Source organism: Schistocerca cancellata, chromosome 2 (assembly GCF_023864275.1).
Source record: "Schistocerca cancellata isolate TAMUIC-IGC-003103 chromosome 2, iqSchCanc2.1, whole genome shotgun sequence".
Classification (NCBI taxonomy): Eukaryota; Metazoa; Arthropoda; class Insecta; order Orthoptera; family Acrididae; genus Schistocerca; species Schistocerca cancellata.
In genome coordinates this window covers 639,397,868-639,469,956 of record NC_064627.1, presented here as the reverse complement: position 1 = coordinate 639,469,956, position 72,089 = coordinate 639,397,868, and positions in this window count along the sequence as shown.

The following is a 72,089-nucleotide window of genomic DNA, read 5'->3' as shown; positions in this document are numbered from 1 at the left end:
TAACTACACTGCCGGAAAAAAATTAGTATACCTTTTTCGAACTTTCCAGTTCACTCAAGATTTATTGTTGCAATAGTGCATATGGAGTACATGAAGTGATTACCTTTACAGCCATTCTGAAATACCCTTATTAGTACGTGGTGTGGCCTCAATGGGCACCAATGAAAGCGCTGACTCTAGCATCCAGTCGATCATACAGATGGCGAATACTGTCCCAGGCTACAACATGCCTGCTTGACGTGTTCACGTTCTTCTGAAAGAGTTGTTGCTTGACGAGTCGCGCAAGTCGCCTCTTGTCCCGCCATATCACACATGTACTCGATTGGAGAGATCGTGCTGGCCAGGGAAGTTGTTACATGTCTCGCAGAGCATGGTGAGTTTCACAGGCAGTCTGTGGGCGAGTATTAGCCTGTTGGAACAACCATCACCTTCCTGCTGCAAGAACAGCAAAAGAACAGGTCTAACTCGAATCTGCATGTTCTGAATGCTTGTTAACTTCCTCTCCAGAAACATCAAAGGTGAGAGTTGTAGCTTATCACACCCCAGACCAGTGGGATGGTTCAAATGGCTCTGAGCACTATGGGACATCTGAGGCCATCAGTCCCCTAGAACTTAGAACTACTTAAACGTAACTAACCTAAGGACATCACATACATCCAAGCCCGAGGCAGGATTTGAACCTGCGACCGTAGCGGTCGCGCGGTTCCAGACTGTAGCGCCTAGAACCGCTCCGCCACACCGGCCGAAAGTGTCTCTTGGACGAATGCTCTCTGTGAGATAGCACTCATCAGATCTACATTGTACACACAAACAAACATCACTTGCGTGCAGGCTGTTTTCATCGCTGAACACCACATATGGCATTCCATCTTCCATGTGATCCTCTAGCGGCACCAGTCGAGCCATACACGTCGATGCTGTGGCGTGAGTGGAAGACATGGTAGAGGTGTGCGTGCATTTTGTCCCACTGCTAAGAACCGGTTGGCAACAGTTCGTGTTGACTTGTTTTGGCTCACAAACCATCTTACATGTACTGTGGTAGCTATCTTGCCCCACAAGCCCTCTTATCTGTACTGTGGTAGCTGTACGATTTACCACTGCTCCCCTTACAATACGACTATCCAGGTGGGAGTCTGTGCTGTGTGGACGTCCAGAATCTCATCTATGGGTGTGAGAATATGCACATGACCACTGATACCAGCTACCTTGCACAGCTGATGCAGAACATGTAACTTGTGTGGTAATTTTGCACAAGGACTATCCCATCACTCGGAAGGCAACAATTCGACCCCTTTTCAAACTCGCTCAGCTGGCTGTAAGAAGCACGAGTGCGTCTTCTTGGCACAGTTGAGTGCTTGCTTCACACATCTGCATCACACTGAGCGTTCTGGCGATAAGCATGTCCCATGTTTTCTACTGCTCTCTTGTTCTGTCCTAGAAAACCAAAAAACACGTTTGGTGACACCTTTTGGCAAGGATTTGTGCGCTCAACGGCCTGATTGGCTAACTTTCGTGCTAATTAGCTCGGAAACGGCACCACGTATCGACTTTTATAACAATTATTTCTCAGCGCAGCGTACCCTGCAACATCCTTGCAAGCTTTCGAGACTGATTCTGACCACCATGTATAAGGATTTATTATGACATATGCTTGAGTGTTTTGGTAGAACATTGTGTGTAGCTTGTTGTGGAAGCTATCCGATGATGAAGGCAGTAGCAGACCAATGCTTAGTTACGTGTTACGTAAATGAACCTACCTAAGTCTAAGAGTTGTTTGGCATCTTATGTTTAGTTGCGCAAGCTGTCCACATTATTATTGCTGTTTATGGTCTTGGGCTATACATTGTAAGCTGTTGATGTTGTTGCTCGGTTATGTGTCTTGGCAAAGGTTGGATTTTAATTCTGCTTATTGTATGGAACATATTTGTTGTATTGATGGTTATGAGCCCTGTTTAAGGATCTTTACAAGCTATGGAAGGATATATTGTTTATTCTGTTATCCAGAAATATTTTTATGTTTAATTAATATTTATCAAATTGTGCCCCATGTCTGCACAATATCCAGACCGATCCCTGCTTCACCTAAATCCTGTGCAACACAATAACATAACTTTTCTAATACGAAAAGACTGTTGGAATCAGAAGTGCTTTCCCATGCGCAGGCACTGATTTTATTAGAGAACTTTTCTGGTTTTTCCAGGCGTTTTGGTAGTCATGCGAACGCTCAGTGTAAGGGGGCCTCACAGCAGAGCGTGGATCCATTAGCCGGTTCGAGTTGCTATTTAATGAATGACGCACACATGGTGAGGCTTAATTGAAATCAATAAATTGCTTTTGTTCCAGTGGAAATTTGAGTGTGGTGTTTTTGTATGACTTTTTCTGATGCTGCTGCAGTTTTGTTATTGTGGAGCTTATTGACGAGTCTTGCTACGAGACAACATGCTGCAGAGTTTTAACAGGTGGCGGCGTGCACATTCCAACCCGGTGGTCGCATCTCGGAATTTTCGTAAAGGTAGTGAGTCTGACCCTTAATTACCGATTTTGGAGTACTTAGAAACTTAAACCTGTCTCGTAGGTCGAAACGAGGTTGGTGGCCCTTATTTGCAAGGAAACAACAACTTGACATCATATTTTAAAGAGAAAAACTGACACTGGCAAGATATCAGCCCCAGAAATCTATCCCGCACGAAAATTTCGGCCATAATTCTGGCAGTACGCAGTTACGACATTCTGATAGAATCTGTTTTAAACTTTAGCCCAAACCATTTCTCTATCACTCGTTCAGATCCACTGCAGCCGCTTAATCCCCTAACGCGAAGTACTGTACACTAAAACATCGTGGCAGATTAAGTCAGTACGGGGTTTGTGAAATATTATTTTGACATCGGTAACACGCTTTGTTCATTGTGCCACAATATGCGGTTTCTACCACGGATTTCTTCGGTTTGTACATTTTTATGTAGCGATTCACAAAGAAGGCAGAGTAAATGAATAAAATAAGTGAGTATGTCATTAAAGGAGCAGTGAAGCGATATTTAACTATTAAAATCGCTGTTTTGCGATATATTACGAACGTCGTTCAATAAGTACTGCGACACTTTTTTCTGAAGCGCATATATATATATATATATATATATATATAAAAGAGACTATTGGTACAAGAGTTGTTCAGTAAGTAATGCGACACTTTTTTCTGAAGCAGGTTGGTTTTATTCGGGATCCCAATACATCATATTATTCCCCCACTCTTTTGGTTACAAAACCCTAATTTTCAATGTAATCTCCGTTCAATGAGACGGCCTGACGGCATCTTACTCATCATCCACAGTTGTGCAGCAAGGTGAGTAATTGAGATCCATCGATGACCGCGATGAGAGTGTCCGCATGTTCCAACACTGCAGGAATCACAGCTGTGTGGGAGACAGAACAGATTTGCGCAACCTTGCTGCGATGATGACAAACGGCTCGCCCAGTGACTCGCCGTACTTTTATTCACTGCCAGGTCTCCGCTGACATTCTGCAAGCGCCAGAGAATACCTACGATGCTCTGGTTTTGCGCTAAGAGGCAAATGACAGCTCTCTGCTTGGAACGCACCTTCGTTTCAGACGCCATTTTGAAGGCTAGTAAGTATAGCGCCGACACCGGTCGGTACTTCATGAAACTATATGGGCTGAAGCAAGAATACCGCGATCTCCCATAACAAATTCTACTTCTTTTCAGCCGAAACTGACAGAGAAAAAAATGCGTTGCATTCCTTATTGGACTCCTCCGTAAATAATAATACACGTGACGTTGACGTAGTACATACTCCTATTACTTACTATTTTTCGAATAAAATTACATGTCTTCTCGAAACAAGATTTCAAAACACGTTGGACAGACGCATTTTCCTTCCCCCTCCTCTTCCCTAGCCTTCAACAGCCCGCGAACATGAGGAATCTGGATGTCATTCCGCTGTACAGTGCTTCACGCTCGAGCATTAGGCGGCTTTAGTGGGGATGCCCAAAAGTTTAAAAACTGTACTTTCACAATGTTCAACTACATACTGTCAGAATTTGGACCTAAATTTTCACCCCAGATCGAATCCGCTGGGACTAATGTCTTGCAAATGTACTTTTCTCTCCTTAAAATATAAAGTCGTGTTACCGATGTTTCCTCGTCATACCGATTTTCTTTAAAGCGTACTTGTACAATGAATCAGTCTAGGACCACGTCCAAACGTTTCCAGCTAATTATGCTGAGCTGCATTCCGCGATATGTATCTAGCGTGTTACACACAACTAAGAATGCATGACTGCTGATAGCGGCCGCAAGTGGGGTTACTGCTCGACGCAACGGAAGCTCGGAGGCAAGGGCGGAAGAGATTCAGCAAGTCCGCTGTCTTCAGTTACTACGTACAACTTGTGAGGTTTTTTAGCTTAGTTAACGACGTATCCAGGCCACCAAGACTCATACATAATGAACTGTAAGATTTCGTTTAAGAGTAGTTGCGACTTGTCGATTAACTGTTTTCCTGTATCTACCCCATCTTACGAGCTTTGCGAAGGGTTTCCGTGTCCTAGGTTAACATGTTTAATTTTCACATCCCTGACATTGTTTAATATTACTGTACACAGTGTCCATTTTTCGGAAGACTATCTGCCTTTTTGTCAGAAAATGGCTCTCTAATTTATTCTGAGTTTTACTTCCACTTGATTTCATTAGCACAGTTTCTTCTGAGACCTACAGTGTTTTGACTTCTGCCGTTGGCTTCTACAAATATTTCATTATTTATAATATTCCAATTTTCTTCTCCTAAAATAACGTTTATGATTTCACTTATCCAACTGGACATCATTTTAGACAAACTTCATTCAGTCTAATTTTTTCATACGTTGCCTGTAGCCCCGAAATATCAGGGGTCATCAAAACGTTCCCGTTTGAGAGCATTGGCGCAGCGTGTGTGCAACGTAGCGCAATTCCGATGCAGATACACACTGAGGTGACAAACGTCATGGGGTGCAAATGGCGGTCTGTCGAGTATACAAGGTGGAAAAGGAGAGTGCATTGGAAGTTTTCATTTGTAGTCAGGTGATTCATGTGAAAAGATATCCGATGAGATTATGGCCGCATACTTTAAACGCGCAATGATAGTTGGAGCTAGATGCATGGGACATTTCATTTCGGAAATCATTAGAGAGTTCAATATTCCGAAATTCAGTGTCAAGAGTGTGCAGAGGATACCAAATGTCTAGCATTACCTCTCACCATGGACAACGGACTGTCCGACGGCCTTAACGACCGAGAGCAGCGACGTTTGCGTAGAACCGTCAGTCGTAACTGACGAGCAACACTGTGTGAAATAACAGCAGGAATCAATGTGGAAAATACGACGAACGTATTGTGGCGAAATAAATAAAAAAACATTTGATTTTATTGTGTTTTTTAACTTTATAATTTTAGAAAGGCTTTTTGACGGATCGTATTGACTGGCTTGAATGCGGACAAATACAGTGCTGCGTGAAATATGCCTGTAATATAATTTACCATTCCGATTAATTACATTTTGAATTCTACGTCATTGTTGATTTAATCAGAGTTCTCACCTTAGACGTAGAATTCGTCCTTCTGCCACAATATTAATTCATCAGTCGCCATCGAAGTTCTTCTCTTTGTTGACCGTGTGCATCTTCCTAAGTCGGCATCGGTTCACTTCACGAAGACGGTGGAAACCAGGGAATACAATGCTACGTTGCTTTAAATAATTTTCGTAACACTTCGATACTTCTCACTATTTATTATTCACAAGACAATAAGACTTGCTCTGCTCGTCGCACAAACCACAATTACTAACTACATGGTTGCCTTTCTCACAGTCCAAAAATCACGTCCATCCTCCACGAGGCAACAATCGAAAGTGTCCCTTAGCTCCTTGGAGTATCAAACAAAAGAGAATCCAATGTGAACTTTACAAAGATTATAATATACATGCCTCTCAATTTATCTTTGGCGCAGCTTTTAAGATATTGTATGTCTCTGCATAGGAATGTGTCATTACAACTGCCCCCCTACTGTATACTGTCACTAGAAAATTTTATTTGATTGACAGGATACAGTAGTCGACCTTGCAATTGATAGGTTTGGGGGTCTTTTATTTACAACCTTCATTTTTATTGTCTCATTTTCATGGCACTGTGAATTCTTTGGTATTACTGAGTGTGTGTCAGTTTTTTGGTATACTTATGCTAATATTTACAAACCTTAATCCTAATATACAAAGTTCTGGTTAATACTGAGAAAACGACATCATGTGGTAAAGTTTGTACAATAAAATATACAATGAATACAACGTTATTTACAAATGTTTCCTTCCTCATCAGAGGTGAAAATTAAGTCCTTGTATTGCTTTCTGTATTTATTCTGGGGCGACGAGCTTTGTTCGCTAGCCCGTGTTGAATATGGGCGGGTGATACTCGCGCCTGATTGTTTGGTCGTCCGTTAGCGAGCGACGTTGGTTGAATGCGCGCGCCAGTTCACTGAATATACACCGACGTGCGGGTACCGTCGAGACTTCCGAACCTCAGTATGCGTGTGCTTTTTGTAGTTCCTTCCAGTACTTAGACTGGATACGACGAGGTACATTGGAATATGTGCCCCGAAGAACACACCACATTATGTGCGAGGCGGAGGACGGTCCCGTCGTTGCAGCTCCAGGTAAGAAGCGTACCGCGTCAAACTTGTTTGGCATTGTCTTTTCTTATTGTGACGCCATGGGTCGTTTGACGATACCAGCTTCAATTTTCGATGTCACTTGTTTAGGCTCGCTGAGACTTGCAACGTAGCACTACTTTGCACAATTTTAATTTCTACACACACCACTTTAACCGCGAGTATTGCGATCGAAACTTCCTTTTTCACTACACTTTTTTCTTCGCATTAACCCCTTTTACCTATTGTACTGAGATTCATTCCCCTCAATACTTCTGGTCAATGTACATAAGTATTCACAAATTTGTAAGTCACGGGACTTGGCATGAAATACAAAATACATCACATACAATGGAATAACATATAACACATACAATACATTGGTTACATTAATTACAGGAAAAAACTATCGACGAAAATTGAAATTTTTTTTTTTTTGTCCACTCTTAGTGGCTTCTTCGTCTTGGATTTTACTGACTCACACACCTTTTTCCATTAATCTGTTAGAAGGAACAAATCCTTTGTTTTCCTTCTTGAACTCGAGTGTAAGTTAAGGTTTACCTTCGTTACGTATTCTTCATACGCAACGACATGCATCAGCATGCAGAGAATACACCTGTAGCCGCTCCACTGCAGCTTGGGAAGGGAATTTTCTACCTTCTACTTAGGGTAATGGCAACGACTACGTGTATGCTACGGTTTTTTTACCTATAAAATATGAAAATGCACGAAATAATCATTTATATGCAGCATAACCCTAATATGTACAGTGTTTTGTGCTTAAGCACGTTCTGGTGTGCTTGTAAATCATTACCTCTAATAAAATTTCCTACATTAACATAGACATATTAACATAAAATTTTGAAGTTCAGGGTGTAGCTACTATTAATATGTACAGTGTTTCATAATAGCGGCACGCCCTTGTGTGCGTGTATCATTTTCAATTTAAGTACGCTTATAGGCGTCCTGTGTTATCATGGGAGAAAAAATACAAACATTTTAATGCATCGGTTGTCATGAAAATCTATGTACACGAATAATCAGACTTGCATAGCTTCAGTGCAGCATGAAATTCTGTATGACGTTCTTTTTTTTTTCAATTTATTTTATAGACGATTCCTTTGCTTACAGGTCGTCGATCACACTACTTACCTGTTTCTCGTACAGCGGCGATATCATTTTCATTCTTTGTGACTGTAAATCGTGATATGTATGTAAGATATAATTTTGACATGATTTATCATTTCATATTTCAAGTGTGTAAAGTAATTCATATCTTCCTTCCGCATACATGAGTGAAGAATCGCTAATGTTGCACTTTGTATCAGGTTTTTCGTATTTTCTGGTAAACTCGTAGAGTCTTACGGTTTTAATTGTTTCTTGACGTTAGGTATACCTGTTTATACGAAGTTGTCTTAGAGTTTAATTTTCCTTATCCACTTCTAAGTTGTTTAAGTTCCGTACATGTACAGAGCTTCTTTCGCCTTTCACACATTCATACATACATTTATACACACAAAAAATATCTACCACTTAATATACACATTGCTGGTGGGGCCCTTTTTTCGGTACCCTGCACCATTCCTTCAATATTCCAAAATAATTCAGGGTGTGCTGAGCATCGTCCCTTATACTAATAATACTTACAACTAAATATTTCTTCCTACATACATAACTGCCTTACGGTCCATTGATGCGCAATCATTCCATATTTTCCTCCTTTACACTTTAGCCTTCGTACATGTAACCTCGTGTATAGCTTATATATTCTACAAAGTTGTTTGCTGAGTGCTTTAGGTGTTTCCTAACGTTAATGTGTTTCAAATCCTAGGTATTTGCTTTGAGAGCGATTCAGTTCATTACTCACGCTGCATAGATCTGTTTATTATTTTCCTATTTTCACGCTTGTGTCATTCTTTTCCTTAGTCACAAAAATTCACACGTTTACCTTGTTGTTCATTCTGAAAATCGCTAGCTACTGTGTAATCTAAATGTATGCGTTATCTCTTTGCTTTCCTCTTTGCTGCTTTCTCCCTATATGTAATGGTGTGTTTTTCTCGTGTACATAGCCTTTCTTCCGGTTATCTATCTGCATTATTTTTTTTTTTTCCTATTTTCTTTCTCCTTCCGTACAAGCTAAGATTTTTTTTACTCAGTATGATATAATATTACAATACCGTCCATGACCAGTATGTACTTGTATGTTCACTTTTATTACGTAGTACCAGGTTATAATTAAATTTTCTAAGCTACTATTTACAAGACTTGTGTACCCTTTTCTTTCTTGTTTTTGAATGGCTCTCGTCACTGTGTCTCATAGTAAGCGTGGTCTCAAAACTTTTAAACGTTTCGCGCATGCGCGCTTGTGTACCATGACTGGACTGCAGGCGCGGAGAAAACTCTGCATTGTTGGTGAACATTATTCGTGATAGCCGCCATCGTGTAATATGAGTCACGTGTCGTCTGGACTCGACCGCGCATGCGCCTTCGCGCTTTGTATACACTCAGCTGATCGGACAGGGAAGGGGGAAGATTTCTCCCCGACTCGCTGCCTACAGCGCGGCCAATGAACTTGTCTTGACATGCAGCTATCGCGTGCACATCAGCTGAGCGTTGGATTGCAACTTCGACGCGTGGTTTGTTGCTCGTCTCAAGCGAACAAACTCTGGCCCTCGCGTTAATTTGGCTTCGTTCCTCTCTCTTAAATAACTGAGTTAGACTACAAAAGTACCGTATGGTTTATTTTATAGCGTTAAGACTCACTGTAACACATGTTTCATTAGGTATAGTTGACTATGCGTTTTTTAGCTGGCATATGCCCCCAGTTGGTTACTAGTTTCGATGTTTACTTTATGCTGCCGGAAAACTTCCATACCTAAAATACAATTGACGATTAACTTGTCAACGATTAAGAATGTACAGTTTATCGTGACATCGCTAATGGTAACAGGTATTTGCGTCTGCCACTTAATACTTTTTGACATGTTACCTACAGCTGTCAAGATTTTACAATTTTCCGTTGGCAACACTGGTACTTGTAATGCTGTCGAAACTTCTTTAAATAAACTGTTAGAAATAATATTCGTAGATGCGCCTGTATCTAAAATTACGTTGGTAATTATAGTTCCTATCTTTGCTGTTATTACAGCCTGCACGAGGTCACTTACCTTGTCCGGTGCTTTCATCTCTTCTTCACATAGATCATCTTCTACGGTCGCATCCTGATCATATCTTAAAAATAATGGTCTAAGATGTAATGTGTGCTTGTTTGTGCCCCCTGTTGTCAAATCGGTCGGCCGGTGGCGGCTCATTACGACCGATTGTTGTTTACCGGGGGAGACAACGGCGTTGCTTCAGTACTGTCCGTTACCTCTACAAAGTGTACCGAGTGGTTATTCTGTCGCCAATTAGGTTCCAGACCGCTGCGTGCAACATTTTCTTGCGACCGGCCGTCGCTATTCCTCCTTGGTCTGTCATTCCTATTACTGTAACTATTGTAATTTTCATTTGTGTGCCGCCTTTCATCACGCGGGCCTGACCAATCATTCACGTGATTTCTATCATTTCCATACCGGCGTGGACCGTAATCTGCACGATACCTTCGGTCTTCACGTCTCTGTGGCGCCGAATTCTTCCGATTTCCGTAATTCCAGGTTCCATTACTTGGCCTTGTCGGATACGGATGCCAACTGTGTTGGTTTTGTCCATTGCCATTAAAATGATTCCCGTTACCGTTGTTTTGATTGGTTACGGAGTGTTCATTCCGATTACTTGTGCTCGGCTCTTCTTCGTATATTAGATCAATTGAGTCAAGCACGGAAAGAAAGTATTCAAGGTCGTTCTCCGGTATGGTTACCAATTTTTCGCGTAAGTTCGCGGGTAGTCTGTTTTTCAGAATTTTGAGAACATCTACGTGCGGTATTGGATTGTTCCAATAGCGCGTCTTATTCAAGTACTTTTCGAAATACTTTCTCAACCCGCCGTTTTTTAGGTTGAACGGTTGTGGGTTGAATACCTCACGTCGCAGTCTTTCTTGGACCCCAGCAGACCAATATTTCTCCAAGAAAGCCCGTTCAAATTGTTCGTAGGTGACGCACTGTTCAGCCATGTCTGTGGCCCACAAAAGTGCGTCGCCTTGTGTGAAGCCTACTACATATCTAATCTTCTGTGCCTCAGTCCAGTTTCTTGGTAAGACATTTTTAAATGCTCTTACAAATACGACTGGATGAGTTTTTCTGGATTCTGTGGAGAAAACTGGAAACTGTCTATGTTTCAACAGGCTCTCATCGACTAGAATCGTCGAGATGCAAGGCGACACGCCTACTGCCTGTTGCAGCACCGCGTTTGGCGAATAGCCATTGTTTGCCTGCGCCGGTGCGTGCACATACGCCGGACTGAGCGCGTGATGTTCTGCGTTATTGACATCGTAATCTGGCACGGGTGAATAAGTGTCAGGCTGCCTGTTGCTTGACGTAGGCAAATCATTTGAAACATTTAGTCTACCAGCAATTTCCTTACGTATTCTGTCCTCGGCTACTTTGATTTCATTACCTAATTTTTCAAAAAGTTTTGTTTCCCGGTCAGTTATTGATTCATTTACATTACCGTTTTCTAAAGTTTCATTTATTTTGATAATGTCCGCGTTGATACGTCGAGTCTCCTGTTTCAGAAAACCGACTTCTTCGTTAACTTTATTAACTTGGTCAGGTATTTCTTCACATGCGGACTGTACTCTTGTTAAATTTAATTGAATAGCCTGTACGTTATCATGTATTTCTTTTTGTACGGTTTGTGTTTGATTGTGTGTTTCTACTATTTCTGACAGTTCCTGTTCCTGTTTGTTTGTAAGATCTGACAATTTCTTTTCTAAGTCATTTGCTAATACATTGTATACACTATTGACGGTTTTGATGACTTTGTCTTCGATCTTTTGATCGATTTCATTGGTGAGTTTATTTAAGCGTTGATCGAAATGTCTGTGCATGTTTTTAAATTGCGTGTTTACACTTGAAAACTGCTGTTGGAACCCAATTTCCATGTTTGACAATTTTGTGTTTGTCATGTTGTGGCTGATTTCTAGATTCGCCAGTTTTGTGTTCGTTGTGTTGTGGCTGATTTCTAGATTCGACAGTTTTGTGTTCGTTGTGTTGTGGCTGATCTTTAAATCAGATAATTGCTCGCTCACGTTTGACATCAGACTATACAATGCCTCAAGCGTAACTGACGAAGCTTGTGTGTTTGTATTTATGCCATTATTTGTAGCCATTGTTTCTCTACCACGATCTGATTGAATCGAAACCGGGCTAGGTTCACTGGTTTCACGCGAAATATTTTCATCTGATCTGGTAATCGATGCTTCATCGACTGTGCACAAGGTTTCATTTGCAAGTGGTTCATTATTGTTAATCCCTGTGGAGTGCAATTGAATCGTATTTACTTCTACATTATGTTGTGCTGAAAAACTAATTGCGTCATCATTTACGTCACTATTGTCAGAATCGGTGACGTGTCCATGAACATTTGTCAAATTAAAGTTCTCCGATTCCATTGTGGAGATATTATTTTTATCTGTACTTTACTGTTAATCTAAATCTTTAAATTCTCTCGCAGATGAATTAATAGAAATATCTCGCGATTGTTATTTGTTGCGCGTCGGAAATTTACAAGATGGCGCACTACGTCTTCTAATTCTGCGATTGTTGAACATAAAAAAGTAATTATCAAAGTGTAATTGTGTGTTGCCACAAACACTACCAGGATTTTAATATGGAAAGGAAAAGGTTCTGCTTTAAGTGGAGCTAAGCCAAGGTGCAGCCACTGCATGCGTTTGCGCTTTCCTACCTTAATTACGGCTGAGCTGCGTCACTCACGATTACGTTAGTTTTGTAAATCCTTGTCCTTGTTCCTTCTGGTTATTGTGCCATCCGTTTATACAGTTAATATTGTTTCACCTTATTCGTCATTTTCCATGTGCGTCATGTAACAGAGAAACAGTAATTAGTACAAGTACATTTGTAGCACAACAATCAAGTACTTACTCTTTGTTCCACCAGCACTGTCCCTGTCAGCGGTCGCCAGTGTGGCGAAATAAATAAAAAAACATTTGATTTTATTGTGTTTTTTAACTTTATAATTTTAGAAAGGCTTTTTGACGGATCGTATTGACTGGCTTGAATGCGGACAAATACAGTGCTGCGTGAAATATGCCTGTAATATAATTTACCATTCCGATTAATTACATTTTGAATTCTACGTCATTGTTGATTTAATCAGAGTTCTCACCTTAGACGTAGAATTCGTCCTTCTGCCACAATATTAATTCATCAGTCGCCATCGAAGTTCTTCTCTTTGTTGACCGTGTGCATCTTCCTAAGTCGGCATCGGTTCACTTCACGAAGACGGTGGAAACCAGGGAATACAATGCTACGTTGCTTTAAATAATTTTCGTAACACTTCGATACTTCTCACTATTTATTATTCACAAGACAATAAGACTTGCTCTGCTCGTCGCACAAACCACAATTACTAACTACATGGTTGCCTTTCTCACAGTCCAAAAATCACGTCCATCCTCCACGAGGCAACAATCGAAAGTGTCCCTTAGCTCCTTGGAGTATCAAACAAAAGAGAATCCAATGTGAACTTTACAAAGATTATAATATACATGCCTCTCAATTTATCTTTGGCGCAGCTTTTAAGATATTGTATGTCTCTGCATAGGAATGTGTCATTACAGTATCCGTTAGGACAGTGCGGCGAAATCTGGCGTTAATAGGTTATGGCAGGAGACGACCGATGCGAGTGCCTTTGCTGACAGCACAATATTACCTGCAGCGCCTCTCTTGGGCTCGTAACAATGTCGACTGGAACACAGACGACTGGAAAATACTGGACCGTGGCCTGGTCAGATGAGTCACGGTTTCAGTTGGTAAGAGCTGATGGTGGGGTTCGAGTGCGACGCAGACCCCTTGAAGCCATGGATCCAAGTTGTCAATAACGCACTGTGCAAAATGGTGTGGCTCTACAGTGGTGTAAGCTGTGATTACATGGAGTGGACTGGGTCATCTGGATATTCGTCTACTTGGAGACCATTTGTAGCCATTCATGCATTTCATCTTCCCAAACAACGATGGAACTTTCACAGATGATAATGCGCCATGTCATTCGGCCACAATTGTTCGCTATTGATTTGAGGAACATATTGGACAATTCGACCGAATAATTTGGCCACCAAGATCGCCCAGCATGAATCAGATCGAACATTGAAATGAAATGAAATGATCGTATGGCATTGTTGGCCGGGAGGCCCCATTCGGGGGAGTTCGGCCGCCGTATTGCAAGTCCTTTTTAGTTGACGCCACTTCGGCGACTTGCGAGTCAATGATGATGGACACACATCCTGCCGGGAATCGAACCCGGGTCCCCTGCGTGGTAGGCGGTAACGCTACCGCTACGCAACGGAGGCGGAGTAGAGCGAACATTTAGGGACGTAATAGAAAGGTCAGTTCCTGCACAATATCCTACACTGGCAGCACCCTCGCAACCATGGACGGGTATAGCGCCAGATGACTCAATATTTCTGCAGAGGACTTCCAATGACTCGTTGAGTCCATGCCGCATCGAGCTGCTGCATTACGCAGGGCAAAAGCTGGTCCAGTACAATATTAGGAGGTACCCAGTGACTTTTGATACCTCATTATCTAAGCATCTACATGTAGCCAAGGAACCAATATGGAAGCAGGCAGTTACGGACTTCACCATCCAACAGGACACATGCTTTACCAAACGGGTCTCTTCAACCTAGTGCGTAGACAGGATGGTTGTCCCATTCTCTTTTCTTCTGAATCTTAGTTTTCTGTAATGTTGTGACTCTGTATATACGTCTGGGTACACTTTGCATTCTACTAATATACACTCCTGGAAATTGAAATAAGAACACCGTGAATTCATTGTCCCAGGAAGGGGAAACTTTATTGACACATTCCTGGGGTCAGATACATCACATGATCACACTGACAGAACCACAGGCACATAGACACAGGCAACAGAGCATGCACAATGTCGGCACTAGTACAGTGTATATCCACCTTTCGCAGCAATGCAGGCTGCTGTTCTCCCATGGAGACGATCGTAGAGATGCTGGATGTAGTCCTGTGGAACGGCTTGCCATGCCATTTCCACCTGGCGCCTCAGTTGGACCAGCGTTCGTGCTGGACGTGCAGACCGCGTGAGACGACGCTTCATCCAGTCCCAAACATGCTCAATGGGGGACAGATCCGGAGATCTTGCTGGCCAGGGTAGTTGACTTACACCTTCTAGAGCACGTTGGGTGGCACGGGATACATGCGGACGTGCATTGTCCTGTTGGAACAGCAGGTTCCCTTGCCGGTCTAGGAATGGTAGAACGATGGGTTCGATGACGGTTTGGATGTACCGTGCACTATTCAGTGTCCCCTCGACGATCACCAGTGGTGTACGGCTAGTGTAGGAGATCGCTCCCCACACCATGATGCCGGGTGTTGGCCCTGTGTGCATCGGTCGTATGCAGTCCTGATTGTGGCGCTCACCTGCACGGCGCCAAACACGCATACGACCATCATTGGCACCAAGGCAGAAGCGACTCTCATCGCTGAAGACGACACGTCTCCATTCGTCCCTCCATTCACGCCTGTCGCGACACCACTGGAGGCGGGCTGCACGATGTTGGGGCGTGAGCGGAAGACGGCCTAACGGTGTGCGGGACCGTAGCCCAGCTTCATGGAGACGGTTGCGAATGGTCCTCGCCGATACCCCAGGAGCAACAGTGTCCCTAATTTGCTGGGAAGTGGCGGTGCGGTCCCCTGCGGCACTACGTAGGATCCTACGGCCTTGGCGTGCATCCGTGCGTCGCTGCGGTCCGGTCCCAGGTCGACGGGCACGTGCACCTTCCGCCGACCACTGGCGACAACATCGATGTACTGTGGAGACCTCACGCCCCACGTGTTGAGCAATTCGGCGGTACGTCCACCCGGCCTCCCGCATGCCCACTATACGCCCTCGCTCAAAGTCCGTCAACTGCACATACGGTTCACGTCCACGCTGTCGCGGCATGCTACCAGTGTTAAAGACTGCGATGGAGCTCCGTATGCCACGGCAAACTGGCTGACACTGACGGCGGCGGTGCACAAATGCTGCGCAGCTAGCGCCATTCGACGGCCAACACCGCGGTTCCTGGTGTGTCCGCTGTGCCGTGCGTGTGATCATTGCTTGTACAGCCCTCTCGCAGTGTCCGGAGCAAGTATGGTGGGTCTGACACACCGGTGTCAATGTGTTCTTTTTTCCATTTCCAGGAGTGTAGTTCTTTCATTTCCCCAAACACGGTATACTCCACGTGATTATTTTGCTATGTCTCCCTTTTCTTCTCCACTTATACTGAGTCTGCTTATTATTGAAGGAGCTGTCTGCTAACAAAGCCTCTCTCTTCTCTTTTTTCGTTACCCTAGCCCATATTCTCCCATAATATTGCCTTCCGTTCTTACTACAAAATTTCTTTTCCCTGGCCGTCAGGGATTCATTCCACGCTCTAACCTTATTTCCTCATTTTCTTCTTGTATTCTCTCTGCTTGCTGTCATTATTACGTGTCATTTACGAATGTACTCTAGTGATTATCATTTCTTTCGATTCAATAGTGACGAGCATAAATTTCCCTAAATAAGTTCTTTATATCATTCCTGGAATTATGCCTTTCAAGAAGAGCTTATGTTCTGCCTGTATTGAGGGCTTCATCGACGGGACGTTAAAACTGAATCTTTCCTTTCTTCTTCCCGTTTCTGTTTCCCATTCGTTCTTAAAAATTGAATCTAATTTCAAAAAAAGACATAATTTTAAAATAAAACAGTTTTGGTTGCGAAATTGTTTAATAGCAACGACGCGTTTCAGCTTTTAGGGTTTTAACAGATTGCGTAAAAGTAACTGGATATGAAACTCATCCGTCATAAAGCCGTATAAATTGGATAATGGACGCAACAGTAACTGTATATGTAACCCATCCATCATAAAAAGATTAAAAGCCGTGGTGGATCTTGAACACACCTGCTGACTCCGCCATAAGAGCACAAAGTAGGACCATGTTAACGTAATAAACGCGGTATGAGGCCGCACACAGCCCAGTGTCCCTTTGGTGTGCACACAGGAAGCATACAATCAAGGGACACTAGTTATTCAGATGCTCATTAAAGACAGAATATTTAATAGAAACCAGTGAGGGACTGCCTCCGTGATTTCTGTCCAGTCGCCTAAACTCACTCATGTTTCTGCATTGTCTGAATTATTCAGGACACATTTTGCATTTTTTCTTGACTACTGTTCGAACCAGTTACCTGTAATATCACTAATTTTATAATATTTAAGCGTATTATATTATGATTCACCATACAAAATCATTGAACATATTATAAAAAATACCACCAGGTCATATTTATTTATTAAAATCTTGTAATATGTAGTTAGTAATTGTATAAATGTCATTCTCACTTGAGCGACCCTTCAGAAAGTAAAGCTGTGATGTATTAAGTACATTATTTGTTGCTACATGTGATGCTATTCTTTAGAACCGTGCATTACGATCTAGAATATTTTGGTAAAGGATGTTTCTAATTAAACGACGATCGTAATTACTGGCTTTCCAGTTACTTTTTTTGTAAATGCTTCTACGCTGCATATTGTAATCTGCCAAGATAACATACATAACATATGCCTCAGTGAAGCAGATATCCGAAGTGCAACCACATCAGCTGGTTGCCTGTGGAGAGGCCAAACTCACATATTAGAAGATTATCTCTGAAGAGGCCAAACTCTTATATGGTTATGATGATTACATGACATCTTCAGCTGTATTGGAGGCGATCTCAGAGTCTAAAGACGGTGGTTCTTCTTATTACAGAAGTATAATAGCCCAGATCGAATAAAATACATAATGATTACTAGTTTTCATGAATCTAGTAATCACTGTGTATTTCTAAACGAGCTGGGCTGTAATAAGAACAACCCTGTTAACTTACGGCTGCTGAAGAGGGCAGCAGTGTTGATGATGACTGGAAAAGGCTTGTAACATTAACCAACACCCACATGCTCTGTTGGCTTGGGGTGGCACCGCTAAAAGCCCAAGACAGCTACAGACATCATGCAGCCCTCTTGTACGGTTTATGATAACAGCCTCCTTGGTAAAATATTTGTAGATGGTGCCTCATTTGGATCAGTGGGTGGGGACCCTTATAGAGGATGTCACCATAAAGTAACAGATACTCTACAAATCATTGCGTGGAATAACAGATCTATCAGGTGCGTAGAGAAAATGAAATAAGAAAACGATGCGTTGAAGCTAGATACAGTGAGAATCAGTAAAGTGAAATGGTATGAAGAATAAGATTTATAGTCAGTTGCATACAATGTTTGCAATACAAAATCAAATATGAATTAAGCAGGAGTAATATGAGAAAACACACTGGTTTTCACTACTTTATTTTATAAGTTCGCTATCTGGGTATCTGGTGTTGTATCTATTCTAATTTCTATTAGTCCATCTCCCTCCTCTATTGGTCTATCTAATCTTCCCCTCTCTGTCCATCTCTCCCTTCCTCTCTACATCTATCTGCTACCACCCCCCTCTCTGTCCATTTCCTTCGCCTTCATCTAACTCCACCTCTTAACTCTATCTTCTCCTTTGCCTCTCTGTTCATCTCCTCCTCCCACCTCTCTCTGTACATCTCCTCCTGCCCCCCCCCCCCAAAAATCGCTCAATCTCTGTGTCCATGTCCTTCATTCACCTCTCTCTGGATATGTCCACTGCCCTTGTCTATCTGTCCCACTCCCCCTCCCCATTCTCTCTGTCCATCTTCTCCTCTTTCCTTTATCCATTTGCTCTTCTTCCATCTCCTCCCCTCTCTCTATTCATTTTCTCCTCTCCTCTTTGTACCCATCTCCTTTTACACCCATCTCTCTGTCCACATCTTGCTCTCCCTCTCTGTTCATCTCCTCACTCCTCTTTCCTTAGCCTGTCCATCTCCTCCTCTCTGTCCATATCCCCTCTTCCCTTTCTCTGTCCACTTCCTCCTCCACCCTCTATATCCATCACCCCTTCTTCCTCTCCATTTCTTCCTCTTTCCTTCGCCAATCTCCTCTTCTTTCCTCTGCCCATTTGCTCCTCCACTCTTTGTGTCGATCTCCATCTCCGCCTCTCACTCTGTCTATGTCTTGCTCTTTCTTTTCTTGTGTCGGTAAGCTTCTGTCACCTCCTCTTTCTCCACTTCCTCCCCTCCTGCTCTGTCCATCTCCTCCTCCACCTTCATCTACCTCCTCCTTTTTCATCTCTCTATCAGTCTCCTTTTCTTTCTTTGATCATTACCTCTTCTTTCTCTATCCATATGCTCCCTCTGTCCATCTCCTCTTTTCCCATATGCTTCCTCCTTACCCTCTCTAAATTCATCTTCTCATTCCCCTCTCTTTGTCCATTTCCTCCTCAGCCCTAACTCTATCCATTTACTCCTCCCACTTTTCTATCTCCTTCCCCCCCCCCCCTTGTCTATCTTCTCCTGCCCATCTGCAGCTTGTGGTCTCATGGTCGCATTCTCGCTTCCCGAGCATAGGGTCCCAGCTTCGATTCCCGGCAGGATCAGGGATTTTCACCTGCCTCGAGATGACTGGGTGTTTGTGTTGTCCTCATCGTTTAGTCATCATTCATGAAAGTGGCGACACTGGACTGAGTAAAGGTTGGGAATTTGTACAGGCACTGATAACCGCACAGGTGAGGACCCCACAATCCGAAACATCATCATCCTGCCCCCTCTCTCCATCTCTTCGTCTTCCTTTCCCTGTCCGTTTGTTCCTCCACCTCTCTGTTCATCTATTGCTACCCCTCTGCCCATATGCTCCTTCCTCCCTGCATCTCGTCATTTCCCCTCTAAATCCATCTACTCCTCCCCCTTTCTCTATCCATCTCTTCTTCCCCCTCTCTCTGTCCTTCTCCTCCTGCCCTCTTTCCTTTCTTTGTCCATCTCCTCCTCTCCCTCTCATTGTCATTTCTCTCCTCTTTCTGTCTATTTCACCTTTCCCCCACCCTCTGTCCACCTCCTCAGCAGTAAAGCAGTTTGTCTGCTGAGCTGAGTGAGCGAGCGACCTCGGGCTTACCTTCGTAACGTACGCGTCCGCGGCCTGTCTTTCTCGTTGGCTTCGTCGTACACTATGTTTAGTACAGTGATACTTTTTTGCAAGTACAATCAGTAGTATGTGTGACTACTGTGGCAAAATGTGTTAGTAGTAAAGAGATAGAAAATTAAAAGGTCATGGCTGATGCGCCAATTTTAGTGCAAGACCATGAAGATATGGTTAGGAATCAACTTTTCTCTTTCATCATTTTTAAAGCAATTTCAGCGAGAAGTAATCTCGTAACGCTTTGAAATTATCTGTTAAGTTGTTTGCAAATCACTTCGTACACTGCCTCGAATACTGAAAATATAGCTTAGCTATTTGCTACGCTTCCCTCACCCCGTTGACACGTAGGTGGTCTTAACTGTCACAGTGGTTCTTTCCAGAAAGTAAGTCGTAAGTCTACCACGTTTGGCTGTAATCGATCCAGAAGTTTAGGAGGAGTTGGAGCACACACACTTACAACCACTTTTATAATACACTAAAAGACAAAAAAATGATGCACCATGAAGGAATTATTCGAATGGGACGGAAATCGACAGATGTGATGTGCATCTAAAGACAAACAAATGATTACGATTTTAGAAACCTTGAATAATTTATTCAAGAGAAAGAGCTTCATAGAGTGGGCAAGTCAATAACGCATTGGAACTCCTCTGGCCCTTATGCAAGCAGTTTCCGGCCTGGAATCTCATTGACTAGAGTAGAATTGTCTCCATTGATGAGTCCCACTTCTAACTGGGCCCCGATGACCAGGGAAGACGTGTTTGGAGACGCCCTAGACAGAGGTGGGATACCGCCCCGACTGTCGCCCCACATACCGCCAGTCAACCAGGAGAGATGATCTGTGGTGTCACTTCATTTCGTACCAGGACCACTTTGGCTGTCACCGGCGGCACCCTTAGAGCACAGCGGTACGTCGACGATATTCTACGCCCCGTTTTGCTTCCCTTCATGACAAGACCTCCTGGGCTTACATTTCAACAAGATAATCCCCGACCGCACAAGCGACTTTTGGTACTCGTCTTCGTGTGAACTAAACCATACCTTGGCCAGCAAGGTCGCCAGATCTCTCCCCACCTGAGAACGTTTGGAGCATAATGAGCAAGGCCCTACCATCAGCTCGTAATTTTGACAATCTAAAACGTCAATTGTACAGAGTTTGGTACGATATCTCTCAGAACATCAAAGAACTCTGCCTACCAATTCCAAGCCGAATAACTGCCTGCATAAAGGACCGATTTGTGAAGCTCTTTCTCTTGAATAAATAATCCCATTTTTCTGAAATGGTAATCAGTTGTTTCTCTGAACTGGTACGTAACATCTATCGACTTCCGTCCTATTCGGATAACTCCTCGTGGTGCGTCTTCTTTTTATTCTTAGAGTGTGTGTATGGATTTAATACAGCTCGTAATAAGATGCGGTAGATCAAGCACCAGCCAATAATTCGAGCAAAGTGGACATAAGAGGTGAGCGTGTGGCAAATTTAAGCAATCGGATGTTTAGCCGTAAGCTGAAGAGAAGTGGAGTATCACAGAAATGTGAGAATGAATATTGACTAATGCTATGGTAGGTATTACGACGTTCTTCTCTATGACTACGAAAAACCGTTATCAAGTGCAAACTTTTAGGTATTCTAACGCTAATATAGTGTCACGGCTAAGAAGGAAGATCGGATAATAGTACAGTATAGTTTACCCATCTGCTTCTTGCAGCTTCTTGTCGAAAACATGGCTTGTTGATAAACATGGCTTGCTGTAAGAACAAAATGGTTCAAATGGCTCTGAGCACCATGGTACTTGACTTCTGAGGTCATCAGTCCCCTAGAACAGACTACTTAAACCTAACTAACCTAAGGACATCACACACATCCATGCCCGAGGCAGGATTCGAACCTGCGACCGTAGCGGTCTCGCGGTTCCAGACTGTAGCGCCTAGAACCGCTTGGGCTGTAAGAACAAAGTTCGCTTCTAGGAATTATGATAGGGTTTGGCAGCTATGCCAAGGGAGCAGGATCACCTCAGAACTGCCCAGGTTGTGCATTACATGCCCAAAGCACCTCCGTAATGTCATACAGTACTACAATCGCTGCGTCAGGAGCAAACACTGACTACGACGCTATGCATTACGCAACTATACCAGGGAGAGTTCTTCAGAGGTCTTCTCAATTTACATATGGAACATCTCTCAAGGACAGCGTCCCGAGAAGGAGCGGGTAACACAGCATCTTGAAACCTTCTTGTTGGGCTTTCAGTAATACCATCTTCTACCGTTTACTCCACTGCGCCAAAGTCACATTCTAGGCCTTTTACAACACCTCACTTATTAACGGATGCTTTTCATAACCACGCGTGCCTGTCTCTGACGCATTTGAGGGTCTTAATTCTTCTTGGCAGCTGCACGACTGTAAGTGATATGGTTGGTTCAACCCTATAATACTGGCCTTATCCACCAGTATTCAATTAGCTCTCCAACCTTTTCTGAATTTGCAAGTAGTTGGTTGTTAGGGACCTCTCAGATCCCATTGAAGCTTTATAGCTTATACCGGGTCTGTGGAAGGTTTCTAACAAGTTTCTAAGTGCTTATCTGTTGTGAATCTTATTCCATTCTCCGTTCATTGACTGTTGCCATCTGAGATCTGAGGGTGGTATATTAGATAAGACATGCAGCCAGAGAACTGGTGTTCATTTGAAAGAACCAACGTCAGTTCTCGTTGTAACGTTTAGCTGAACATCGACCTTGTTGACATTACTACTTCTAGGCCACACAGGACCTCAATATTCGGGAACAGGACACACAATCGACTGTGCTGCTGTTGGTACAGGGTCTGCTTGTTCCAGTCAGCTTTCTGATAATGTTGTTTCTAGTCTTCATTTTTAGCCTTCTTTTCTATATGTCAGAGAGGGATAAAGTATTACAGGTAGATAATTAGGGTTCAAGTTGTAGTTCGAATGTCCACAAATACGCAAATACAGGTATTATAATTTCACTGTTTACCAAAATAATTGAAGATCATAATGTGAAACAACCATTTCTGAGTGTACTCGCAGATGTGTGAACTGTCATTCAAAGTTGAGAGGTAAAGAGAAGCGGACATTCGTTGCTCATACATCACCCTGCTAACATTCCCTTTATCGCATCCGTGTCTCAGTGTGAGATGTGTAACACAATGAGCAACGCTAAACTCGTAAATTAGTAATAGATTATATGTCGGGGTAATGTCTCCTACAAGCTTTAAATTTATTGTATACTGAAAATTGTACTCTTACATGCGGAAAGTTTCCACGAGTGTTTGAACTTTCACTCGCACGCCCAGAGGACGCGGTGCCCAATAAATACAATTTTCTAAAATCAGCCCATATCATCCGCTTAAAAATTTTCTCGCATTGCTGGGAAAAACCAAATATTTGTCACATATACCTATGGTGCAGAAAGAAATCGAGCTGACACCGACGATAAGTGGCAAAAAGAAAAGACATCGTGAAAGCTACGACAGTTCGTCCTTAACTACATTCCGCCTGTGAGATTATCTCATCCTGTGTAATTTGTAAGGCGTACTGACTGCAGAAAGTCTTTCAGTCGGTAGCTGTTAAGCTGTTGATTGACAATAAGAGGAAGAGGAATGCTGAGCGGAAAGGAGATTCTTAGAGACAAGCTAGGCAAAAGACGAAAGTTGCTAAGAGACGCATAGGCGAAGCATTAAAAATGTGTAAACTTATATGCAGTTGGCATTCAATCACGGTGAAATGTAACCTGAAATGTTCAGATTTAAATATGAAGAGCTATCTAGTAACTCAGAACAAATTTTCTGTGGTTCGGGATTTAATTTTATTTTTTTTAAATTTGTGGTATGTCCTTTTTTGCTTTATCTACACTCTATACTACTATACAAAGACAAGTCGTTGTTTAACTTTGTTACTAAAAGTCTCGAGAAGGTTCTTGAGTGATTTACTTCAGATTTTTACACGAAACTGTAATAAACTTTCGGAGGACAGATAGGACACGTATTTTTAAATATATATGGTATGTAAATATACTTATATATACTTTATAAAGGGGACATATTGTTAGCAAAAATCTCGAGAAATTCTTGACCAATTTACTTCAAATTTTTACGCGATACTGTAATAAATGTTTGGACAGACACAGGCTACATATTTTGAAATATATGTGGTATATAAACACATATACACTATAGAAAAGGGATATGTCATTAGGAAAAACCTGGAAAGTTCTTGACCAATTTGCTTCAAATCTTTACACGATACTCTGCAGTTTCGTTTTTTTTCACACAGTTACTTTTAACTACAATAGCAGGGGATTTGAACCATTATACAAATTGCTTCTCCCAGTTTTTTTCTTTGTCCTTATACCAATATATAATTTTAAACAAAAATTGTAAACACAACTATGTGCTGTTTTGTTTTCTTTCCCACAGTCAGTTTTAATGGAAAACAGGGAAGTTGTATTTATGGCGTATCAGTTTATGATTAGAATACTACTACTACTATAGAATGTTTGTAATCCTACCCGTTTGCCGATTAAAACTATGCGAAGTACTGTCATTGAAACTCCTATGCTCATAGATCCAGCAGCAGTAAAGAGCTCTTATACCCCCTATAGAATGATCCAAAGCGATTTACCCATTCATTTTAAGTGACTTCATATCCTAGTCAAGGATTCATTGGCAATAATGATAAAATAGCTTGGAGAGAGGCGAAAGGGAGAAGGGACATAGAGAAAGGGAAGGAGGAAATAGAGGGGAGGCAAGGAGATGGACAAAGAGAAGCGGCACGAGGAAATCAGAAGATCCAGGAGAGAGAGGGGGGGAGGGGAAGGGAGGGGGGCAAGAAGATTAAAACGTACATCCAGTTGCCATACATATTTAGCAGTTGTGAAGCATTGTCAGGTTCGCTAGCTAGGAATATTTTCAAGTGAACTATTAGAGCCAAGGACATACAATATTCAGCATTGCACAGTATATCAGTTTACATATTTTCCGCAGCCATTTCATAATGTCAAAATAAGAGATCAGTGTAAATTTGAAGTTTCAATTTTTCTATCTATAAAATAATTATGAAGAATAATTACCTATGAATTTTAACCTTTAGAAAAGATGACAAGGATAACCACGATGTTGCTCAAAAACATCATCGTGAATGGCGTTTAAGAAAACGTTCGTTAAATTTGGCAGGTGCAGGAGGGTCCGACTCCCGTTAACATTCTGCAAGCGGAAAGATCCTCCAGTGTTGTAATGTAGATGTACCTGATTGTTCCAAGCGACACTGAGCAATATTTGTGTAGTCCGGCTGCGACAGCGAGATGGATGGCATTTGATGTAACGCGGTTGGGCGCCGAATCGATGCAAACGAGCCGTCAGTGCGAGGCGGACAGAAGCGCTTCCCGCTGGGAGCGGCCCCCATTGTTCGCGCGCGTTGGCGATGCTCGGCTCGCGCCGTGGGCAGCAGCCGGCGCCCGCCTGCCGGGAATCAATGACGTAACGGTGGGCCACTCGCTGTCCATGGCTTCTGAGTCAGCTGCTTCTCTGAGTCAGTTTTGCGCTGTATTTGCTCGAATCTTGTGCCAAGGTATTCCACATGCCAGCCTTCTGCAAACACTGCGTGTTACTTGCGTATGCACATGACACACAAGCACTCACACACACACACACACACACACACACTCCCAAAGCACAAAAACAGATTCTACACGGTGAACCAGAATTCTATAGGTTGTTCAGGAATACCTTCAGAGTATTTTGGTATCAGGGGCTTATGGTCTCCATCGATTCGTTAAGTCGTCGGCACACGAGACGAGTTAGGTAACGTTAACGTGGCGCTCTACGAATTTTGTGGCTTCAGTTCCTGCTATTTCACGTTGCCATTTCGTCATTTGAAACATAGACTAAGTTCTACGATATTTCGGCGACGTGTCACGTAAAGTAGAACCAGTGGAAAGCAAGAACGCTTCCTACGTCACACGCAGAATGCGCGAGGCCTACGAGAAAGGCAGGCCGCGGCGCTTACGTCACGAAGGTAGGTCTGAACTCGCTCGCTCGCTCAGCTCAGCAGACTCGCAACTGGGACTGTACGTACGTAGCACGAGAATTGCATCTTCTACTGGAATCTGCTATTATGAAGTCTTACTGATTAACAAAACTACAACAAAATAATTTAAAATCAGTACTCGATTGTATAACGGCCTGTTTATAGCATTTAATCTCTTCTGCTTAACAGTCAGTATCCGCCCCCCTCAAATTCTATGAGTCCCTCCAGATCCTCGAGCGCCATGCACTCCTCCTCGCCGACTGTATACGCCTCCATCCCCCATGCGGATCCTCTATGACCTAATTCCTTTCCCCCATCTGCTCCTTTTCCTCGAACATATCCACGTCCTCTACACCTCCCGCCAACTTGATCCCCCTCATTCCCTGGTTGCTTCTCTCCTCTCCAACCCCCGTCCTCTGCCGTGTCTTCACTGTTGTGTCGCCCCTACCCTCCACCTCTACACCCTTCATCTCCTCTACCGAGGTGGCTTCCATCAACTCCCCCTACCGGTTGATGTCTTCTCTCCCTCCATTCCATTTATCCCTCCTATCAACTCTGATCCTCACCTCCCCCTCCCTCCCTCTGTCCTTTTCTCAAGCTCCCTCTCCCCCCCCCTCCCATCCTGTTTTTCCCCGCCTACCCTCTCTCTGACTCCCTTCTCTCCCCCCAAGTCCTTTTGCTTTCCTCTCCACTGCCTTCCCCACTACTTCTCATGTCCAATGTGCCTCCACTTTCTTCTATGTCCTCTCCTTCCATCGGTTTCTTTCCTCATCTCCCCCCTTTTTTCCCCTCATTGGTCTGGATCTTCCCCCCGCCCCCGTCTGCCACCGTGTTGCCTCTATAGTGCTGTTTTAAGTAAATGTTCAGTGTTGTGTGTCCCCTGTCAGTGTTGTGAACAGCCACCATACTGTCTCATGCGAATAGAAACAAGACTGTCGCTATGTTTTTTTAATTGTGCCTGTCTACTTGCTGTGTGTCCTGATCCGCATCGTTTTTATATTTTAAATTTCACAACTCCTTTGTTTCTATTCTCATTATGTTTTTTAACTTTCCTGTTGCTGTAGAGCGGCCTATTACGCTGATGCCAGCCCCCCCCCCCCCCCCCCCACGCTCGGGCGGGGGCAGGGGGCGGGAGAGGGGGGGGAGGATTCGAAATGCAACAAAGGAAAAAAGTCATTATTTCCTTCTGCAACTGCTAATCATCTTCAGATGACTTTAATTTTATTGTACCCCAGTACAGCCGTAATAAATTATAAGCAGGCCTATGGACTTCCGATAATTGTAGGACTAATAACAGTAAGGCTCCATAATAGCGGATTCCAGTAGAAGATGCAATTGTCGTTTGTATGTACATACCTAGCTACCAGTTAACAGGTGTAGAAACGTAGTTTGTCTGCTGAGTTGAGTGAGCGAGCTCGGACCTACCGCCGGCCGTGGTGGCCGAGCGGTTTTAGGCGCTACAGTTCGGAACCGCGCGACCGCTACGGTCGCAGGTTCGAATCCTTCCTCGGGCATGGATGTGTGTGATGTCCTTAGGTTAGTTAGGTTTAAGTAGTTCTAAGTTCTAGGGGACTGATGACCTCAGAAGTTAAGTCCCATAGCGTTCAGAGCCATTTTTTTCAGACCTACCTTCGTGACGTACGAGCCGCGGCCTGTCTTTCTTGTAGGCCTCGCAGAAAGCTTAAAGCCCATAAAAAGCAAGACGTCATGGTCTTCTTCAGTAGAAGCCCGTATTCCGTTTGTTTTGTGTTGTACCTTGCACCCCCAAGAATATATGCTGTTTCTAAGCACCAGCACATTGAATGTCTCGAGAACTTATCGTTATTGGTACTATTTGTTGCAGTAAAAACACGGGAAACGTCATCTTGGTGGTTAAAGAATTTTCGTATATATTTTTTACCGTTTTATAGCTTGTGTGTTATCAGAGTAAGGGTGTTTCAAGGGAGCGACACGTTTAAGATCCAAGAAAAACGTGTCGTTCTTGTTAGGATTTGTCATAATTGTGAATTAATAACATATCGGCGATTAAAGCCTATGGAAGACTGTAAGCTAAAATCCGAAATTTCTCATAAGGAAATCATAGCCTAGCACAGTGTGTAGAAACAACACGTTATAGAGCAGAGATTAGTCGGCGTAGGGCTTAAGATTTGTTGTATATATATATTTTTTTCATCTTCATGTTTTCCAAAAGGTTTGGGACTTACTTACGAAATTAATAAAAATAATTTCTGTAATACTTAATATTATGTAAATATAAGAGAGTTCACCGTCAGGAATGAGTTTGTTCGATGAGGTGAACTTTTATAAGCTGATGTTCTCACTGACCTAGTCATGTATCTTTACTTTTTGTCTTAATACATGCCCACGGACACTGAAGTTTTTCCTTTTAGATACTACAGACAGAACAACATGACTAGTACATGGAGAAGGGAAGAACGTACATTTTAATAGAGCCAACATAGGAATTTTAGGCGTGTTTACAAAATTTTACGCGTGTTCATTTGCTGGAACAAATTGCATTGTTTACGAGCCACATAATGCCAACAACTGCAGCTGGAGAGCGCTGAGAGCGCAAAACCACGTTAAATAACTCGTCCCGTGCGCCGACCCGTGACGTTGGACATCCCGTCTGTGTGCATGTCAACGTTAGCTGCCTTGTCACATATGCCGACGGCTGTACAGAGTAATAATGCGCCGGCCGCGGTGGTCTAGCGGTTCTAGGCGCTCAGTCCGGAACCGCGCGACTGCTACGGTCGCAGGTTCAAATCCTGCCTCGGGCATGGATGTGTGTGATGTCCTTAGGTTAGTTAGGTTTAATTAGTTCTAAGTTCTAGGGGACTGATGACCGCAGATGATGTCCCATAGTGTTCAGAGCCATTTGAACCATTTTTGAAGTAATAATGCACGAGGCTTTATTCGAAAAGTAAGGTCCGATCACTTATAAAACATAAACTATAACAACTTTTTTAAAACATTATTTTTATTTAATTGTTTACATGTTTCTGTATTTCTCTACATAGTTTCCATATTTGTATAAACGCTCATCATAACGTTCTACAAGCGTTTGTATCCCTACGTTACAGACGTCTGTTGCCAGTGATAATAACCTGTCTTTAAATGTTCTCTTAGATCATCTGTTGAGAGGCACTTGCCGCCGAGAAACTCCTTTAGATAGCGGAACAAGTGAACTTCGCTTGGCGCCAAGTCTAGACTGTACGGTGAGTGGACAATGCTTCCCTATCCGGAACATGTGATCAGACTTTGGATGTGAATGGCACTGCCATCCGTCAACAAAACTCCAGACGTCAGAAGGCTACGTCGCTTATTCTGTACTGCAAGTCGAAGTTTAGTCCGGGTAGCGCAGTAAGCCATGCATTTATTGTTATCCGTTGCTGCATAAAGTCGACTAACAAGACTCATTGTGTAATTCATAACAAGGCTGCCATAACGTTGCGAGTTGAGACTGTCTGCTTGGCCTCGACTTTGACTGGTGATGTCATGCAGCGCCACTCCATTGACTGACGTGTAGACTATGGGGTCATGTGAGGAACCCTCGTCTCGTCCCCCGTACAGTGGTCTCTAAAAACTGGTCTCTTTCCTTATGATATCAGTCCACACAAGCCATTCTTTCCATTTCGTGCTTCTCGGTAAGTAGCCTGAGAAACAAATTCGTGGACATTTGCGAAACTGCAACTTTTCAGAGACAATTTTGTGCAAACTCCTTCTACCCACTTTCGGAAATTCCAGTACTGAAGTTGAAATTGTGATGCGCCGGTCTTCACGAATCTTTTCGTCCGCTGCTTTGACCAAATCTTCTGAGATCACTAGCGGTCGGGCTGATTACGGTTCGTCATGGACAGTTTCCCGTCCGTCCTCGAAAACTTACGCACTGTGCTGTCACTCATCGCAGTGGGGCCATACACTTCACTTATCTGTCGATGAACTTCCGCTGCTGCATCGTTCCCTGCTACGAAAAAAGCGAATCACTGACCTTATTTAACAGTCGGCGGGATGATCAGTTGTTTTAAACATGTTGAACTTACGGTGCAAAGAGTGTAAAGCGACAAGACTACGCCGATGGCTTCGTTTGACGAGCACGGCATACCGGCAATCGACGTGCATGCGCGTTTCAATTTTCGCGCGATATTCGATTAGCTACGGCGATTCCGATCTTGCTTTCCGAATAATCCTTGTAATTATGATTTATTCAGTCTGTCATCGCAATCACCCTTGTTTCGTGAAAATACTTTTACAACTACGAAGAATCCTGTAACATGCAATAATCAAAACGTACAACATACATCACAGAGTGATTCAACACCCTTCAGACGAAATACGAACATCACGGTGTATTCAATATGTTCTGTCAGTGTACAGCACAGTGAAACGTCCCCTTTGAAAAATTATATACGTGACTGTGCTTAAACTGAAAGTGACACACAATATTTTTAGCGCAACGCAATCTGACTTTCAAAAATCTGTACAAAAGAATGGCCCTGACTAACATTAACCTATACGTTTCACAAATCACTTACCTCACCAAAAATCTTCGTTACTCGAACTAGTGCAATACAGCGAGCGCCACTACTGCCAGCTAAATAAAAGATTCGAACTACGGAAGGCACTAACTACTGATAGGCATAGTTAGCAAATGAAAGACTTTAATAGAGAACAAACAATGTATTTACCTCAATAGTGTTCAAAAGTCATAATGTATATAGCAGTTCATGATATCCAGTATTACAAATTTCAAAACTCCGCCATCTCTCTCCCCACATCCACCACTGCTGGCGGCTCACCTCCAACTGCGCAACGCTACGCGCTGTTCACATCCAGCTGCCCAACACTACAATGGCGGACAACAATGCAAACCAGCCACAGACTGCATACATCACAGCCAGCGATTTTCATACAGAGCGCTACGTGGCGTTACCAATAAGAAAATCTAAACAGCCTACTTACATAGCCCCCATGCTCCCCACAAAAAAATTTTACAAATTGTTTTGGGCAGTGGCCAATAATGATTTGATAAAATTTTTGATAATTACAATAACAAAGATATCAAATGCACACACTTATTGATACAATGTTGGTCAAAAGCTAAAATTCACAGTCCATAAAGACAGTCCTGATCATGCATCACAGTAAAATTGCAGTGTTTTTTTTTTTACTCAAAGTCTGAGCAGTAAAAGAAAATGCACATGGAAGTAGTGGATTTCCATACAGTCTTGAAGAAGTAGTGTTGTCCTTCCAACGGAAAGACAGTGCTGAGTCTTGACATGCACACAGGTAATGGGCCACAACAGAGCAAACCCACAGCAGAGTCAGTCGAAGTTTTGAAGAATATTGGTAGGTAGGTCATCACACAGTAGACCCACTGTAGTCCTGGTATAGATTACTGTATTGGTGGACCAACAGAGATGCAGACCCACTACAGTCCTTGTAGAAATAATGGTATTGGTGAATCATCAAAGATGCAGACCCACTGTAGTCCTTGTAGAGACGGCCAGCATTCATCTGTTGCGACTGTGCAGGTGCACAATCACCATCGAAGAGTATTGTGGACAACATAGCAAGTCCATAAACCACCACTTGTGTACTCACAAAGTTTTTGGAATTGTCCTTAGAACCAGCAATGCTGTTATCAAGTCCCTTGCTGAATTATTAACACACGTGCAAACACTAACAGTCCCTACTTCTTACATATTGTCCATATACTATGACCAACAGAAACGTGTGCAGTGAAATGGAACTTACAAGTTAATAATATGATGAACTGGTGACAATTACAATTTTATAACGTAAGAATACAATTACAAAGGTACAAAATACATCATTAAAGAACATAACAATACAAATAACTCTGTAGTAGTACAGGCTTTACAAAAGAATCGAAATAACATATACATCAGTGTTACAGGAATTATGACATGAGTACATACATAAAAGATCAGAATAACACACAATTTTTTAGCGCAACGCAATCTGACTTTCAAAAATCCGTACAAAAGAATGGCCCTGACTAACATTAACCTATACGTTTCACAAATCACTTACCTCACCAAAAATCTTCGTTACTCGAACTAGTGCAATACAGCGAGCGCCACTACTGCCAGCTAAATAAAAGATTCAAACTACGGAAGGCACTAACTACTGATAGGCATAGTTAGCAAATGAAAGACTTTAATAGAGAACAAACAATGTATTTACCTCAGTAGTGTTCAAAAGTCATAATGTATATAGCAGTTCATGATATCCAGTATAACAAATTTCAAAACTCCGCCATCTCTCTCCCCACATCCACCACTGCTGGCGGCTCACCTCCAACTGCGCAACGCTACGCGCTGTTCACATCCAGCTGCCCAACCCTACAATGGCAGACAACAATGCAAACCGGCCACAGACTGCACACATCACAGCCAATAAGAAAACCTAAACAGCCTACTTACAACAGTACGTAAATAAATATAGAACTATTCCCTCACAAGTATTGTTAAAAATCCCTATCACCATGGTCTCGGCAGAGTGTACAGTGACGCACCATCGACTGTTTTACAGGCACAAAAATTCCAGGAGTTTGGTGTACTACTTTCGCGGCTGCGATAGTTCGTGCAAGTATCGACCATAGTTTATTAAACTAGACTCTTCACACATCCGCAGCAGAAGCAGTCCGTTGGCGTCACGTCTGGTGTCCGACCTGTCCTGGGAAGTCGGACCACCGCGACCAATCCATTGTCGTCCAAATTGAGGACAACGAGCTAAGGAGAGCATCACTGCTGTCAGCAGCAGGTATTGGGAGCAAATGGAAGCAAGACACGCAGCACATGCCGTCGACTTCACCACTAATTTCAGTGCAATACAGATACAAAGCTAACCAGTGTATGAAACGAATGGAAATGCAATAACGGGCCGCCGGAGACCGTGGCTCCCTTATACCAAAATACAGAGAAGGCATCCCTGAACAACCTCTTAAAGTTTGTTGGTACAGTGAGCAATGGGAAATTATAAATTATTTTATATTATAGTTGGTTTTCTTTCCGTTCCTCCAATCTTGCGTCACTCTTTTCATTCCCCTGAAAGCTCGACGCCTCTGAGGCGATATCAGAGTCTATGTCGTTAGGGCTGTTCTGGCTCCTGCCTGATCCTACTACCTTCTCATCGTCTGCCAACTGATTCCTTCTGTCAGCCTACAATCCATTTTGGCCCTCTTAGGCTGAGGTATGCGCTGCAAATGCTGTATCAGTTATTCCCGTATTTAATTATTTCGTCAGTGATGCTCTGAATTTCCAGTTTTTTCTCAAATGTTTTCATTCACTTTGTACCGTAAGAAGTTCATTTCAGTCGCCCCTGCTCGTCTTACTTGCACAGACGCTAGAATTCAATATTCACTTTCACATGGCAGTAGTGGTACTCCTGCTGTATTATACACTGAAGCGCCAAAGGAACTAGTACAGGCAAGCGTATTCAAATATAGAGGTATGTAACCAGGCAGAATATGACGCTGCGGACGACAACGCCTGTATAAGACAAGTGTCTGGCGCAGTTGTTGGATCGGTCACTGCTGCTACAATGGCAGATTATCAAGATTTAAGTGAGTTTGAACTTGGTGTAATAGTCGGCGCACGAACGATGGGACACAGCATCTCCGAGGTAGCGATGAAGTGGGGTTTTTCCCGTACGACCGTTGCACGAGTACCGTGAATATCAGGAAACCGGTAAAACATCAAATCGGTGGCATTGCTGCTGCTGGAGAAAGATTCTGCAAGAACGGGACCAACGACCACTAAAGAGAATCATTCAACGTGACAGAAGTACAACCCTTCCGCAAATTGCTGCAGATTTCAATGTTGGGCCATCAACAAGTGTCAGCATGCGAACCATTCAATGAAACGTCATCGATATGACGTTTCGGCACTGAAAGCCCACTCATGTACCCTTGGCGACTGCACGACACAAAGCTTTACGTCTCGCTTGGGCCCTTCAGTACTGACATTGGAGTGTTGATGACTGGAAACATGTTGCCTGGTCGGACGAGTCTCGTTTCAAATTACATCGAGCGGTTGGACGTGTACGGATATGGGGACAACCTGATGAATCCATGGACCCTGTATGATGAATCCATGGACCCTGCATGTCAGTAAGGAACTGTTCAGGCTGTGGAGGCTCTGTAATGGTGTGGGGCATGTGCAGTTGGAGTGACATGGGATCCCTGATAAGTCTAGCTACGACTCTGTCAGGTGACACGTACGTAAGCATCCTGTGTGATCACCTGCATCCATTCATGTCCATTGTGCATTCCGACGGACTTGGGCAATTGCAAGAGGTCAATGCGACATCCCACACGTCCAGAATTGCCACAGAGTGGCTCCAGGAAAACTCTTCTGAGTTTAAACACTTCCGTTGGCCACCAAACTCTCCAGACATGAATATTATTGAGCATATCTGGGATGCCCTGCAACGTGCTGTTCAGAAGAGATCTGCACCCTCTCGTACTCTCACGGATTTATGGACAACCCTGCAGGATTCATGGTACCAATTCCCTCCACCACTACTTCAGACATTAGTTGAGTCCATGCCACGTCGTGTTGCGACACTTCTGCGTGCTTACGGGGACCCTACATGATATGGGCAGATGCACCAGTTTCTTTGGCTCTTCAGTGTATAACGTAAGGGGCGTTTGTTTCCTTCATTCGTGGCCCAAAGTTCGTTTTACTGTTTCCACGAAACGTGTAAATCTCTTATTTAGCACGATGGTAGTAGTTCGGTGTCTGCGTTCTGTGATTCATGATAGTTTATGTGAAATTTCGAATACAGGGTGATTACAATTAAACTTTCGCTACTTGAGCCAATATAGATCAAAAACTTTTTACCGTGTGTGCACCCCACTTTGTATGAATGATGTTCAGACTGGGTCTGCACTACAGGATCTTCGTCAATGTCATGAATTGCCATTAGGCGCCGATGCTGGTACAGAGACGTGAAACACAAGCATCAGTGTGCATTATAGTTGAAGACATTCAACATAGTTCTGGACAAAGCGAGCAGGGCTTTACTCGTAAAGCTGTTTTATGAAAACAACAGCAATAATGCTCTTCGCGAGTACCGACACATTAAAGTAGTACGGGAATGTTCTCTTTCCGCACTGTGGCTGGACACGATTCGGAAGTTCGAATTAACTGGCAATATCGAAATTGCTCTACGGAGAGGTCGGTGGCCAATTTCACGACAGATTGTTGAAGAAGTTACTGTTACCATGGCTGAGAATGCTGGACGCAATGTGCAGCCTTCAAACAGTACACGGGCTGTGTCACAACAGCTGAACACTCCATGGTCCACCGATTGAGAAATGCTGCGAAGAATTGTTAAATGGTATCTGTAACGTGGTTCCAGGTTGTGGTGGATGCAGATAGTCCTCACATTGAACAATATTTGTTACCTGGAACGTAAAAATGGTACGTAATTAACGAACGTCACCCTCTCGTGTGAAAATTAAAATGTTTTTCTTTCAACGGTTTATTCGTCAACTCTCTTCCGTATGTCCTTCCGGATGTTTCCACCAAGTTTCAGTGTCCTCTGATCACTCGTTTTTCGTGGGGGCCCTTTCAAATAGCGAAAGGTTAGTTATAACCGTTCTGCAGAAGTTTCCTCTGTGATTTTTACCGATGATAATTTTTCCTCTGACTGTCTTTTCTCTAAAAATATTGTCATATACAACTGAATGTCGCACCCGTGAACCCTGTCAACACCAAAGCAACACGAAGGGAGCTCCAGTAGTAGGGGATCGCAGAACGAGCTGGAATTCCAAAAGCACTCACAAGTTACGCAAATGCGAGCATCAGGAAAACGTGGTGTTGAAGCCAAAGAGCCTAGAACGTAGAGCAATGGAAGGAATTGATTTTGTCCGATGAATCTTGTTGCACACTGCTTCCAACTTCTGGACAAATTTACGTAACTAGAGTGAGACGTTGCGCGCCTTCGGTGTTGATTTAGGCAGCCATAACGTGGTATTCCATGGACCACACGGGTACTCTGCAAGGTCGAATTACAGTCAAGGATTATGTGACAATTTCGGCTCATTAGGTCCGTCCTGTGGTACAATATTTGTTACCCAAAAATGAAGCGTTCGAAGACGAAAGGGCATCTGGTCACACAGCTCGCGTCGTCCAGAACTGGCTTTCTGAGGACGAGGATGAGTTGTCGCACCTCCCCTGGTCACCACAGTCTCAACATTATTGAGCCTTTGTTGTGTACTTTGGAGCGAAGGTTGTGTGATCGCTGTCCACCTCCATCACTGTTACTTGAACTTGCGCTGTTGTGCAGGAAGAATAGTACAAGAGTCCCTTGAAAGCCGTAAAGGACCTGTATTTATACATTCAGAGAGGGCTACAATCTGTTTCGAACAACGGTTTTCCTACAGCGCGTTACGCATGGTAATGTGTTATGTTTGTGGTATTTCCATATTCTTGTCCTCCTTCGGTAACATGCTGCACCCCGCTTCCCAAGAAATCCTTAATCCGGTACAGGTTTTGTTTGCTACCCTGTATCATCGTACTTTCATTAATAAACGTTGCTTTGCTATTGAGCTAAATAAACTACTGGCCATTAAAATTGCTACACCAAGAACAAATGCAGATGATAAACGGGTATTCATTGGACAAATATATTATAGTACAACTGACATGTGAGTACATTTTCACGCAATTTGGGTGCATAGATCCAGACAAATCAGTACCCAGAACAACCACATCTGGCCGTAATAATGGCCTTGATACGCCTGGGCATTGAGTCAAACAGAGCTTGGATGGCGTGTACAGGTACAGCTGCCCATGCAGCTTCAACACGATACCACAGTTAATCAAGAGTAGTGACTGGCATATTGTGACGAGCCAGTTGCTCGGCCACCATTGACCAGATGTTTTCAACTGGTGAGAGATCTGGAGAATGTGCTGGCCAGGGCAGCAGTCGAACATTTTCTGTATCCAGAAAGGACCGTACAGGACCTGCAACATGCGGTCGTGCGTCATCCTGTTGAAATGTAGGGTAGAGCCACGGGTCGTAACACATCTGAAATGTAACGTACACTGTTCAAAGCGCCGTCAATGCGAACAAGAGGTGACCGAGACGTGTAACCAATGGCACCCCATACCATCACACCGGGTGATACGCCAGTATGGCGATGACGAATACACGCTTCCAATGTGCGTTCACAGTGATGTCACCAAACACGGATGCGACCATCATGATGCTGTAAACAGAACCTGGATTCATCCGAAAAAATGACGTTTTGCAATTCGTGCCGCCAGGTTCGTCGTCGAGTACAGCATCGCACACGTTCCTGTCTGTGATGCAGCGTCAAGGGTAACCGCAGCCATAGTCTCCGAGCTGATAATCCACGCTGCTGCAAACGTCGTCGAACTGTTCGTGCAGATGGTTGTTGTCTTTCAAACGTTCCCATCTGTTGATTCAGGGATCGAGATGTGGCTGCACGATCTGTTACAGCCATGCGGATAAGATGCCTGTCATCTCGACTGCTAGTGATACGAGGCCGTTGGGATCCAGCACGGCGTGTCTATTACCCACCTGAACCCACCGATTCCATATTCTGCTAACAGTCATTGGATCTCGACCGACGCGAGCAGCAATGTCGCGATACGATAAACCGCAATAGCGATATGCTACAATCCGACCTTTATCAAAGTTGGAGACGTGGTGGTACGCATTTCTTCTCCTTACACGAGGCATCACAACAACGTTTCACCAGGCAACGCCGATCAACTGCTGTCTGTGTATGAGAAATCGGTCGAAAACTTTCCTCATGTCAGCACGTTGTAGGTGTCGCCACCGACGCCAGCCTTGTGTAAATGCTCTGAAAAGCTAATCATTTGCATATCACAGCATCTTCTTCCTGTCGGTTAAATTTCGCGTCTGTAGCACGACATCTTCGTGGTGTAGCAATTTTAATGGCCAGTAGTGTACTTTGCGGAATCAATAAATATTGCACTTACGTGACTGGCTCGTTTCATTGCTTTAATGATGACATCTGGGAACAGTGCGAGTTATGTTCCGAATGATCGATTGTTTCCGGACTCGTGATGGTCGGCAAGGAGGGGGGTCATTCTGTTCGAGAACCTCGTTTTAATTCACGGCAGTGTGCGATTTGTGCTTTTACCAGTGGGGGAGGATGTCTTAGGGGGTTAGTATAATTACATATGTTACTTGCTTGGACCGTGGCGTTACCCATGGTTAAACAGTTATTTATAAATAGATGTTAATGCCGAAACTCACTATTCACGCGTATGCACTATCAGAAAAGCCATCCCATGTTATATCTTTAAAAGTACATTATAGGTAAAGCTTATTTATAAAATCATCTACATACATGTATACGAGGGAAATTCAAAAAGTAAAGACACATTTGTGAAAAGCTGTACTTATTCTGATAGAAAACTGAAACATGCGTTATTTTTCTACGTAACCTCCCTGGACTTCAATGCAGTTTTCCCGACGTTTTACGAGTTTTTTTATTTCATCAGAAAATACGTTTTTCGGTTGCATCTGTAACCAATTTTGCACCACAGAAATGACGTCTTCGTCACTTTCAAATCTTCTTCCCTGTAGTGCTTCCGTTAAGGGTCCAAACATGTGAAACTCGCTTGGAGCCAGGTCTGGACTGTATAGTGGATGTTCCAGCACCTCGAATCTTAACTCCTTTATTGCGTCGGCTGTCCATTTGGCAGAATGTGGGCCCGTTATCTTGCTGCAGGGTGACACCTCTTCACAGTTTTCCACGACGTTTGGATCTGATTGCAGGTTTTAGTTTCGTACGCAACACATCACATCCACCATACAATACAGACCTGGCTCTAAAGCCTCGTTTACGCTGGGGCGACGTCTTGCAACACTGTGGCATGCTACGGAAATGTGGCGTGCGTCGCCTTGTCATTTAGTTCTAAATGTTTTGAAATGCTTAACTACTGCATAACACTTTTTCAAAATTAAACAGCAAACATATTAATAGTATTAATAGTAAGATTGTATTAAAAACTTTCAGTGTTCGGTTCCACAAATTTAAGTTATATGTAAAGTTTTACTCCAGTGTGTGGGAAATAAACATCCCAGGTTGGGATTCATAAACTAAAACTAGAGGAGGGGATAGTCTGATGCAGAGGGGGGAGGGGGGGGGAATCCCCCCATCCCCCCCTGCAAATCGCACACTGATTCACAGTATGTCCAAGGTTCTAGGATATTGGACGGTGGTTTTCTGGATCTCCTCTAGTAGACGAATGTGGCCTCTGCTTCCCTCCAGTTGTTGGGTACACATTTTTTGTTCGAGGGATCAGAGGTGTCTAATGATTAAAAGAGAGCCGCAGATTATGTAGTGGCTGCTTGTCTTGCTTTACCGTTCTGAAGATGAACTGATGTGTTTGCCATGTCTCATTGACTCAGCTCCCAGTGCCCATAAAAACAAAGTACACGAGATGGCGCGGCGTACCCTCAGCTCACACAAAGACTGAGTGACGCAGTGGGCAGCGCTGAAGGCCAGCCCCGGCTATAATGGGCGCGTGCGGCGGAATGCCCGCAGCTGGGGGAAACGTGGTCTGCAGCCGGCCAGGGGCCACGGCCAGGCCTTGACACGCAGGCCTCGGCCGCGCTGCTGCCGCCGCCGCCGCCGCCGCCCCCGCCCCCGCCTTCGCCCCGCCCTAGTGGTCCGCTGCGCCACAGCCGCAGGCGACGCTGGCGCCCAGTCCACTGCCAAACACAGCGGCACGGTCGGCGCCAGTTTAAAACACTGTTTAATTAAGTGCTGACCTAATACCGTTATGTTACGCCGAATAACCTCAAAGTTTAGTCGAGAGTGATGGGAGTCTGACGTAAAAAAACTAAATTAAAAATACACATAGAGTGCAGGCTGTCACAGCAGGTGTTTGCGATACAGCCGATATTTGTATCGGGTGACTGTAATTAAGGTGCAGCTTATCACAGTGCTACAGTGTGGGTTGTAATTATGGTTGTGCGAAATTAACTAAATTAAATATACACATAGAGTGCAGGCTGTCACAGCAGGTGTTTGCGATACAGCCGATATTTGTACCGGGTGACTGTAATTAAAGTGCAGCTAATCACAGTGCTCCGGTGTGGGCTGTAATTATGGTTGTGCGGAACTAATTTTAATTTGGGGGCGACTAGACACTTCAACAAGAACAACAAACAACAGGATTAGCGTTGCCACAACTTAACAAATAGCCTCTAGTCCCCTAATGTTACATCAATGCCCGTTCCCAACTGGCCATGGTTGATTGGCTAATGGAGATGGGTGCCTTCAATAGCTGCTTACACAACATTACTGATTTACGTAATTTATAAATAATAGTTCACCGACAAACAAGTCCTAAAACACTTCATAGAAAGACTTGTTAAATAACTGTTAATCAGGTAATAAATTCTCAACCAATAACAGTAGCAAACAACATCACTTTCAAATAAAAACTTACAGACTCGTAGTGGTAGAAAGGTACCTTACAAACTTCAAAATTCACTTTCATTTAACACGCAGATATAAAAACATATCCAAAACTCACAGTTAGCATATCTGTCAAATTCCATTCAAATCTGTCCAAGGAGAAACAGAAAATTGGGTTCACAAATAAGAAGTATAATAACTTTATGACAACGCCCATCCGGCATTGATCACACTTTTACACAATCGTAAATTTCGTTGAAAAGTGACAGTTACTGCTCAATCTCCACACAGTTAAGTAAACTAACACCACAGAAATCACTGAAGGTTAATACACGTACTGTATTCCACAGCTTTCTTTTCCGATATCATGACATCCTTATTGTGGGCGAACATGCTACAGCACAGCGTGTTGAGGATGGGCCCACGCTGTCTTGTTTATCTGCCGTGGCAAAACACCCACAAACGACATCGGCGTCCATACAATTGCAGAGCCCATGGCTTACCGTTCCACAGTAGCGCTGAATTCCCAAGCGTCTCTGTTTCACCACCATTTCATTTCGACAGAGTGCTAAAATTATTAATTCACAATTCGGATCATCTGGACCCCAACACTCTGCCGTTCTGTCCTCGTCGCTCGGTACGCTCCAACCCTCCTCTCCTAGTCGCCAGAGGGGCACTCGCCAAATCGGCGCCCCAGTATCTCTGGCGAGGCCAATATCGACCTTAACACTCGCGGCCGGAACACAATGGTGCCGAAAATCGGCAAACTTCATAGATTTTCTAATGCATTAAAGTGGAAAAAAGTTAGTTCCAGTTTTTGCCGCCAAGTGCAAATCTGGCGCTGTCACTGCAAGAAATACGTACAGAAATGTTCCATATGCAACGGATGAGGACTGGGACATGGGCAGAATGGGTCAAACAAGTGAGAATGGCATTATGGTGATTTTATTATTAACCACTGCTTAGACAATTTGTTCAAAATAAGCAGAGGAGACGTCCTCAAGATGCTGTACAGCTCCAGACTTGTACCTAGAGACCAAAATTTGACCTTTTTTTTTACCAGCATAAATTGGTTCGGCATTAATGCATTAGAGTATCTACCTAGTTTCACTGTCATACGATATTTATAGCCCACACTGGACCCTCGTGACTAACTGCACTTTAGTTACATCCATCCAGTGTTATGCACATTAGGCATAATTCTCTGCCTAACGTTTCCTCTTCCAATGCTGGAGACATCTGGAGACATCATGAGAGGCTCTGACGACTCAGAAAGCTGTTACAAATTCAAACGAGCTCAGCAAGCCGAACAGTTCACGTGTGTCCATGCAACAGGTTTCTGACGTCATCAGACTGAAAATCATAGAGACATGCCAATGTATGCTATGGAGCTTATTGTGGGAAAGGCTTGACACTGTTTTTTTTTTTTTTTTTTTTTTTTGGCACTGGCCCACAACTTGTATAATTTCAGTCCTCCTCCTTTTCTGTTGAAATTGTTTCGGCATAACGGATAAATTAGCTGTAGCTGATCATGCACTAGGACCGGGAAACCACCAAATTCGTTTCTCTGACACTGTTTCTTTAGCAATATCTAATAATTACTACGCTACAATCTATAAAGAGGCCATAGAAATATAAAAGGCGTGAAAAAGTTTCTGTTTGATGACGTTGTTACAGTGAATACACTGAAGTGCCAAAAGTCATGGGATAGCGATATTCACGTGTGCAGATGCTAGTAATATCGCTTACGCAAGTTGTAAAAGAGCGATGCATTGATGCAGCTGTCATTTGTCCTCAGGTGATTCATGTGTCAAGGTTTCCAACCTGTTTATGGCCGAAAAACGAGAATTAACAGACTTTGAATGCGGATTGGTAGTTGGAGCTAGACACATGGGACATTCGATCTCGGAAATAGTTAAACTAAAAAAACTCCTCCCCAACAGGCCATAAAGGCCAACCGTATCGACCGACCGCCATGTCATCCTCAGATCATAGGCGTCACTGGATACGGATGTGGAGGGGCATGTGGTCAGCACACCGCTCTCCTGGCCGCGTGTCAGTTTCCGAGACCGGAGCCACTACTTCTCAGTCAAGTAGCTCCTCAGTTTGCCTACTAGGGCTGAGTGCACCATGCTTGCCAACAGCGCTCGGTAGACCAGATGATCACCCATCCAAGTGCTAGCTCATCCCGACAGCGCGTAACTTCGGTGATCTCACGGGAACTGATGTTACCACTGCGGCAAGGCCGTTGGCTGGAGATAGGGAATTCAGTATTCCAAGATCCACATTGCCAAGAGTGTGCCGAGAATACCAAATTTCAAAAGTTACCTCTCACCATGGAGAACGCAGTGGCAGGTGGCCTTCACTTATCGACCATGAGTAGCAGCGTTTGCGTATAGTTGTCAGTGGTAACAGAAAAGCACAACTGCGTGAAATACCTGCGCAAAACAATGTGGGACATACGACGAATGTATCCGTTAGGACAGTGCGGAGAAATTTGCCGTTAATGAGCTATGGCAGCAGACGACCGACGCGAGCGCCTTTGCTAACAGCCCGACATCGCCTGCAACATGTCTCCTGGGATCTTGACCATATCAGTTGGACCCTAGACGACTGGAAAATCGCGTCCCGGTCAGATGAGTACCGATTTCAGTTGGTAGGAGCTGATGGTAGGGTTCGAGTGTGGCGCTGACCTAACGAGGCTATGGACCCAGGCTGTCAATAAGGTAATCTGCAAGATGGTGGTGGCTCCATAATGGTGTGGACTGTGTTTACATGGAATGAACCGTTCCTGGTTATGTTTGGCTGCTTGGAGCCCATTTTCAGTCATTCATTGACTTAATCTTGCCAGACAAAGTTGGAATTGTTATAGGTGACAATGTGCCATGTCACCGGTCTACAAATATTTCGTGATTGGTTTGAAGATCATTCTGGACAATTCATAAGAATGCCCATCGAACATCTATGGGCCATAATCGTAACGTGCAGAAAATTCTGCGCTGGCAACACTTTCGCAATTATAGATGTCTATAGAGGCAACATGGCTCAATATTTATGCAGGGGACTTCCAACGATTTGTTGATTCCATGCCACATTGAGTCGCTGCACTATGCTGTCAAATGGAGGTCCGATACTTTATCAGGAGGTGTCCTTTGAATTTTGTCACCTCAGTACACTTGACATGTAGGCAAAGGATTAGTGTGGCAATCGTGTGTTTCCAACGAGTGTGCGGTAAATGCGGGAACCGGAACTATGGCGACATTGTTACCAAATGCGTCGAAACAGGACCAACGTGCTGTTATTCTCTCCTTGGCTGCCTAAGGACAAACACAGTTAGATATCCATTGGAGAATGAAGAATGTATATTGGAAGCATGACTGTGTAAAACGACCTTTAAGAAATGGCGTACAAAGTTCCATGCTGGTTTCAATTCTACACACGACGTCCGTCGATCTGGGACGTAATGCGGAAGTTATGCCAACTCAAGTAGGAGACACTCAAGCACCCACCTTATAGTCTTGATCTCTCCCCATGAGATTATCACACCTTCAGTCCCTTAAACACGGTCTTTCGGGAGCGATGATTCCTGTCGGTCGAAGATGTGCAGAAGGAAGTTCAGGAATTCTTCAAGCAGCAGGTCACGGAGTTTTACCAAACAGGTGTCCCCCCCGATAGCTGAGTGGTCAGCGTGACGGATTGCCGCCCTCCGGGTCCGAGTTCGATTCCCGGCTGGGTCGGAGATTTTCTCCGCTCAGTGACTGGGTGTTATGTTGTCTTCATTACCTTTTCATCCTCATCCGGCGCGCAGGTCGCCCAATGTGGCATCGAATATAATAAGACCTGCGCCAAGACCTGTGCCTTGCCCCGCAAGGGGCCTCCCGGCCAATGACGCCAAACGCTCATTTCCATCTATCAAACAGGTATCTTTAACCTGGTGCATCGGTGGTATGATTGACTGGTTGCTCTCAACGATTTTCCCTGCTTGCCATGCCGATTCTGGGCTGTACAGCCTTCGAATAGAAACTTTTTCATCGCACTTACGTAATTTATAAATAATAGTTCACCGACAAACAAGTCCTAAAACACTTCATAGAAAGGCTGGTTAAATAACTGTTAATCAGGTAATAAATTCTCAACCAATAACAGTAGCAAACAACATCACTTCCAAATAAAAACTTACAGACTCGTAGTGGTAGAAAGGTACCTTACAAACTTCAAAATTCACTTTCATTTAACAAGCAGATATAAAAACATATGCACAAGGACAAAAAGAATTTCAAAAGAAATGAGGGAGCACTGAATCTAGAAAAGTTGTAGGCTTTAGTTCTAAACACTTCCCCACAACAAGTTTTGTGGTCTTATACAGCAGTCTGCTGATGTTACAAACTGACCGTTGCGTGGATATATGTGAACAATTCGGCTTGCTGAGCCTGTTTGTGTGTGTGTGTGTGTGTGTGTGTGTGTGTGTGTGTAACAGCTTTCTAGTCGTTAAAGCCGATGTTAATGTCTTCAGCAATGGAAGACAAAGGTTAGGTAGCGAACCGTGCCATGCACCATGGCCTTATGGCCATAATACAAATATCAACAACATGAAATTTTCTGTCCAACCCAGACCCAATAAAGCTGTAGCTATATGCTAGCCCTGTAGCTTTACTCGAGTAATCTGATGAATTATAGACCCATATCACTGACACTAATTCTCTCGAAGAGAATGATATTTTGACACATAGTCAGGAAATATCATTCTTGCGAAACACAACTAGCCCTTTATTCACTCGAAAATACGAGTGCTATCGACAGAGGATCTGAAGTAGATTCCATATTTCTAGATTTCCAGAGGGCTTTTGGAACCAGTCCTCACAAGCTGTCTTAGTTGTGAGATTGGATACGTGGTCTCTTGTCAAAAGGAGCCATACCTAGGGATTACAATTATGAACAAATTAAACTGGAGCCACCATAAAGAAAATGTTGTGGTAAAGTTCAAAGGAGGTCATCTCGTTTCGTATTATGGCGAAATCGAGGACAGAGTGTCACGGAGATACGTGAACCGGATGTCAACCACTAAAACAAAGGCGTTTCTTGGTGCTGTGATAGCTTTTCACAAAATTTCAGTCACTAAATTTGTCCTCCAAATCGAAAATATTTTGTTCACTCCCATCTACATAGGGAGAAGTGACCACTGTAATAAAAGAAAACAAAAATCAGAGCTCGCACAGAAATATTTAGGAGTTCTTTATCCCCCATTTGCTATTCGAGAGTGGAAATGTGGTAAAATAGCCTGAAAGTAGTTCTGTAAGCCCTCTGCCAAGCACATAACTGCAGAGTAATGATGTATCTTTAAATACACTAAACATCATTCTCTGACATTAAATATAGTTGCAACTAATGTTGTTCAATAATAACACTGCATGCACCTGGAAATGCACTGTCTCGGTCAACCCACACAGCTCACACAACATTGTCAACAATGTAGACCAACCAGCTCCAAACATGTCCACACCAGCTAGCAGACATGAATACATCTGCTTTACTTTTCTGCTAATCAGAACAAAGTAGTGACAGGTTTGTGAAATGCTGCATAATGGCAGATTGCAAATCTGCCCATTTCAGAGTTTTATTTATTAGGTGAGAAATCAGAATCTGCGGAACATGGCAAAGGCATGACTGAATGGGAGCATCTGTGACTACTATTGTATGTATCAACAGAAAAATCATTACGAGGGATATGGTGCAAACACTACATTTACATGTCATTACCCTGTGGCAGTTCACGACTAAATTATCGATCTAAGACAATATTACAAGTTTCAAATTTCATTTTAAAAGAGAAAAAAATGAAGATCTTTGCAACTGTAACACCTAACTTTATTCAGTCGTTTGTTCCAAATATCTCCATTGTGGTGGCACCTAATTTCGTTGCAGGATTGCGAGACAGTGTGGCGATGGTGATGCTCTGTTCTGATATTTGACGATTTTGCAGTGCAAACAAAGTCTCCATATCTGTTACATATTTACATGAATATCTGTTCCAGCTACTGCTAGACCACTTTGGCTGAAAATGCACAAGTAGCAAAAATAAGCACAAATTTCTCAGAAAAGTCTAAATTTCATCAAAAGAATAAGAGAACATGACTTTTATTAAAAAGTGAATGAGACACACTTGAAAGAGTAGACATTTTTCAACAATTTTCGACCATTTTCACTGTTTTTAACCTTTTCATCACTTTTTCAGACAACCTTTACTATTTTTTGACAATTTCAAAGTTTCACATTGTCAATTTTTACAAATGTATGTCATAGTTTACAAGTATGTGCCAAAGATTTTCAAGAAAAATCGTAAAAATTTAAACATAAAATCTACTTATAAAAATTTCGAATCTCTCCTCATTTTCACCTCTTTCTTTTCTTGAATATGTGGATAAGAATATGTAAAATTCAGTAAATTAGTAATGATTTTATCATTTCTCTCACTCATTAGAATTGTACCATTTAATAGTCAAGGATAAAAATTAAAAGTGAAGATTCCCATTTTCAAAATAATTAAATTTGGAACCACTAATTAGTTTATAGATTTGTTAGACAAAATAATTTTAAACTCATTATTGAATTCCATATAATTTTTCTCTAATATTTAGTTTTCAAATAATCACATCCACTAATGTCATATAAAATATTTACATCTATTTCACTGAGTTTTTAAGCAAATTACAACTGTATGCCACTTGAGCTTCTTGAGTAGAGACTCCATTCATACAGAAAAAAGTTTTATCAGGTTGAAAAATCAATTTATTCATTATGGTACTGCAGCAGATCAGAAAATATCCGCTGAAAATGTTTTTTGCTATTAAAATTTGCATATCATAAATGGACAACTCTAAAAAAAACAGCAACAAAATAGCTGTAATGATTTACACTGTTGAAGAGCTAGCAAAAAGATATGTAATAATTAGGAATTATATTCTTCATTTTTTAAGATGAAGAAGAAGAGTTTCTAGAACATAGTGATTATGAAGAGAATGAAAAATAATTGTTTAATTAGTGTCATCTGTAACAGATAATGTCCCCATAGTAATGTATCTATTTTGTTTCCCAAAACACATCTTTCATCTTCATGAGGACTCAGTGCTTTCTTATTTACCTCAGCTGAATAAATTTCACCTTTATGGCAATGTATCAGAAATATAGTTCTGTATGGTTCAATATTATTAAACAAACAATATTTATAATCTTGTAAACTTATCTTACTTTTCACAAAATTTTTCTTAACTCTTGTTGATTTTTTCTCTTTCTTGTTACCAAAAGTATAGGAAAAGATTTTTGCTCTTATACAAAAAAATTCTTCCACTTTAACTAATACTTTTTATTTACTTGAGGAACATTGTAAACATTAGCTGTTGGATAATCACCACGATCAAACTTATCAAGAATCAATATCTTCATAAAAAATCTTCTGTTTATATATTCAAATGTAACTACTGGATCTTGATTATAAAGTTAAATTTTTCCTCCATATTTTCATTTCATAACTCTATAATGGAACTCATTCATTAATTCCTTAGTTAAATCAAGTATATGTAAATTGGTTTACTAAACACAATTTTTGTCTTATTCATATGAGAAGCACAAGTTTTCTATCAAATATTGCCCTCCCCTTGAAGTTTGGCTTTGCCAAAAGCCTTTCACACTTTTCTTCATTTGAGACTAATTTTACATTTACTTTGTTCCTTGTTGTTGTTGTTGTGGCCTTCAGTCCTGAGACTGGTTTGATGCAGCTCTCCATGCTACTCTATCCTGTGCAAGCTTCTTCATCTCCCAGTATCTACTGCAACTTACATCCTTCTGAATCTGCTTAGTGTATTCATCTCTTGGTCTCCCTCTACGATTTTTACCCTCCACACTGCCCTCCAATGCTAAATTTGTGATCCCTTGATGCCTCAAAACATGTCCTACCAACCGATCCCTTCTTCTAGTCAAGTTGTGCCACAAACTTCTCTTCTCCCCAATCCTATTCAATACCACCTCATTAGTTACGTGATCTACCCACCTTATCTTCAGCATTCTTCTGTAGCACCACATTTCGAAAGCTTCTATTCTCTTCTTGTCCAAACTAGTTATCGTCCATGTTTCACTTCCATACATGGCTACACTCCATACAAATACTTTCAGAAACGACTTCCTGACACTTAAATCTATACTCAATGTTAACAAATTTCTCTTCTTCAGAAACGCTTTCCTTGCCATTGCCAGTCTACATTTTATATCCTCTCTACTTCGAACATCATCAGTTATTTTACTCCCTAAATAGAAAAACTCCTTTACTACTTTAAGTGTCTCATTTCCTAATCTAATTCCCTCAGCATCACCCGACTTAATTTGACTACATTCCATTATCCTCGATTTGCTTTTGTTGATGTTCATCTTATATCCTCCTTTCAAGACACTGTCCATTCCGTTCAACTGTTCTTCCAAGTCCTTTGCAGTCTCTGACAGAATGACAATGTCATCGGCGAACCTCAAAGTTTTTACTTCTTCTCCATGAATTTTAATACCTACTCCGAATTTTTCTTTTCTTTCCTTTACTGCTTGCTCAATATACAGATTGAATAACATCGGGGAGAGGCTACAACCCTGTCTTACTCCTTTCCCAACCACTGCTTCCCTTTCATGCCCCTCGACTCTTATAACTGCCATCTGGTTTCTGTACAAACTGTAAATAGCCTTTCGCTCCCTGTATTTTACCCCTGCCACCTTCAGAATTTGAAAGAGAGTATTCCAGTTAACACTGTCAAAAGCTTTCTCTAAGTCTACAAATGCTAGAAACGTAGGTTTGCCTTTTCTTAATCTTTCTTCTAAGATAAGTCGTAAGGTCAGTATTGCCTCACGTGTTCCAACATTTCTACGGAATCCAAACTGATCTTCCCCGAGGTCGGCTTCTACCAGTTTTTCCATTCGTCTGTAAAGAATTCGCGTTAGTATTTTGCAGCTGTGACTTATTAAACTGACTGTTCGGTAATTTTCACATCTGTCAACACCTGTTTTCTTTGGGATTGGAATTATTATATTCTTCTTGAAGTCTGTGGGTATTTCGCCTGTCTCATACATCTTGCTCACCAGATGGTAGAGTTTTGTCATGACTGGCTCTCCCAAGGCCATCAGTAGTTCTAATGGAATGTTGTCTCCTCCCGGGGCCTTGTTTCGACTCAGGTCTTTCAGTGCTCTGTCAAACTCTTCACGAAGTATGTTATCTCCCATTTCATCTTCATCTACATCCTCTTCCATTTCCAGAATATTGTCCTCAAGTACATCGCCCTTGTATAAACCCTCTATATACTCCTTCCACCTTTCTGCCTTCCCTTCTTTGCTTAGAACTGGGTTGCCATCTGAGCTCTTGATATCCATACAAGTGGTTCTCTTCTCTCCAAAGGTCTCTTTAGTTTTCCTGTAGGCAGTATCTATCTTACCCCTAGTGAGACAAGCCTCTACATCCTTACATTTGTCCTCTAGCCATCCCTGCTTAGCCATTTTGCACTTCCTGTCGATATCATTTTTGAGACGTTTGTATTCCTTTTTGCCTGCTTCATTTACTGCATTTTTATATTTTCTCCTTTCATCAATTAAACTCAATATTTCTTCTGTTGCCCAAGGATTTCTATTAGCCCTCATCTTTTTACCTACTTGATCCTCTGCTGCCTTCACTACTTCATCCCTCAGAGCTACCCATTCTTCTTCTACTGTATTTCTTTCCCCCATTCCTGTCAATTGTCCCTTATGCTCTCCCTGAAACTCTCTACAACCTCTGGTTCTTTCAGTTTATCCAGGTCCCATCTCCTTAAATTCCCACCTTTTTGCAGTTTCTTCAGTTTCATTCTGCAGTTCATAACCAATAGATTGTGGTCAGAATCCACATCTGCCCCAGGAAATGTCTTACAATTTAAAACCTGGTTCCTAAATCTCTGTCTTACCATTATATAATCTATCTGATACCTTTTAGTATCTCCAGGATTCTTCCAGGTATACAACCTTCTTTTATGATTCTTGAACCAAGTGTTGGCTATGATTAAGTTATGCTCTGTGCAAAATTCTACAAGGCGGCTTCCTCTTTCATTCCTTCCCCCCAATCCATATTCACCTACTATGTTTCCTTCTCTCCCTTTTCCTACTGACGAATTCCAGTCACCCATGACTATTAAATTTTCGTCTCCCTTCACTACCTGAACAATTTCTTTTATCTTGTCATACATTTCATCTATTTCTTCATCATCTGCAGAGGTAGTTGGCATATAAACTTGTACTACTGTAGTAGGCATGGGCTTTGTGTCTATCTTGGCCACAATAATGCGTTCAATATGCTGTTTGTAGTAGCTAACCCGCACTCCTATTTTTTTATTCATTATTAAACCTACTCCTGCATTACCCCTATTTGAGTTTGTATTTATAACCCTGTATTCACCTGACCAAAAGTCTTGTTCCTCCTGCCACCGAACTTCACTAATTCCAACTACATCTAACTTTAACCTATCCATTTCCCTTTTTAAATTTTCTAACCTACCTGCCCGATTAAGGGATCTGACATTCCATGCTCCAATCCGTAGAATGCCAGTTTTCTTTCTCTTGATAACGACGTCCTCCTGAGTAGTCCCCACCCGGAGATCCGAATGGGGGACTATTTTACCTCCGGAATATTTTACCCAAGAGGACGCCATCATCATTTAATCATACAGTAGAGCTGCATGTTCTCGGGAAAAATTACGGCTGTAGTTTCCCCTTGCTTTCAGCCGTTCGCAGTACCAGCACAGCAAGGCCGTTTTGGTTAATGTTACAAGGCCAGATCAGTCAATCATCCAGACTGTTGCCCCTGCAACTACTGAAAAGGCTGCTGCCCCTCTTCAGGAACCACATGTTTGTCTGGCCTCTCAACAGATACCCCTCCGTTGTGGTTGCACCTACGGTACGGCCATCTGTATCACTGAGGCACGCAAGCCTTCCCACCAACGGCAAGGTCCATGGTTCATGGGGGGGCTTTGTTCCTTATGTTTTCAAAATACTGAATTATTCATCAATTTGTAGAAATGTTTTTCAAAACCATTCTTTATCTACAGCCTCATTTCTGTATTCAAATCTATATATTGTTAAACCAATCAGATTCCTTAAATTTTGAAACTTGGTATATTTGTGTCATGTTCATTCTTAGAGACAAATATTCTTTAAGATTTCTATAATGAAAAACCTTTTTTCATTCAGTGTAGTCAATAGCTTTCTTTCTTTAGTTCCTGGCACAATTTCATATTCAGAAGCATGTGGTTAATCTTTATACAAATCAAACGGCTCAGGATATTGTAGATCAACCTCAAAGATATATCCAACTTGAGAAGTCTCCGATAGCTCACTTTTTCGTAGAATCAAAAGAATCTGGATCATACCATTAAAATTTTACTTATGGTAAACACTGATTCATAGCATAACAATATAAATTAATTGTAACTAAATATGCTAAATAGTTCAGTTAGCTTAGCTTTATCAAAATATTTCATATATTTCTTAATCCATTTATATATCATTTACAACATTGTGATATTCCTCCTCTTATTTCTTTTCAATCGTAAGAATCATATTGTAATCATGTAAAATTTCTAGTGTTTGTCCAGTCCTTGTGGCATTGCATTATAAGATAAACCAGATGCTGCAAAATACCAAAATGAATCTAAGTCATAGGCTTTTAAACAAGTTTCTCTAAAATTTTCAGAAATGTCAGTCAACAATAAAATATCAGTTTTAAGATATAAATCATTATATTCTCCACAGTTTTATTTTATATTTTTTGTGTCACATTTTCGATAAACCAGTTTAGCATGTTTGTAATCTTCAACACATATATCACTTTCGTTCAATCAATTATAAAATTCCTCCTATAGTGGAAGTTGCTCTTCTTCAAATTTATTCCAATTTTCCATATATTCATAAGATAAAACTCCTTTTCAAATTAATAAATTTACTCAATCTTCTGGAAAAACTTGTCTAATTTTATCCATTTGAACCTTTCTTAAATTTGATGAATGTTTGTCAAGACTTCATGGTGTTAAATTGAATGTGTCAATAAATAACATTTTTAAATTTTGTCTTTATGCCAAGTTCATTATTTGGTATTAAATCTATTTCTTTTTCATCATAACTAAGTGCTTTTACAAACAAATGAGAATAATATCCTTATAAATTATGTAAACACATAGGTCTAAAATTTAGATGTTTTAGTTGCAAATTACCATTATTACACATTGGATCTATATATATATTCGAGTTAAATGATCATGATTCTGGTTTTTTGTTTATCCTCCAATAACGGCTTCCAAAGTAAGAACAGATTCCAGAATTATTATGTCTTGACTGTTCTTCAGGTGTTAGTGGCTTCTTTTCTTCAATTTCTCAATAAATTATTACAATTTCATATATGTTCTTTCCATAAATTCGATATACTTTTAAAAGAATCTGATTGTATATACAAGATTTTTATAATGTCGATTAATGTATTTAACGTAATAATAAAAAACGCTTGGTCTATGTGTTTGATATTTCATGGTATAAGATGCTTTATTCAGTTTTAACTCAATTAGTTTTATCTATTAATCACTATGTTTATATCTGTTTTAACATTCCGTTTTATAAACCACTGTGACTATTTTCACCTGTCAATACTGGATATTTATGAGAAAATTTAAATACATCATTTTTTGATTTAGAAGACAGTCTAACAATTTGAAAAGCAAACTTTCTAAATCTTGATAAATAACAAAAGGAGTTATCTGAGTATGTTGACAATTTTGAAATAAACATATCAGTCTTTCCCTGGTAATTCGACTTTTAATGATTTGTTAACTGAACAATTTTGTGTGTGATTAATTAATTGTTCTTTACTATTAATATGCAATAGACACACATCACAAATAAATTTCAGTTCCTTATGTTTCATTATTTGGGTTCAAACAAAGTCGAGATAAATCCTTTATCCAACAGTACTGTGAGTTTCAGCCTTCTTTAAAATATAATACACTTTTTCTTACTTTTCCTTTTTACATCCTGTAACTTTTAATGGATGTACTTGATATTTCTCATCAAATGAATAACGACTAGAAATATACTATTTTAGTCTCAATTTTTGGAATATTATCAATCACTATAGGAAATTCAAAATTTCATGTTTTTGCTCAGTATTTAAGAGCAACATTTCTATATTTTGTGACCTTATCCACGTTATCATTTGCAGCATATAATGTTCATTTTATTGCCCCCAAGAAACATTTTTGATCATTATTGTTCACATTAATACAAATGTTCTTATTTTTTATATTTTCTGGCAATTCTTTAAAAGGTGAGCTTATTGGATCAGATCTACTAACTCCTAACTACAAGCCAATAATTCTGCTTAATGTCCATCAAAATCCATAGGCTTCAAATTCAGACATCTGTGATATGATTCCTCTTTTCTTCCTTTTTTAATCAAATAATTCTGTGTCTGAAACCCAAATGCCATAATTCTTTCATCTGTTTACCTCTGGTACTCACAAAGCAGGGCAAAATTAATTTTAATCCACAGTTAATTTCTAGATAATTTTTAACTATTTTCATAAATTTTTGCTTCAATGTAATCAAGAAAAAAACGATATTTGATTTATTGCCTTTAGTCCATCAACAAATGCTTGGTTAACCAAATAATCTTTAACTGTATTTCTTTTTTTGTTTTGCAAATACATTAGGAGATAAAGAACATATTTCATACAATCTTTTTAGTTTCAAGATACTTAAAAATTTCATCCTTGTTCACAGTTTTAGACTAAGGTACCTGCTTCCAAATATTTGTCTTAATATTATGATGTTTAATTAGAAAGTGAATCAATTATCTTTTCTTAATTTATAATGTCCCCATAATGGGTTTACTTTATAATAATCACAAAGTTGAACGATTATGAACTGTCCCCATTTTGTAACCATTTATAAGAAACTAATTATTAACATAGAAAAACATTAAATTAATTGAGATTAATGTGATTTTTAAAATTTTTTATACATTCTAGAATACGTTTGTTACATTCAGTCACAATGATGAGAAGAATTGTGCGTTTCTTAAAAAACTACAATTCAAAAACTAAAAAAATATTTATTTCTTTTGTTCTTCAAAAGAACTGTCATTTTTGAAAGGTATTCGCTTCTATGACCGAAAAAATCTTGTACAAAGATCGAAAAGATTGTAAACTTTAGATCGCAGATACTAATTTTAAAAAACCCTGTCTTTTCATTTAAAAAAAAATGACTTTGGGCCATGTATTCAAAACATTTTGATTGAAAAAGAAATTTTTATTTTAATTAAAATATTTTTAGCAATATGAAATCATGTTCTTCTTTTAATTATTAAAATTATTTTCATGTTTACAAATATTATGTAACAAAAATATCTATACTCCATTCACCGAAAGAAGAGACGTACTGTAAACACGGCAAGGCGCGTGACCACAGCGGTGACGTCGAGGGGTGTACAAGGCAGTGGCGTCAGAAATTTAAAAATTAAAGTCGTGTTTTTTATAATTTGGCGCCTGAACTTGATAAAGTGATCCGAGAACTACCTTCCGACACATTTTTTTACATTACATTAAAATTTATTGTCACTGAAAAAGATAAATATTTAAGCTTTCAGGAAAAGTTGTTTTTTCGCGATACTCTATATTTATCACGCCATATCTCCTAAACTGTGTGTCGCACAGCAAAATAATTTTATAATTGCCTTCATTACTATATGTTGATGACGTCTGCAAATTTTCTGCCCAATAGAGTCAGTAATAGTGAAGTAATAAATTAAAATCTCACGTCTGATGCAGAACTTTTACCAAATCATCATCCGAAATATAGTAAGCGACAAACTTTTCCACTTTGAATTTTTTTGTGGGGGTGTAAGCGAGAAAAGTTTCATAAAGGTTTGAATTTAATTTTGTAGTTTGTTCGAATGCGATGGGTGGAACCGTTTGTCCTTTATGAGCGATGCATTGTGCGGTTCGCAGGCGCGGCCCTCAGTCATTGTGGTCGTCTCAGTTGCAGGTGTGAGCTCGTTAGTGGGTGTTGTGCAACGCCCATTTTAGGATATCTTAAGTTCTTCTGCAAAGACGCTTGAAAGACTAGTTGTTGATTATTAGAGTAAGTATATCTGTTTGTAGTCACACTGAGTATTCACTGTTTATGTGTGAATCCAATAGCATGGTTTCTTATTTTATATATTCACTTATTTCATTAGCATCACATATGGCTGTCCTCATTATGTCATCCACGGATTCAGCGAGCGAGGTCGACGTGTCAGTTCTGAGTCTACCAAAGAAGCGAGCAAAGAAGAAATCATTAAGTTCTCCTTAGAAGCACATGGTACTTAATGTGTATAAAACGGAACTGTTACATCCAGAGCAGTCGATGAGTGACATTGTTTCGAAAACAGCTGCAGCTACAGGTGTTGGACATTCTTCAATGTATCGTGTGATGAGTGAGTACAAGGCCACACACTCTTTGAAGTCTCCCAAGAAAGGAAAATTACGACAGAAACTTTCTGAAAGTGTTGATGACTTCGATAGAAATGCGATACGGAGGAAAGTACACGATTTTTTTGTTTTCGTAACGAATTGCCAACAATTAACAAAGTGCCTACAGTCGTGAACGTAGATGCAGATCTGGGCAATTTTCGGAGAACTACATTTTATAAGTTATTGAGAGAAATGAATTTCAAATATGTCCGACATGGGCGCGATAGCATGCTTATAGACAGGGATGACATTTTATGGAGGCGGCGTTATCTTCGAACCATTAAACGGTTGAGAGATGAAGGCAGACCCATTTACTATTTGGACGAGACGTGGGTGAACGCAGGACATACCCAAAGTTACGTCTGGGTAGATGACACTATAAATTCCTCAAAACAATCGTTTCTGTCCGCATTATCCACCGGAAGCAAAGGACCATTAGGTATAGGGAAACGTCTGATTATCGCACACATTGGCAGCAAAGCAGGGTTCGTTGAAGTATGTGTGTGAACTTTCGAATCCAAGAAAAGTGGAGATTATCATGAGGAGATGTGCGCCGAAACCTTCGAGAAGTGGTTTCAAGATGTTCTTCCTCGGCTTCAGGTAAAATGCGGTTATTGTTCTTGATAACGCGCCGTACCATTCTCGGAGAAAAGAAAAAGTTCCCAGTGCGAATTCCAATAACCACGAAATATCAGAGTGGCTAAAATCTAAAAACATCGATTTCGAAGACGGTATGTTGAAGAAAGAACTTTTAGATATAGTTAAAAATCACTGAACAGCGCACAACGAATATGCAATAGATGAAATGGCGAAGAATGCAGGGAAAACTGTTCTCAGTATTCCTCCGTACCACTGTGAATTAAACGCCATCGAGTTAGTGTGGACAGAATCAAAGGCTATGTTGCAGCGAAAAACAAAACATGCAAAATGCCGGAAGTACTGTTAGAAGAAGCAGTAAGAATTGTGACTGCACAGGATTGGAGCAAGTGCGTCCTCCATGTCGTAGAAAAAGTGGAAACTCAAATGTGGAAATTAAACTGCATTATAGAGGAGAGAGAGGAGCGGTTTGTTATAAACCTCAATGAAAACAGTTCAAGTTCGACAGCGTGAACCTTGTTTCGTCCTTTGTCATTATTATTACTGGTATTATTATTAAAATTAACAATTAATTGTGTTTGAATGGAGCGTTTTGTTAGCAACCTGAATGACAACAAAAATGCTTCGACATAATGAACTCAGTTTAACATTATTTTAACATTATTGTTAAATTTATTTCGTACATTGTTGCTCAGGTTTCTCACGGTCCGCTGTGACAGCTCGGCAGCCAGCCGAACGCTGCCAGCTGCAAAGCGTGCGCCAAGGATTTTCCACACCCCTACGTATCACGTGAACACCGAATGCTTTCTCTGGAAATGAGCGTAGTCACTCACGTGACACTGTTTATGTTTCGTCCCAGCTCTCGGTGAATAGACTGTAGTTAATCAAGGCAGCATGTTTAGACAATGGTGGAAAAAGAGACAACATGGATAAATTATTGACTGAAGAAGAAATAATTATTAAAAATCTTTGTATACATGAAGAAAATACATTGAATCTCTTTGGTTTACTAAAAATAAAAGTTGTTGTTGTTGTTATGGTCCTCAGTCCTGAGACTGGTTTGATGCAGCTCTCCATACTACTCTATTCTGTGCAAGCTTCTTCATCTCCCAGTACCTACTGCAACCTATGTCCTTCTGAATCTGCTTTGTGTATTCATCTCTTGATTTCCCTCTACGATTTTTACCCTCCATACTGCCCTCCAATACTAAATTGGTGATCCCCTGATGCCTCTGAACATGTCCTACCAACCGATCCCTTCTTCTAGTCAAATTCTGCCACAAACTTCTCTTCTCCCCAACCCTAATCAACACCTCCTCATTAGTTATGTGATCTACCCATCTAATCTTCAGCATTCTTCTGTAGCACCACATTTCGAAAGCTTCTATTCTCTTCTTGTCTAAAGTATTTATCACCATGTTTCACTTCCATACGTGGCTACACTCCATACAAATACTTTCAGAAACGACTTCCTGACACTTAAAACTATACTCAATGTTAACAAATTTCTCTTCTTCAGAAATGCTTTCCTTCCCACTGCCAGTCTACATTTTACATCCTCTCTACTTCGACCATCATCAGTTATTTTGCTCCCCAAATAGCAAAACTCCTTTACTACTTTGAGTGTGTCATTTGCTAATCTAATTCCCTCAGCATCATCCGACTTAATTCGACTACATTCCATTATCCTCGTTTTGCTTTTGTTGATGTTCATCCCCCCAATCTTTTAAGTTATAAAATTAATTTAGGTTCTTGGTTTAAGGGTATTTGGACACTGTTTTCTGAATAGAAAACTATATTGACTAATGATGATATTTTGTGTTGTATTAAATATGCTATTTCAGAGACCAGATCAAGAAAAAATTAAAACACTTGTTTCTCATAATTCACTTAAAAAAATAAGGATTTTATTATCTGTTTGAAATTTCAAATACCTTGTAATGAGTTTAAGAACCAAAATTACTGCTGAAATTATAGCTTATTATTCTAGTATTGAAGAAATTCTCTTTGACTATCTTAAATATATAAAAGATTTAAAAGTGGTGAAATAGAAGAATTAACAAACAACTTTCAAAATAAATTATACCTTCATGAAGAACCAATAAAAACAATTAACCGTTAATAAACAACAAAAAATTACTTTAAGTAATAAAATTAAAACAAACTTATCAACTTTATTACAATAGAATAAAAATGAAATTTAATAATAAGACATAAAATTAATTGCATTCAACTAGATTTCCAACACAATATTTCTTGTTTTTGTATATATTCTAGAAAACATATTTCACATTTTTCATAACTTTTTCTTTTCAAATTAGATTCTTGTAAAATAATTGAAATCTTCAATTTCTTGAAAATTAATATATTTTTGTGTTGTTATCAACCTCAGTTTATTCTTCTTCAGTTTCATCAATAATAAAATTTTACCATGTTTTTCATTTGGAATTCGTTTTAAGTGTTCTTTGTAATAAGATTTAGAAACATATCTCCCACTTACATACAGACATCAATTACTGTTTCCAGTTTTGCATGGTATTCATTTAAACATTGTCTACAAGTTCTCCTATTACCATCTTGCATATATTTCTGTGAAGTAAAATTATAAGTTCATTTCTCCAATTCATATGGTTTATTCCTTTTAAATCTGATGCAGTCAGAACACCGATCTGGCACTTATCTAATCACCTCGATTTATTTAGGAACAAATTTAATAGGAAAAAATATTAATAAAGTATTTAAAATTTTTTGCTTTCCAAGTGGCCATGATTCAAGGTGCAGTAAAATTCTCAACTTCATTCAATACTTATCAACTAAGTGGGGTTAGCTAAAGAAAAAAATTCTAATAAAAAACACATGCATATACACTGATATACAGAAAGCAGAGCAATGGACTCCATATGTGGGCATGACTGGGTACAATCGAGTACAGTGCTATGCTATGGCTCCTGATCAGTGCATTTGGGCCAGGTGTTGGCAGTTGTGCTACATTTACAAGCAGTTTTAGATCACTGAATGATGGGTTATGTCATGATCGCATGGATAGACCTGATATAAAAAAATCGATAGAAGTGCGATAAATTACGAGGAATAGGTATAACTTGACCAAATGTACACCGAAATGTGGGGAAATTGAGGAAGTACTTGCATACCTTCTGCTTCATGCAGAACAGTTTATATGAGAGGGCAAGTATGTGGCAGCAGGAGGAATCCAAGAACATGTCGACATGGAAGCGATGGGAATCAGGGAAGCAGTCACTTTTTTCTCCACCAAGGTAGCATTCTACTGTATGTCTATTAAGGCACCAGTTATATATGCGAGTTGACTACTGTACTTCACACTTTTCAGGAAGACAGAGAACCATCTGCCTCTAAATTTACATCTATCTGTGATAAAGGATAACATAGAGTGGACAGGATGATCGATTGACATGGAGCTGTAACGATGTATGGTTTAATGGTAGACTGATGATGCATTCTAGAGAGCGAGGGAGAAGTTGCTACAGGTCAATTTTTCCACTGCTCTGATTCAGGATGCTTCAGTCGCATGAAATAGACTGCATTCGACTCGTATACAGCCATGTGTTCTGTATCTGATTTAAAGCACCGTCTACTTGCGAACTTTAACGGTAAACCTCCCTGTCATCAGAGGACTTCCATATCATGTGTGATGAAGCATGACACATTCCTCTAAACGAACGTTGATTTATGCAGTGAACTCCATCCTCCTGACGCATCTTGTGTGTAAAATCACGACTTCAGCTTCATAACTAAGCTAGCGATAGGTGCTTGTGAAGCACTGCAGTTCTCGTGTATACATTTACCTGACAGATGTGCCAGAGTTAGTGGCGGAATGACTTGTAATCTTCACATGTTGGATGCTGCTGCTATGCGTTTATCTGTTTCCTTGTAAGAGATATTCCCCGTCACTGCCAATCATTTTATATAGGGCTGAGGCATGTATAGTACAATTTCTGAACCGTAATCGGAAGTGAACAGCGGACACTATACATTTCTGGAAAGCTATATTGAGCTCGTATCACACAGAGCCAATGTTTTAAGGGAGTAGTTATTTCATTTTACGGTTTGATCACATAGTTTATCGTAGAGAAACCTGGAAGAAGGATGTATGTTATGCGCTTGAAACATATTTCTTACATTGGAATATTAGCAGCGCAACATTCCATACGAGCGATAAGTCGGAAACGCAAGCGATCTAACATTATAGCCTGGTGAACGTTATAGCCTTAGGAGTGCATGTGTTCATGTTCTCTCCTACATATACCCTCCAGGTAATGATCCTAGACTCAGGGACTTAAAAATTCATAGCTTGGTTGATTCAGGTAAAAATGCGTCGAATTCCATCCATCTGGAGCTCCATCGTGCATAAAAATCAAGCATTTCTTGTTCTTCTTAGCTGTCTGCAATTACATGACGACACTTTAAAATACACTCCTGGAAATTGAAATAAGAACACCGTGAATTCATTGTCCCAGGAAGGGGAAACTTTATTGACACATTCCTGGGGTCAGATACATCACATGATCACACTGACAGAACCACAGGCACATAGACACAGGCAACAGAGCATGCACAATGTCGGCACTAGTACAGTGTATATCCACCTTTCGCAGCAATGCAGGCTGCTATTCTCCCATGGAGACGATCGTAGAGATGCTGGATGTAGTCCTGTGGAACGGCTTGCCATGCCATTTCCACCTGGCGCCTCAGTTGGACCAGCGTTCGTGCTGGACGTGCAGACCGCGTGAGACGACGCTTCATCCAGTCCCAAACATGCTCAATGGGGGACAGATCCGGAGATCTTGCTGGCCAGGGTAGTTGACTTACACCTTCTAGAGCACGTTGGGTGGCACGGGAAACATGCGGACGTGCATTGTCCTGTTGGAACAGCAAGTTCCCTTGCCGGTCTAGGAATGGTAGAACGATGGGTTCGATGACGGTTTGGATGTACCGTGCACTATTCAGTGTCCCCTCGACGATCACCAGTGGTGTACGGCCAGTGTAGGAGATCGCTCCCCACACCATGATGCCGGGTGTTGGCCCTGTGTGCCTCGGTCGTATGCAGTCCTGATTGTGGCGCTCACCTGCACGGCGCCAAACACGCATACGACCATCATTGGCACCAAGGCAGAAGCGACTCTCATCGCTGAAGACGACACGTCTCCATCCGTCCCTCCATTCACGCCTGTCGCGACACCACTGGAGGCGGGCTGCACGATGTTGGGGCGTGAGCGGAAGATGGCCTAACGGTGTGCGGGACCGTAGCCCAGCTTCATGGAGACGGTTGCGAATGGTCCTCGCCGATACCCCAGGAGCAACCGTGTCCCTAATTTGCTGGGAAGTGGCGGTGCGGTCCCCTACGGCACTGCGTAGGATCCTACGGTCTTGGCGTGCATCCGTGCGTCGCTGCGGTCCGGTCCCAGGTCGACGGGCACGTGCACCTTCCGCCGACCACTGGCGACAACATCGATGTACTGTGGAGACCTCACGCCCCACGTGTTGAGCAATTCGGCGGTACGTCCCCCTGGCCTCCCGCATGCCCACTATACGCCCTCGCTCAAAGTCCGTCAACTGCACATACGGTTCACGTCCACGCTGTTGCGGCATGCTACCAGTGTTAAAGACTGCGATGGAGCTCCGTATGCCACGGCAAACTGGCTGACACTGACGGCGGCGGTGCACAAATGCTCCCCATTCGACGGCCAACACCGCGGTTCCTGGTGTGTCCGCTGTGCCGTGAGTGTGATCATTGCTTGTACAGCCCTCTCGCAGTGTCCGGAGCAAGTATGGTGGGTCTGACACACCGGTGTCAATGTGTTCTTTTTTCAATTTCCAGGAGTGTATGTTTAGATACATTGATAAGGAGTGCTAACCTTCTCGACATGGGCGCATCTCAACACATATTGTGCATTTGGATGGGTGAGGACTCGGGAAACTTCATTCATTCACGAGTCGTCGAATCTAGCGGTCTTCTTTCGGTTGGTTGCAGATCAAATCGGTAACGGTGCTGCAGGGCGGGTGGTCAATGTCAGTGTGAGGGGGGTCTTCCAGTGTCTAATTTTACCCTAAGACTGTGAGAATGCTCTGTGACTACCATCAGCATAGAGATAGATCGTAAATTAAGTACTATGCTCGAAGTGTACAAATATGTAGAGTGTTGTCTCGTATGCTTTGATCATGTATGTGTTCGAGAATTAACAATGAATGGACGTCCTGCACAGTAATCTATCCACATTCGCAATCACACTCGCAAAGTTATGTAAAAGGGGTGGTTTAGCTGTGATAGTGAAATTGGGGGGGGGGGGGCAAATCATTGGTCGGTTTTGAAATTATTGTAACAGTCATACAATGTAGGCTTTCACGGATGGTGTTGTCTTCAGTTGAAACTTCCGGGCTGAGAGGTCGTGGTGGATGTATAAAATTTCCACCTGTCGTTTCGTCTCCATCTGCGGGAGACATCTTCTGAGGTCGTCCGGCTACTGCCACGACCTCACAAGATGTCTTCCGCAGAAGGAGACGAAACGTCAGGTGGAAATTTTATACATCGACCACGATCTCTCAGCCCGGAAGTTTCAACTTAGTGTAAAAGTGTTAAAATTGTTCACACTATCAGCTAAGATGCTTATTATTAGAGTATATCTGTGGTGTCCGTCCGCTGACATGCTGTTGGTTGCGAAATAATGATTGAGTGACAATGCTTGTTTGAGTTGGGGGGAGAGTTTTTGCGGCTGAGCTATACCTTCTGGGATGGATAGCACCGAAACAGTGATCGCGTATATGTATGCAGTATGACGAATGAGTCGAAACGGAACGTAGAGTTATCAGCTATTCCGTCAGTGTGAGGGATGAGTCTAAATGTAGAGCTCGTGAATCACCTTCGGACTGTAATTTGGAGTCGATTCACAACGCGAGCAAACTCTTCCAGCTTCCTTATGTTGTAGCTGTCTTTTATTTAAAATCATCCGATGTGTGGCATGTTATGGTATCAGCCCTAAGAACATGATTTACAGCGTGCAAGGCCTAGTTTCCTGCGAAAGCCCATGGATCAGAACTTCTTAATGTCAGTTTAGAACCTGGCGCAGGCCTCGAAGTCGTGGCAGAAAAACGAAATGTTTGGCAGTGTTCAAAGCGTGTTAGAAAAAAGTGTTTCAAACAACTAAACAGGACCACAGAGGGCGATTCTTGCGATTTACAGTATAGTACGTGGAATACGATCATTCTCCTAGAGTAGAGGTGATGAAACTTTAAACTACCCTCTGTAATGTATCAATATGTTTGTATTTAATAGGTTCGTTCCACACAGGGAGCAGTAGCAGCAGCAGTTTGACAGGTAAATTCAGTGAGTGGTAGCTGGAGATAGATGCATGGGATATTCCATTTCGGAAATCATTAGGAAATTCTACATTCCGAGATCCACAGAGTTAAGACTGTACCAATAACAACAAGTTTCAAGCATTACCTCTCACTACAGACAACACAGTGGCCGACGGCCTTCACTTAGCGACCGAGAGCAGAGTCATTTGCCTAGAGCCCAGAGATAAGTAACACTGTGTGAAATAACAGCAGAAATCAGCGTTGGACATACGATGAAGGTATCGATGTGGGAAAGTAAGGCCAAATTTGGCATTAAAGGACTATGGCAGCAAAAGACAGAAGTGAGTGCCATTGGTAATTACACAACATCGCCCGCAGCGCCTCTCCTGAGCTCGCGACCTTATCGATTGGATCCTAGAGGACTGATAAACCACAGTCTGGTCAGATGAGTGCCGATTCCATTTGGTAAGAGCTAATGATGGTGTAGACCACACGAACAATGGATCCAGGTTGTCAACAAGGCACTGTGGAAGGTAGTGGACTGTGTTTACACGGAATGGACTGGGTCCCCTGCACAAACTCAACCGATCATTGACTGAAAAATGGTTATGTTCGGCTACTTAGAGTCAACTTGCAATCATTTGTGAGCTTCATGTTCCCAAACAATGAGGAAATATTTATGGATCTCAATGCGCCATGCTTCAGTCCGGAACTGCGGTGCTGCTATAGTCGCAGGTTTGAATGCTGCCTTGGGCATGGATGTATGTGATGTCCTTGTTAGATTTAAGTAGCTCTAAGTCTAGGGGACTGATGACCTCAGATGTTAAGTCCCATAGTGCTTAGAGCCATTTGAACCATCTGTACAATGTGCCATGCCACCGAGCCGCAGTTGTTCCTGTCTTGCTTGAAGAACATTCTGCCCACTTTGAGATAATGATTTAAAACCCAAATCGCCTGACATAAATCCCCTGGAGCTTTTATGGGTCGTAATTGTGAGGTCCGTTCGTGCACAAAATGGCAATTATAGACAGCTGTAGAGACAGCATGACTCACTATTTCTGAAGGGCACTTCCAACAACTGTTACGTCCATGCCACGTTGAGTTCCTACACTACTCCGGGCAAATGGAGGTCTGACACAATACTAGGGGGTATTCCATGAGTAGTGTCACGACACTCTAAGGACAATGGTTTGAAAATCTATATGATGCTGAAGTAATAACTGAGATTGTCATACATTCCCACACTGCCAATTTATCCAGAGTTTCTCTTATAAATATATGTCCATACTCTTACTTATCCTTACTATATTAACTATTTATGAGACATACCTCAGTCTTAACAAACGCATAAAGCGCATCTTTCTGGTATAATAACTGGAATAAGACTTTTCTGGTATTAAAATACAAAAAACAACTTTTCTTTCTTTGACATATTTCGATTTGTATCCCTCCATTGTTGTTATGAATAAATAAATTTATAAAAACAGCGCAACTGTAGTATTACAGTTTCAGTCTTAACACATAAACAAACAGCATTATAAAAGTATTGGAACAAAGCCACCACCAGCCCAAAGTAACGTTATCCAAAATAGCGGCGATGATGTCATCCAAGATGGTGGCGGTTACGTCATCCAAAATTGCGGCTGTGACGTCAATAAAAATGGCGGACGTGACGTCAATCAATATGGCGAGAAGTTTGAATTTTGGTGGGAAAGTACTACGCCCCCCTCCCCCAGAAAAATGGCACCAAGTTCAAATTCCAATAGGATAATGCATCACACCACTCTTATCTCTACTAAGCAAAGATAATGGTGGGAAATAAGTACTCATCTTTATTATTTAACCAATTTCAAGTAGGTGTGTTCGCCACTGGGGCTGGACTCCAACCCACTTAGTTCATATCGTCGCCAACCAGAGGACGCTACCGTGATGTCGGGTGATGACACAGGATCATCTGCTCTGTCTCCCACGCCGCATCAGCGGCCCATGAGCGAGCTGCCACTGACGTCACAGCCTCCAGCCCAGGCCTTTATACTCATGCCGGACATAGTCTTCTGTAAATATTCTAACTAAAGTAACACCCACATTGCCATCTAATGTATTAACTAGCTAAGTACTTAATTCCATCTCGATTTTAGTAATATTCAATAAGTCAACTTACAATTTCAATATTCATTGATGAAACGAGAAGTTCCACATTTTCCCACTATGAGCACAGTGTTCATTCAAGACCTAGCACCTCCTACCCCTAGAATGCTGCACTCCTATTGGCTACTGCATTACTTACATGATTCGACTTCATAGAACCTAAGACTTGGAATCAATTTTCGCGAATGTCACACCCACCTGGACTTGGAATCAAGTAGTTAAAGTCTCCAGCACGATCCTCAATCGACAGCCACATCACCCTATCATCCCATGTTCTCAGGCTAACGTGCACTGGCGTGTACTAACACGCATAGTGCATCACATAATCCAAGATGGTGGGGCGAAATGACGGGATAATGACTCTCTATTATGGACATAAGTTTTTATTTTGCAATCAATGTCTCCACCACGAGCTCTAGACTCCAACCGACCTTGTACACATTACTGCCACCACAGGGTACTGACATCCCTCCTATGACCTAATCCCAGATGCTTAGGGTCACAATACACAGTCTGCAGACACGCAAACAACTCCTAATTTACACAAATAGTTTAAGTACAGACATTCACACTCCCCTTAAATCATTCAGCACAGTTGTGTCTAGGAACGCTCAGTACTTGTTAACTGTCCAAATAACTCATAGCACAGCCTACAGACCTGCTCGCAAAATAATTCAATCAAGGAGCACAAGCACCCTCCGCCAATCCCTCTCTAGTAGAGCACACAGCCAACCCCAACGACGTGGCGCGGCCGTCAGCTGTCAAACCTCGCACAGGCCCCCGACAGGGTCCTGCAAGCATGAGGCGGCGACATCTTATTCCTACTTCATTTCTGAGAAATACCTATCCAAATACGTGTTCACCTAGACACACGTGCTGACGTGATCGGGCGAGAGCGCAGCCGCGAGCTGCCACTGAACGCAGGCAAAAGTTGTATGGAGGCGCCGTTGATGACGCGATCGGACAGGGGCGAAGGCTTATTTACAGAGCACCCACTCCAGGCAGAGCCGCACGCGTGGGGCGTTCCTCGGTACCCTCACTCTAACTGCGGTCCGGTGAAGACGCTGCAGAAAACCATTCCAGAATAGCAGAACATGCTTTCTCCTTAGCGATTCTAACTGACCAAATGTGACGTTTGACTAACGCTTCTCCGCGCGTAGCTACTTACCATCGCAAACTCATCTAGCAACGTTATCAATCTTAAACTCAAGCCACATTGCTATCTAAAATAATAACCAAGTCTAGTAAATTCCATAGTCCCCCAGAAATACTTAAAGTGCGCTTTTGTACTAGTTTTCGTCTTCTCTCAGTTTGTATGCACGTAAATTCTTGCCCTAACAGAAACTCTTTACGAAAATAACGCCGAATGTAGTTTTCCGAGCGCTCCTAACGTCTTACCCTTCCAGATTTCAACATACGCAAACGTTCCCGCCGCTATGTGGAGACTCCTATATCCCAGCACAAACGATGTCAATGAATCGAACATTCTGATTCGCTCTTATCGAATTTACACGCCGAATTACTTATGCTGCCGGTATCGAAGCACCATCCACCTATTCTTTCTCGGACTTCCAGCAAACAGATTACTAAATTGCATTGACAGTTAAACGCGCAAAATTGTCTCCACATTATCAAATACGTACCAGACTCATAAGAATATTGGAAGCCCGAAATATGTTTACCACTGTAACTACAATTAAATATTACTATGAACTATCTTATGGAACCGTAAAACGAAAAACAAACTACTTCTGTAAAACGCTCGCTCTGATGATTTATGTGTTCCAGAATTAACAGTGAATGGGTGTGCTGAGCAGTGATCTATCCATGTTTGCAATTATACTCGCAAATTACAGAGGGGTTGGTTTAGCTATGATACTGAAATTGGGGAAACATGCTGTCATATGGTTGGGCGGTGTTGGAGTTAGTGTAAAATTGCTGAAATTGTTCGCGCTATCAACTGTGTTGCTTAATATTACAGTACAGTTTCTTTTCCATCCCATCTGTGCATTGGTGTGCTGTTGATTACCACATAATGATTGACTGACAAGTCTTGTTTGACCTGGGGAATGAGTTTTGTGGATGGACGACAGCTTCTGGGGGTTGTTAGCAGCGAAACAGTGATCGCGTACATGAGTGCAAAATGAGAAATCATACGAAATGGAACGCAGAGCCATCATCTATTTCGTCATTGTCACAGATGGGTTTAAATGTAGCGGTCGTCAACAGCTTTAGGTCATCAGTTTGGAAACTCTCCACATCGCAGCCAAAGTCTTCTACTTTCCTTATGTTGTAGATGTCTTTTATTTAAAATCATCCACCGTGTGTCGCGTATTATCGTAGTTACAGTAACAAAATTATTTACACTGTGCGATGTCTAGTTTTCTGTGAGAGGCCGTCGATCGTGGCGTCTTAATGTCAGCTTAGAACCTGACACAGGCTTCGAAGTCATGGCAGCAAAAAGGAAATGTTTGGTGTTGTACAAAAGCGTGTATGAAAAAAGTGTTTGATACAGCTAAACAGGACCAGAGGGAGAGTCTCATACGATCATTCGTCTACAGTATAGGTGAACAAAATTTAAAGTGGTCTCTGGGGTGTCTGTTCTAGCGTTGCTTGGGGGCAAAAAGAAAAAGAATTGTTATTTTTTATTATTTTTTTTTTAAATGTCGAAAAAGTGAATATTTTGGTGGGCCACTTGGCAACAGAATCAGGGATTGATTACACTATTATAATAACATACGTTGAGCATTAAATACCTGAATAAGAGAAACATTATCATTTCTGTGCATTTTTATATTCGCGATGTAGTCATACCCGGAACGACATTAAGGGACCAGAAGATTTGTAGACTGTAAAAGAAATGCAACACTACACAATTTTAAAAATAAGTTGGTTCAGAAATAATAGGAAAACGATAATGTTCCTTCTGCCTCATGCTGCGTTCGGCCCATCAGCGTGATCGTAATTTCTGGTGATGAACGAACACAAAATAATTATCAATTAAGTAAATGAGGAGATGGAAATCATCAAGGTTAATTTACTAAAATAAGCACACTTATCTTTAACACACTTTTTTTTAATGCTACGTACCTTTTCATTTTAAATTACAGTAGATGACCATTGTGGTTAAATACTTTATACATAACAGTCAAAATGTCCTCTTGATGCTGTCTGTTCATAATCAGTTACAAGAAACTACATGTTTTCTGATTGGAAAAATAGCAATTAGAATATTCACTCAATATTTTCACATGAAATATAAAATCCGTTGCGGAACGCAGCAAGTCCGCGTCCGCCTTTCATGGAATACAAGCAGTAAAAGGTGAGGCACCAATTTCCTCATTTGTCCTGAAACAACAGAATTCTTTTTTATATCATTAATCGATACATGTACATAGAGATTTACAGGCACCGCGCAAGAACGGCAAAGATAAGGAATAATAGATTCCGTCGCTGCTATGTGATGGTTTATTTCTTTTACTTTACAATTGTTCGATAACTTTAGGCCATCAGGCGTGTACTATTGAGCGTATATTAATGTTTGTTAGGCGAAAATTACTAATATTACACTGCCTCCCATGAGGAGGGAAGGTATTACTTTCATCCTCATGCCCATTGGAATATTTGTAATTTTCAGGTGCAACATAGAGGTTATTAAAAGTTTTCATTTCACATTCATTCCATAATAAAAGATTTAACGTTTCAATTTGTAATTACTGACGGTGGAGCATTGTGTATTTGTTCTGTGTTTCCATCAGTCTTTGTTTGGATTCAGTATTTCTTGATGATTCTTAAAATTGAGGCTATAAGTACACATATTTACAAAATTTATAAGGAAGAAAAGTTAGACTTCATTTTCATCGTTGCAAAAGTAATTTGACTATCATAACTGGTATGCAACTTTCTGTTTTGACTGTATTCATTATATTGTCATCATCTTGTCAATCGGTTGCTTTGTCCGTTATCGCACTTAATTATAAATTTCTTTTAGTCGCACATAGACTATTTATGACAGCCTTGGATTGTAGCGCGACCACTGGTGATGGCTTCGACAAGGAAGTCCGTATCTTTCACTTTAGGGCTCAAGAGTGGCTCTCCGAATTATTTCACCTATGAAACAGAAAAAATATCTTATATTAGAATAGCCTTACAAAACTAATTTTATGTACATGTGGGATGGGATATAGGAAGCATCGGATCCTTTGACGTATTTTCGTGTGGTTATTTTCATTCGCATCATGACCTCTCGTTAAAGTTTACGTTTCAACAGTGTTCAGAGTGACCTTGTGACTTGTCTCTGTGTATAATCAGTCATTATACTAATTACACTAATTTCTCTATCTTAAAGTCTCTCAGAAGGTTTATGATGCATACAAAAATGTTTTCAGTACTGGGTGTCAATGTTTTTGCCACAGAATGTAGCGCACAGCAACTACTGTTGGCGGTTGAACGTTTGCATTATTTAGTCACGTGGCTGTCCGCCTCCAGTATTGCGAGCAGTCTTGAAATTCAGTCTGCGTGCGCACGTGACCGGAGCTTCCTTGCAGAGCGTTGATTTCGAGTTTGAGGTGCCGTGCGTCGCTTTTGTTCGTCGGATCGTGGTTTTGTGCTTTTTAGATTGCTGGAGGGAGCTTCTGCCAACGAAACTGCCTCACATCACTTCCTGTCCGCTATCCAGTTACGGATTCACAGGTAAGTGGTAGCTACTGCTGCAACTGCACGTGTGGAATGACTGATTATGACACACTGCACACATCAATGAATTTTTCACACAAATGGTGCAGTAGAATACTGCCACTGAAAATCGTCGAACTTCACAACTTCACTTGCACTGTGGTGAGCGTCTGCGTGAACATTATATTCGATGAAATACTCACTTCATAACATCACACTGTGTTTACAAGTTGATTTACATACTAATATTTACAAGAGTTCATTTAAATCGAGAAATAATGTAACTGACCACTTTGAATCAGAACAATTGTTTCTTAATTAGTCTTTTCTTTTACCATTTATGCATACAGTCACAGGTAAGCTATTAAAAGTCCTTTTTCTTTGACCAAATTCATTCCAATCTCCTTTGCAAGTTAATTTCATTCATAGTAATCTTTATCACGCTTGCTTATTCATTTTGTAGGCCCAATACATTTTTTAATGCTAATCATATTTAGTGACTTGTGATAGTGGTGCTTCATTTATGTCTAAGTTTCTCTCGTATGTGCTTGTCTTTAATGAAAATTCGAGGACAGATTTGAAAATAGCAAATCCGCCTCCAGATTTCGTGTAGAAATACAAACAGCCGAAAAAAAGTGGGCAAAGTGGACCTACTCGCTGATCGTCGACAGAATTTAAATTACTCCTCAATGAGGGCGAAAATGTAATTTACATTGCGCAATACAAAAGCAATTTTCGTGTTGCGAACCTACTCATCTTTATACGTAGTGCCTCACTTTCCAAGCACACGTGCATCTTTACAAGTTGATCCTGGGGAGTGGATAGGATCAAGGATCTTAAAGGATTTGCTCTTAGGAAAGGGATTCAATAATCACATAATCACTGTGCACTTAAAATAAAATCTATCACTTCAAGTATATCTAATATGTATCTTGCTGCAGCTTGCTTACTGCTCTTTGTTCATGTCTTAGACTAAGTCAAGTTTATGCATTACGCATTGGGTATTAATTATCATTTGTGTATATAAGCCTCTCACTAGAGTGTTGTTGTTCGCTGCTGTGGCGATCTGTGAAGCTTGGGCGAGATTCTTGTTCTGTTTGCTGCTAGCTTGTGAATTTGCTGTGTTGCTAATGCTCTATAGTACCGCGAAGTCGCCATAATAACCATGTTACTCATATGTTCTTTTACTCAGCTTGTTTATTGTCTGGACTCATCTTACTTTGCGTTATGTAATAAACTTCCTTTTTATTCCATCAGACTTTTACTTAAGGTTAACGTCAGGTCTTTTTAGAACAATTGCGCTACGTTATCAATTTGTTCATGCTTAATCCTAGGTATCTGTTTACTTCAAAGAGATATTATTTTATCGCTGGCACAGCACTGTGCTGGAACTTACAAGTTAAGT